Genomic DNA, 65,714 nt, shown 5'->3' on the forward strand with positions numbered 1-65,714 from the left:
TTTTTATCATACAGACATCCTGGTACTGTAGATCTACACTGACACTAAATTTAGTGGTGACATCATTCTGCCCATGTGAAACAGAATGTTCATCCCTGGTTTCCTAAGAGGGTTAGGAACAGGAAGCTATAAAAAATACCATTAAGACCATTATTGGACTAAAAATAGGCCCCTGTGGTAATAAATCCAATGGCTCTGTAGGAACAGGTTTTTCTCACCAAGTTATGATTCTCACCTTTTCCATAAAATAATTGCATGAATTGCTCTGGACCTGGTCATTCAGAGTTCAAAGGATGAAATTCTTTGCACTGTAAATATTAAAATAAATTACAGCATATAGATGGGCATTTAATTAAGTTTTCTACCCACAAATATAAAATTTGTTATTTAACTAAAAACACATTCCCCTTAATAAAACTGTCCATGCACTGACATTTCCGAGCCCAGAGAAACATATGAGTTTTGATGGACTCCTCTGAGTGTTATTGAGTGTTTCATGATACATAATCCACTAAATAACTGAATGCACCAGCTGTGCAACCAGCCAAAGCAAACCACTGAGCAATCCAGCTAGCAATTACAGTAGTTGTCCTGGAAACAGGCTTCCAAGTATCTTCCAATTCCAGAGCACACATCAACATCAGGCATCCATAGTCAGGAAAAAGGTGAAAAGAAAACATTCCATGCAGAAGTTCAGTGGGAAAGGTGTGTGTGTATTTGCATGATGGACACGTTGGACATAAAAACTGAAGAGAGTGTGAATAGGTTAGGCAGAGGTGCTGAATAATGATGTGAAGTTCAGAGGACCTGAATTAAATCAGGTGTACACCCTCATGGAATACATTCAGTGCTGTTGAGACCAAATTTACATTTTGCAGAGTTCATTTCCCTGTCCATTGCAAAATAGGAAGTCTCTTTGCTTCTAGGAAAATGGAATTACTACTCACAAGTGAAATGTTCCGTATGTCTCCAGCTCATTCCCAAATTGAGAGCCAGAAATGCAAAGCCATTGGAGGGTCCTCGTCATCATCCAGGCCCACATTTCACCTAGGAGACTCAATCACTTGTGGTGCCTGACCCTTGCTGTGGCTAAAGGACCATGGCCGGAGATTTCTTCGTATGAAGACCTGTATGAAATCACGAGTTTGAAGTCCACTGATGGTGTCCTATTCATTCAAGCGTCCCTGTTTCAGTAAGTTGAGATTATAGGAGCAGAAGCACTCCATGTGCACTTCCTTTCCCATTAACTGCTTTCTTCTGGGCTGAAAAGTCAATAATAAGTCATTATTTCTCATAATAGCCCATTGGATAAAACCGATGACTGGAAATGTGTGAATACCCCAATATTGCGTGGTGAATCACTGACACCATGGCACTTCCCTTCAAACTTGTTGTAAATATCAAGAGCCACAAAGACATACAGTAGGCAGCAAGAGATTCAATACATGTTAAGTGTAGACAATGGCAGAAAAGGAAGCAGTCCATCTGCTTTTCTCTAAGTAGAGCAATAATGATCATCCAAACAACAGGAACACTTAATTTAGCAGTCTTTGTGCTTTTTTGTTCTTAAATCTCTCTGAATTGCAGCAAATTTAAAAACATGTAGGAGGCCAGTCTCCTCATTGCGCATTGTGTCCGTGTATCCTCAAGACAATATCTGCAAAGAGAATCAATTAATGTGCTCCCTGCATATTTTCCTTTCCTTCCAGGAGCCTGGGAGGCTGCTGCTCTCTCATTCTGAATGTGTCTGTTTGTGCATGAGTATTAACAAAAACACCCAGCCATCTGAGTAGCTGCTGATGTTTAAACATACGGTACATCCAGGGATCAAGATAAGGTTAAACATAAACCAGCTTGAAGCTGTCTAAGACCACCCAAATACTGACACAAATAGACAGAGAGAGAGAGAGATAGAGAGAGATGCCATGGTTAAAGCCAGCGTTACATCTCATTACAAGAATAAAGCACCTTGCAATCTCTCATTCAGCATAATCATTCAAAATAATAAAGGAATGCATTTGGCACTCAGGATAATGTTAAGGAATAGGCATCTCTTGAACCAGTCAGGCAAAATGAAAGCATATGGAGGTACATGTAAGTGTATCTCAGGAGAATAATAACACTTTTTTTCAAGGAAGATGGGAATCACTCAGAAGTCTGATTTCAAAGTGTAATAATAAAAAAACATAGTATAATAATAAAAACCCCCATAAAAAGCAGACCTTGGACATGGTGTGGTAAAAAATTGAGAATACAGTCCAAAAGACATGCTCAACCTGTTCCCCTCAAGATAAAGGAAAACAGAAAGCATATCTTAGTGGATATACAATATATATGTAGAGAAAGCATATCTCAGTGGATATACAATATGTAAATGCACACAGCTACTATTTTTACCAGAAAGATTCCTGGAAGAGATATCAAATCTAATATGTCTACAAGAAAACCCAGTAAAATCGAAAAGCTCTTATGTATGATCCATGTAATGCTGTTCTCCCTGCTTTCCTACCACCACTGACCTGGCTAATAACTCCCAACATATCAACCAAAACACCTGGTCCAACTTCCCATATAGATACGGGCCCAGGGGTGAACAAAACAGTTCTCCTCATGCTCTCTCCTCTTCAACACACAGACAGTGTAGGTGGTGCACTCACACAGTCAGACACACACACACACACACACACACACACACACACACACACACACACACACACACACACACACACACACACACACACACAAACATGGAGCAGGAGCAAACTAGAGGGAATAACACAAATTGACTCTGCGACCCTGTGGTTATTGCAGCTTTTGAACATGGTTGTCTACATTCACGGGTGTTTTCTCCCCCGAGTCTGAACTGCTCGAGAGCATCATCAGGCCGAGGTGAGGGCGAACACTCTGCTGGTGATGAGTCTCACTGAGCTGCTGTTTTCACACGTCCCTCATTTCCACATGTGGCAGGCTGGACGCCGGTGACCCAAGCCCACTCAGCACAGAGGAGCGGAGAGGGGAGAGCCAACGGCAAGGATGGCACCAAATCAAATAATAAATCAAGTCAGATGTCATATGTCAGAGTAAGAGAAAACCTACAGCTGCAAACAAAACTGTTCCAACAACAAACAGCCATGAATGTATTTTCCATGGATGTGCTTTTAAGCTGGAGTGACTGATAAGGGACCTATATCATGGAGGTGATTAGGAACACTATGGGGTACATGAACTAGCCAGCAGAGATTAGCGCCCAGCCAACACTGTGACTTATCAACGCCATATCGCTAGTTAGCATAATACATGCTCCTGCCTATCAGTAGCTTTATGCTTTTATGGCACTGTTCCAAATGAAAAAACAAGCCATCAGATTAATGGCCATCTGCTGTCTGACTGGGAGAAATGTACTGTAATGATTCAAGCGTGAAAGTAAACTTGATTAGGAACTACAAATGCAGATAGGGATTCTCTTTACTCAGATGGAGAGAGCATAACTGGGTGCGCTTATATTGCCAGAAGAGCTCAGGGGTGTTAATTAACATCTTAATATTGGAGTTGGGCAACTAAAGATTTTTGAAAAGACCATTAATTGGTTAGCACTCAAACACAACACACTGGCACACCCAAAGTATTGTTTCTGTTCCTCCTTCAGTCCAATTGGACTCTTGATGGTCTGAGTCATGGGTACCCTCCATAGAGGGTGGATGGGAAAAGGTGTTGATGCTCTTAATTACAATAATGAACTTCTAAAAAGGGTGCCAGAAAAAAAAATGTCATCTGATTAACTCAGCGTCACCCTGGTACCTGTTCTGCATGGACTGATAAGAATAAAAATGTTGCTGCATAATAAGAGGAGTTGAGTCAGGGGCACCAACTCATTAAGGCTGCACACACCACGGCCAGGGCAGCGGCTGAGAAAAGGATGAGAAAAGGGCTCCTGTCTCCTTGGAATGTAAGGAGCACGGCGTTAGCGGCGGAGAGGTGAGACGCGTGGTGACGAGGGAGCAGAGCTGCCCAGCGACACGTCGCTCTTTCCAGAGACGGGCCAAGGGAGCGCTCGCCGCCACGGGGGCGCTCAGATGGAACCCCCCCCCCCGTACCGAGGAGCCCGCTCACCTCACGCGGAACAGCATCGACCAAAACAAAAACAAAGCCTTCAACAATCAGCCTCAGCACCTGACCCCACCCGTTTTCAAATTAGTCTCACACAAAATACTTCAAGGCAAAGTGGAGAGGGGGGGGCTGGGGGCTGAAAAAGGCAAAGTGGAGAGAGGGGGGGCTGGGGGCTGAAAAAGGCAAAGTGGGAGGGGGGGCTGGGGGCTGAAAAAGGCGAAAGCGGAAAGAGGAGGAAAAACAATGTGCAAACAATTTCACGGCTTAAAGCGACACACACAAACACACACACACAAACACACACACACACACACACACACACACACAAAACACACACACACACACACAAACAAACAAACACACACACACACACACACACACACACACACACACACACACACACACACACACAAACACACACACACACACACACACACAAACAAACACACACACACACACACACAACACACAAACACACACACACACACACACACACACACACACACACACACACACACACACACACACACACACACACACACATATTAAACACACACACACACAAACACACATATATTTGCTGGTGCAGGGGGCTGTCTGCGCTGTGATTCAACTGACCATTGCACACAGGTGGCCAGGGCAAACAAAAGACACTTCAAAGTTTAGCTCATTAATCCAGTGATTCATGTTTGCTCACTTCTCAATGAATCATGCCTGTGAGCTCAAACACAATCACAGTTGAGGAGACGGACTGCATGAGAGAAGTTGGCAGTAAAGAGCCTGATCAAGTTTCTTTCAGGCTGCTCATTAACCTCCTTCTCAGCTGGCAGGCACATGGAACGCACCCCGCTTCTCCTGCGGATGCATCAGACGGCATCAGCAGACGAGAGCAGAACATTACGAAGAGACGGCACAAATACGTGCAGCCCCCCTCATCTGGATGGCACACTTCACTGGGCATTGATAAACGCTTTTGTCTCTCTGCTCCTCTACTGCCACCACCACCTGTGCGGAATGAGGCGTGATTTAGAGGGGATGAGAGGGGGTGTTGTTTTCTGATAATGAGTGGCTAGCAACAGGAGCCTTACGGCAGGATGGGCACATTCAGGCGAGCTCAAAGAAGCTGCTGCTCTTGAGCGGATCTGGCCTTCAAGATGAACCATTCACACAGCCAGTCAGTCCTTTACAAAGAGTTTGGATGACCAGCTGGCATTCTTGCAATACTACCTGGTCCAGAGAATTGCCGACTGGCTGTGCACCACCAGTGTTGCTTTGCTGATGCCAACTATGCCTCTGAATCAGACACATCATTCAGCTGGTGGTCTAGGAACATCTGGGAACACAACTGTTTCACAAACAAACAGGCTTAATGAAGACTACTGACTACTGAACTCTTATAAAAAGGCAAGTGTTTCAGCTGGCAGACTATGCCAGACTATAAATCCAGAAATCTCACACGATATTAACTTCATTTGCGTTTTAATGTTTTAACAGGTGATTTATCCTTCTGCAAAGTACAGCAGACAAAAATATAGTCATGAAAATCCTGGAATTAAAATTTCTAATCAACTAAAGGCCTTGTAGAGAGTTTTGGATGGAAGTTTGCTGGAGCGAATCCAACCCTGCAGCCCAGCCCGGGCCAAAGACAACAAGCAGAGGGGAGAAAGGACAGTCAGTCTTTCCAGGCGGGACTGGATACCTTGCGAAAATAGAGGATCTAACACAAAAGAATCTCACCGAAGTCACCGAGCCGTGTCTGTCCAGAAGAACATATGAAAAGGGCCCAGAAGTCTATTATTACTGCAGTAGTGCCTCCTTAATTCAGCCTGATGCAATTCTTGTAAAAGGTCATAGCGATGGAAACAGATCCATGTTAAGCTGCGCAGAAGGTGTGATATCATAGTGTTATCTGCTTCCCTTTTTCATAACACCCTGCTGCGTGTCCAGTGGAACTGCATCAGGGGCAGCGTGCCATGGACTGGATGATTTGCTGGGCAGACTCCCACCCAAACAGAGCACTGGGAAGGACTGTTAGCACAAGAGCAACACATCATCCTCTCCAGTCATTTCCTTCAGACCCAACCTGATAGATAACAATAACAGATAAAGGTGATTACCACTATAAGCGCTGCTATTTGCAGCACAAAGCTCTCAGAAACATTTCAAATGCAGAATTAATTTCGGCTGTTGGACACATATCTTTGAGTTTCAGTAGGCAATGAGGTGGAAATTAAATTGCTTTTCAAAGGAAGAATTATGAATCCTATGACGGGAAAAAGCTCCAAAGTGATTGTGCACAACTCACACAGTGTTAAGTCCTTAGAGTGTACTAATTACTCAGGAGAGAGGAGCGATTCCTAAAGAATTAAACACACAATATTATACATGGCAAAAAGCATGTGTCTGTTTGCATTGCATTGCAGAATGCATAATAACGAGATGGGGTGTCAATATTTCACTCACTGCTCAGTAGATATTTGCAAATGAGGTGTTCTTTGTTGATGCAGTTGTCACAATGAGCATCTGAACCCCAAATCAAGACTATGTCTATTACTGCACAACCACGGGGACATGTTATTGGTAAGACAGCAGCTTTGTCATAGACCCGTTTTCTGTTGTGAGGAAGAAAGAGCATTTCATGTATAGTATTACCTCTTACCAGGGGAAGCAGCTGTAGTTCAAGCAGAGACTTTCTATGGCAGTTGTCTACACATGTCCCGCCCTTTCCGCGGCAAAAAAGTTGACATGTGAATACATTGTGCCAATCATGTGGTGTGATGTGAATACATCGCGCCAATCATGTGTTGTGATCTCACCGCTGGAGCAAGGATGGTGTCGTGAAGCCTTGCGCACGCGCATTTCTGCCTTAATAGATGCCCAATAAGTGACCAAAAAGCGTTACAATATGGCCGCCAAGTGGAGGGACTTGTCTAAAAGGACTTTCAAGGCTGTAGTTCAAATCGTTCTTTAGACTGCATGCAATTACTAGCTTGGCCCACAAAGGGAGGCTACAGTGTCTGTTCTCTGTCCGGTCAAAAGCCTCAAATGCCTTAGTTTTTTTTGACCAAGTGCTAAAGCCCCTGTCTGGTCAGTGACTACTTTCAACTACTGTAGCTACAGTGCAAACAGAACGTTTTCAACCACCTGTTTTTTTGTGGAGTATTGGAGTATTTTGTGTAGATTGATGAGACAAAAAATAATTAAATCCATTTTAACATGAGTCTGAAAGTAAAATGGTCAGTAGCTAATGGTGACATTGATCAGTCACACAACAGACTCTGGAGCTACAGAACAGTAGGTGTCAGCAGTTGGAGTACTGGAGTCCCCCCGCCCTAGCCAGCTTTGCCCCCCCCCCCAACTAGAGCTAAGATGATTCAATAGTAACAGCACAGAGTGTAGGTGTGGTGTTTCAGACTGACCGGAGTCAGATAATTAGAGCTACTCAGTCACTTCCAAGACCAAAAGGACATGATGGAGAGGATTCTGACGGCCCAAATTGTTCTTTCTGACAGGCCAGCCACAGTCAAACTGTCCATGTCATGCTTTGTGACTCATGCAAGTATGCATTTGGTTAGTCACAGAACGGAATAGAATAATTAAATTTCAAAACAAAGGAGTGGTAAGCCACTCCTTTGTTTTTCAGAGGATTTTTGGGAGAAAAAATAGTAAAGCGCTTGGTTGTTCTCTCCGGAGCGAGCTGAAATATGCACTAGTAGGTTCGCTAATCGGCTTTGAGAGTTCACTTGATGTGCTGCAGTGAAAAAAAGAACATAATTTGGAGTACTAGGCATTCATGAAATGCACAATTAAAATGTGCATTCAACCAGGGGACAAAAGCAACTTTAAAACAAATATCCATAATATACATAATCCATTTTCTTACATTAGCATGCATGGTTCTCCATAGGGTGTGAGGTTAACTTGTGTGTGCCTCCGTTCTTAATCGGATGTGTGTGTGTGCATGTGTATGTGTATATGTGCTGTGTCTAGCTGGAGTACTGTTCCTGGTAGTGGCGATAACACTGCCTGCTTCACTGCATCCCAAACACCAACTGCCTTACAGTTTCAGGCAATCAACCACAAGCCCTAGGGCTCTACAGTCTAGGATGGCTGGCCTGGCTCTGCAGCAAAAAGCAGCCAGACAAAGCCAGGTCGGGCTCACGGCTATGGAAGTGTGAGCGCAGGCGAACCCTCGGCCCCCCTCGATGGGGTCGGCGCAGGGTCCCCCGTCGTGACTGCAAGGCCACTGGGCGGAAAGCCAGCCATCGAGGCTTCTCGTGTCACCATTCGCGCTTCACCTCTGGTTTCAATTAGAGGCAGAGTCCTAGGAACTCTGGCAAGCCTCTGCCCTAGTCTCCTGTTTCTCTCCCTGGACTCCCTCTCTCCCCATTCACCTCCACCGGTGCTCATCTGTAGACCTTGAACACATTTAATTATCCTGCCTTATGATTTCAAACAAATGCAAGATCAGATTGAAAGCTGTTTCCATGGAGCCACTCACGCATGATTCCAAACGACAAAAAAACAAGGCACCTCAGATTCCCGACTAACCTCAGAGGAGTGGCCACCAGGCAACTGGGAGGAGGAAAGTGAAGAACAGTCGCACATTTGCAAGTGGCAAAGGATTAGGAACCAAGGACAACGAGACTCTAACACTCACAGTGCTGATCGTGGAAAGCTGATCAGAGGCATTTCACTTCGACTCTGCCAGCTTCTCATCTTCTTCCTTACAGGCTCTGGCCATAGAGGGCGAGAGTCTACTCTCCCTCTGAGCTCAAAGCAGTGGATCCAAATCAACAGCATCACGTTCTTCCCCCAGCCTACTCATCAGAGGCAGACACACAACAAGCCTCTACTGCCTCCATCTAAAATGGATGAAAGACCTGTTGCATTACAGCAAAGTGCTAATGATCATTTCCGTAGCCTTTAAAACATGTCTTGTTCCATTTAAATGCAAGTACACTATGCTGACAACAAAAAGGGGGGTCATGGTCAATTCCAAGGTGCAGACCATGATAAATAATGCATTCTTTTCCTGCACTTCTGTCTGTTTTTGGACAACTATGGCTACTGAATAAACATGTGAATGTAGGAGTGTATCTGTAATGTATTTACAACTGCTCTTGAAAGGGCATTAGGACACGTAAGATTATTTTTTTGTTTTCTGAGGCTTGCATTTCAGCATTTGCAGATCACCTCACATTTCACTACGGTAAAGAAGGCCAGAGCCTAACTGCCAAACATTTGTGGATCTTGTACAGCTTTAACTATTTGTACCTCAAGGCACATCAGATGAGGATAATGCAATTTGAATAACAAGACCCATGAAAAAGGGCAAAGCAAGCCAGCAGCTGGCCAAAAGTAGTTACAGCCCTGCCTTCCTCTCACTCTTTTGCCCCTCATACAAAGAGATTTATTAAAATGAACACGTCATTAACACACTACCTGAAACACACTGTGTGTGTGTGTGTGTGTGTGTACGGGCAGGAGGGGATTCACAGTGGACTGGCTCATCTCTCGTCACCTTCACGGTTAACCTCTGTGCTGCTTCCCCCAACACTGGATACGGATCCCTTATCTAACCGTGTAAAGGGAGACCAGCTATCTTGCACATCCTCATGACAAGTGAGATTCAGTGCCTGATAACGCCCCCTCGTCTGACCAAATCCCCTCTCTTCTGCTTTCTCTTAATCAGTGTCTTGCCAGGAGTAAAGGACACAAACAAGCAGTGACTCTTTTATCCTTTAAATTCGGAAGGTCCGAGTAGGCAGAGACTGCGCTTCCCGGATCTGAATCATTACGTGCTTTCAATTAATTAAATGAGGCCAGTGCTTTATATAACTGGGCACACATTGAAAGGGAAGTGCTTCCAACACAAGCTTTGCATGCAGAGTTCTTCTTTGCTGTTTATCAAATGTGTATTCTATGACAATAATCTTTCTCAGCTGTGTATACCATAATCTAGGTTCATTGTCTGTAAGCATAGACAAACACGACAAGTGTGGGAAAGACTTAGGCAGATTTTTTGATTGAACCATCTATTCTCTCTCTGACAGCGTAATTGCCCTGGACTGGGTCTGGAGTGGCTCTTGAATACACTGAAGGCTTTCACACTGACAGCCTGTACCCAATGCAAAATGTGACAAAAATGTGACAAAAACAAGAATTCTTGGAAAATAATTAAAGGTTTATTAAAAAACACTTAAGAATGTACATTTACAATGGAAAGAGAAGAGAAAAAAAAACAATATAAAATACAAAGCTGGACGTGAAGAGTTCTTGTTATCTGCGTGATCCTTTAACTTCTCCACACTTCCATCTCATCTGGGAAGACGATCCAGAGTTGAACCCTGAGGGTTTTCCTGGTCTCTGAAAGACATGAGAGGATAGTGTTCTTTTCCTGCCCTCACGGTTTTGGCATATCTTCACTTAACAGAAACCCCCAAATACAATACCACAAAGGAAAAACAAGACACTCAGAGACAAAGATGCCATCTGAGAATAACTTAAGATCACTCTAATGACCACAGGCTTATTGTGGAATGACCACAATGGTCTATCACTTCTTTCCCTCCTCACACAAAGTCATACATTTAGACAAAACAAAGACAAGCTGTTTTTATCCAGTTTGATTCAGATTTTGTCTGGACAGAAAGACTTGGAATGGACTCTGAAACCTTATTTAGACAGAGTCCTTATTAGCCAAGCTCAAAACAAATGAAAGACAAAAGGCGAAGACTCCAGAAGTTTATCTGTGAGGCGCACAGAGCAGGTTAGAGGCTGCTGAGCTGTACTGCAGAGCCATGTGAGCTCCTCTAGCACACTCTCACACAGAGCTCACTTCTCTTCAGTTACTGGGACACAATCTCCAGAGACCCCTCAGGGGGGAAAGGGAGTAGAGATATTGGGTCCAGGCAAATTGTTCATCAAACCAGCTCTCCTCATTTACACCACAGAGAAAGTTGGGGGGGGGGGTCTTATTTATTACCCAGAGACACATCTGCCTTCAATTACTGCAGCACATTGAAAACTCTTCTTTTTTCACCTGATCCTCTACGTGTAATCACTCAAAACACAGCCCATCCTGAACTTTGTCCCCCCTCTTCCGCTTTGGTAGACACGTTGCCTCTTCCAAGGAAAACTTTTCCAGATTAATTAACGCCAAGGGTAAGTGCCTTTCAGGTCGATAACCACTATATAAATAATTTTCTGCCCTCTCTCTCGCGTGGGAAATTCAAAGAGGCTTGATGAGAAGCTCCCAACTCACAGGGAACAGGCATACTTAGAGCATCACAGAGCTCCAGCTCAAATGACCACGCATGGACCGCCAGCATCAGTGCACACATCAAACAGCCAGTTAGCCCGGGCCTCTTAATCATGGGAAGGCCTGGATATCTAAGGTATGGCAAAATCAATGGACAGAGCCAAAGGGCTACATTCTCTGATTCAAACCAGAATTGGAGAGAACATGAAAGAAAATGCATTTAAAACATCATCTTCATATGCCAGTCTGATGAAACTTGACTGTTTAGTCAATAGTGTCGCAATATCTGCGATTACGATGTGCTTCTGTAATCTGTACTACATTACCAAAAGCAGGGTCAAAGGGAAGCCCTGTGAATATCACTTGTCCATAAGTCGACAGTTTAAAGGTCTTGAATGAGACTTATGTAGTGGTGTTCAAATGAATGACTTTCATATCAGTTTAAACCTTAGTGAAAGTGAAGGTAAATAATAAAGAGTAAATACATTCTACAGCAAGGCTCATCATTCCAATTTTTCCCCACTGAGAAAAAGAAAACATATTTTGGTACAGCAATGAAACTGTAGAAGTAAAGTAACATTAAAAGAAAAATCATCCGAACTCTCTTTGACTGAAACCGTACCCTTTTCCTTTTGTGTTCATTGGCTGTACAATTACCATTACGCAATTACCTAATCGCACAAGCTACAAGTAATCGTGCACAGTTAATTTTGTCACATTTATGACTTTTATATTCATGTCATCCTCCTTGACTGCCACTTCTGGCTGGTGGGTGTGCATAGTGTGTGAGAGGCACAGACATGAGCAGCCCTAATTGACAGAAGGACTGCATTTGGCAAACTGGTGGCGAATAGAATAGCAAGGTAATGTACAGACTGCACAAACAGTCCTTTTTATAGCCTTTCCTTAGACTTACAAAGGGAAAAATACCTAATGACTTTTTGAGTGTAGTTAATGGTTTATAAAAGGGATTTTAAGGAAATGAATCCTGTCTGCATACTTAAATCACAAAACATTTATTGGTCACATACAATTATACAAAGTAAAACATGTAGTAAAATATTGGTAAACCTTTCCAATGGTAGACTATTGCAAACCAAAAGCTGGATCCATCTGATGTCATTGTGTGTTTCCAATTAACATCTTTCCATTTCGCTCCAAGTACACTGAAACATGTCAAAATGATTTTCTATGGCAAATATTTTGCCATCAGTACAAGAGAAATTACATTTAAAAGCACTGAAGTTGTCTTCAGTGAGTGGTGAAGATTTTGTAGATTAAATTGCTCAAAAACTCTAAATACAATGGCCTTTTCTCTCAGGCACTTTTGCGGAAAGTTGATTATTTTAGCATGCACATCAATGCCATGCAAGACATTGTTCAAAGAATTTAACTTGCGGACCTTTTTTGGATTTCACTAAAGAGTGAAAGTCTATTTCCAATAACCACGCCACTACACGAACACTAAATCGTGAGGGAATGGGTCTCCACCCTGTGGTGACTGCTCCAGAGGCAATCTAAGCAAAATATTGAAAATGATATGATGGAAAGATTTTTACATTTCTGAGTGTTGTAATGCAATTTGCCAAACAATGATTTGTTCACATCTGACATCTGCCCGTATATTATTGATCTATTTACGCACAGACACAATGAAATATTTATAAACACAGCAAAATGGCTAGTAAAATTATTTACCAGGCAGAACTTCTCTATATGATTAAGGAGCATGTTATACGGCTACTTTCTCGGGGGCCTTCTGATAATTTACTTTCTGGATTTATGAATAGGATTTGCTGTTGTAAAAATCTGAACATAATTTTAACATTATAGTTTAAAAATAAAATGATAACATGCTGCAGATTTCATGCACACTTATAAAATGACATGATAATTCATTTTGATATGATGCAGTACTTGCAACACTTGATTCTTGAATTTCCCCTGGGGATCAATAAAGTATCTATCTATCTATCTATACTTCACAAAGATGTGTTTCTTCCCATTCCTCTTCTATTACAGTACGTTTCAGAAACACTTGTTCTTTATACGCATATTTTGCTTATCATACAGTAAATGACATCCCTGTCTACAGGCATCGACAACCCTGATCACAGCAAGAACAAGTCCTCATTGAGATGGCCAGACTCCTGAGCGCCTGAGCACTGTGGGAATGATGGCGAAGGTAATAGCTAAAAGCTCACCAGGCAGGCAGGGGGGTGGGCAAGTGGAGTGAGAGTGGAGATTCCTCTAAAGACACTCAGCTGGTGGAGCAGAGAGAAGTAGGAAAAGAAATGATTGGAAAAAGCACATTGGAGCAGAAAAATGGGAGTCATGACAAAGGGGTGAGAGAGCATGAGAGAACTGCACACCTGCAACGGCGACATGTCTGGCAGATTCCTAGTCAGGGGAGCTGGTGGTCTCTGTGATGGATGAGGCTCAGGGTTTCATTAATGAGATGCAGAGGGGGAGCAGGAGGCACTGGCTCCATCCTGTGTTTTCATTACATTACACTTTCATACATAAAACCCCACCACCCAAGGCCCCAGAAAACCCATTTTTCAAACCAGGGTTCAAATGATCCGCTCTGGCTGGAAGGCGACTTCCTGAACAGGGCCCCATGCGATGGGTTGGGAGCCCCGAGAGGGCGGGGCGGCCGCACTCCCGTGTGCTGCGCACCTCTCAAGGGCTCTGGGCGCCGCGTGGGGCGTTTCAGGTGGTTTAAAATAAGTGTGGGGCTCCTAATGTCATCCAGATTTGGCATGAGCTGGCGAGGAGAATCGATCTGGGCCGGCTGACAGCATCTGGAGGGCTTTGAGGATTCTTCCCAACTCACGCATGCCAAAACCAAACCAGAGACGCACGACAGCTCGCTGCCAGTCAGATGACCTTCGCATACAAAAGAAGCGCGCACCATCTAGCCTGACATTTCAACACAGCTAGTTATTTACTGAGATGAAAAGACCCATTACATTGTACCAAATAAGGGGCATATGAACAGGACTTTGTAGAATGAAAGTGGAGGTTTTAAACTGCACTACACAATATTTGCTACAAATAATATAAAAGTTACAAATTAAAGGAATGACATTATATGGTAAATTGAAAAAGAACTGACAGACATTCGTAAAAAGTAACTGATATCTGGATGGCGTTCATAAGTTTTGAGTTAAGAAAACAAATTCCCAAAACTTTAATGAACAAAAAGATATTTCCTGCCTACCCAAAGCCCAGCACTAAGAGAGAAAATGAACATAATAGTACGTATCTATATAATTAAATCACAAAATATTTAGATTAATTTCTATAAAAACAAAACCTTTTGGCCTTTGCTGCCAAGCTGCTAGACCGCAGTAGCATGAGGCATAACTATAAAAACATTCAATTACTGAGGGACCATATAAAGTCCACAATCTCTACTGAAGCAAGCAGGGTCAAGAGCAGGCCTTCAGAATTAAAAATAGAATTTGATCAAAAATATTGATTTTACCAACACCACTATATTTTATTTTATCAGACATCAAAAATAGAGTGCGTGACAGTGCAAAGGAGGACAGGGTGAGTGAGACACAGGGGATAATGAATAGGAGACCTGGGGGAGGAAAAAGGACCCTCTCTGGTAGGATGAGGACATATCTGTCTCTCCCCTGAAGGAAGCACTGATATAACAGACATGTCTCCCTGCTGCTCATTCTCCATTTCTCCCCCTCTCCTCAATCCCGGCTTGGCCCCTCGAGGAGCCCAGGCCCCACAGCCTCCCATATGGAACCATTTACGGCTTCACATGAGGAGCTTTCAACAAGTGTTTACACTTCATACACTCGCTCAGCCGGGCTACACAAGTGCTGTTGCCGCTCTGCTTGTCTGAGCTGGACCGAGCGCTGAGGAGAAAACTACATTCCAGAGCAGGAATTTGGGTCACACTTCCATACAAAAGAAAGCTGAGAGTTGGTGGGATTCGACTGTACCCCCCATCCCCACACACACACTGCCACCACCACCTTGTCCTCCATCTTCCCTTTCACTTCGTCCATACTGTTGGCCTCTCATACTTCCCCTCGCTCCCTCTTTCCTGCCCCATGGACACAGACAAGCAGAATAACAATTAACATCTGTGCCAAACACTTTATGTCAGGGGCTGAACGCTTATGATAAGCCCTTTTAGGCGCTGTTGAAAGGAATCTTTTACTCAGGACTCCGCCATTGCCCCAAGTGGCAAATAAATCTGCGCTTTCACTCTAGTACAGTGAGATCGCACCCAGAGTGGCCTGGTGCTGAATGACAACATGACAAGTTCTCTTGGGTCTTCAGCAAGTCAGCGGGCACTCTGACTGGTGACATTACTGGGCAGCAAAGGTTCTGATCCCTACTGAGAACCAAACAGTGTAGACAAGCATTACAAACATACGCACTCACAGTCAGTCAGTCACTCACTCACACTCAGTCTATGAGGGCGTTACTCTCATAACGGATACCTTGGCTATAAGTGGGTACTCTGCTCCTAACCTGTTAGACCATTTTTTTTTATTACTATTATTTGAATGGTGTAATGCAAAAGGGACAAATTGCCAGCCATACAGCAAAGCATCACACAAACCTTGCCCGGAAATACAATTAAGAGTGGAATACCAAATGGAATCTGGGAGAGCGAGATAAAGGAGGCGGTATCCATGTCCACGTTCTGCATGTGGAAACGAGGAGGATGCGGCTGGTGGCATCATTCATGCTCCGAAGAGCTGCAGGGCAACCAGCGCTCATGCCAGGCTAATAAAGATGAAAGGGAGAGCACTGGTGGCCCGGGAGCCATGAAGGCATATGGGCTGCCATAAAACGCCCTCCCACTCGTCCTCATGAGAAAGTCACATGACAAATGATCCTGGGCAGCTAGGGGAAAAGTACATACTTTCAGCAAGGACCTTCTCACAGTCACTGCTCATCCATGCAAGAGCCCAGTGGTGCCTTGGGACGAATAACAGCAGATGCATGAGATTTATTGGTTTGTTGAGGGTTTGGGGGTTTTGGGGAGGAGATGGGGCACCACAGAAGCCATCAAAGAAAACATGTGTATGTTGGGGGACTGAGAGTTGGGTATTCCATTCAAGGTTGAGAGATTGTATAAGTATAAGTATATATACTCTTGATCCCGTGAGGGAAATTTGGTCTCTGCATTTATCCAATCCGTGAATTAGTGAAACACACTCATCACACAGTGAGGTGAAGCACACACTAATCCCGGCGCAGTGAGCTGCCTGCAACAACAGCGGCGCTCAGGGAGCAGTGAGAGGTTAGGTGCCTTGCCCAAGGGCACTTCAGTCGTGCCTACTGGTTGGGGCTCGAACCGGCAACCCTCCGGTTACAAGTCCGAAGCGCTAACCAGTAGGCCACGGCTGCCCCCAATGAGTCTGGACAACCTTTAGTGACCGGGGTTGCGTGTGATCCTGCTCATTTACTGGGAGGAGAGAACAAATAAAAATGTGATGCTTCCAGGATTTTAAATGGCTTTGAAGACTGATGACCTGGTCGAGACAGACTATTACATAACACCACTTTATTTCACTCTTTTTTTTTTTGCATGCCAGAGTATATGCTGCAAAGCAGTGCACCGATGGTCTTCTGCACCATGGATGCAACTGCTGTGGTCACATATCTCCAAAGATCTCCCCTAATTAAAGGGGAGCCCATGTCTGGCAGGCTCGCTGGAAAACAGCATTGATGAATATAGAGTACGGAACTAACGGAGGATGAAGAATCATCCATCAGAGATATCCCATGATGTCATGGGGTCCAACGCACGAGGGGTTTGTGGTTGGGGAAAAGTGAATCCTATACATGTGGGAATGCCATATGGGGACCGGTGAGACCGTCTCAGCAGGCTGCCCTGACAGACACATGGAGGCCCAGGCTCTGCTGGGTAGGACAGCACATAAAGAGGTAGGGGGAAAGAGAGGGAGGGAGGGAGAAAAGAAATAGAAGAGAGAGATGGGGGGGGAGAGAAAGTCCTGCTGAGCTCATAACTCTCAGGCCCAAAGCCTGTACGTGAATAACAACCTTCTGTGGACTTCAAAAGCATCACAGGAGGTCTGGAGGGGAACTCAGGGCAACCCATATAGATGTGGGGGGAAATGGTATTTACGTTTGTATGTTCATGTGTGTTTGTCTTTGTTCAGGAGTGCATGCATGGGTCCATGCGAGGCCCGTAGAGGGCACAGGAAGTGCTTTGCTATTTGTGCCCAGACCTCCTCCATCAGTGGAAAACTCACAAGGAGGTCGAGAGGTCCTTGCGACAGCAGGGCAGGAGTCACATAAGGACTCACTCACCCAGTGCTGCCCAGACAGACCCAAAACAACGTTTCCAAACAGAAATCAGGCACATGGGTATGTACAAGGAGCTTGGACTTAGGACCCTGTGTTGCAATATGCCACACTGTATATGGATTCAAAAGTGATGGGAGGTGGTGTGTCTGTGGAGGGTCCTTATTTATACACAGAAAGCAAACATCACTCAAAACAGCAGGGGTGTGATTCTTGGCTCCATAATTCAAGGCATCTGGATGTTGTAGCTTGGAGATCCTGCCAGCTTCTGTAAACATTCTTCATGAGACGTAAATGTCTACGGTTTAGCTGGATCAGATGAGAAGCACGTTGTGCAGGATGGGAGCTCCACCAGATAGATCATGATGTACAACAACAAAATCAACTTCCAAATCAAGTTTTAGAAATGTACTTACCAATCCATCCTGTCCTGTTGTCAGCTGAATACATCTGAAATTGAGCTGGAGTGGAAAAGAAAGAAAAAAAACAAACAAACTGTTAATAACAGTTTACGTGAGTATGGTGTTACAGCAGTGTCCACTACGCCACAAACTGACGTTTCCGGTTTTGCGTTAGAACAACAACAAAGAAAAACTATTAATAACGTTCCATGTTGGGCTATGTGACATGACTATGTTCAGATGGCACACAAATGTCTAGCCTATTGATAGGCCTAGATATTTTAGTCTATATTCTTTCCTAATGTCACATTGGAGTATCCAATCTGTCCTTGTTTAAACTCATACACTTGTATACATTTAGGCTTTTTCTATATACGTGAATGAAGACATTGGTTGTTTATGCAAGGTCGTTTATTGTCAAACAACAACAAAAATGTTTTAGGCTATGCTACTAAACAGCCTACAATAGCTTAATAAAGCATGGAGTTAGCTAGCGATTTTCAACATTAATTCTAGTTTACATAATAGACTTAAACATCAATTAAGCTGATGTCTAAGACCAACATTTATAGGTACACAGCCCAATATTTACCTCCTTTGGTTGTAAATAGGGAGATACATTTCATTTTAAGCTTAACTTTACAGCAGCAGCCATCCAGACATGCACATTGCACACCAAGCAGAACATATTTGAATTGTTGTAATAATAAAAGAAAGAAAAAATTAACGTTATTAACCGGTTACAATTATTTCAAATACACTTTTCTGTTCCAGAACATAAAAAAAAAAAAACAAAGATTCTGGTTTCGTTTTTGTTCCTAGAAATCTATCAATTGTTTCTGATTTTCGTTTTCGTTCCATGAACCGGTTCAAAGCCTTGCTCCTCAGAGACAAATAGTCACCACAGAGAAAGCATTGGTCCCCCTCTGATGCAGAGAGACGGGCCACTGCAGCAGCCACACAGACTGGACTTAGTCACTCAGCGCTCCCAACGGGGACGCTAATCTTATCTGACCGCGGGAGCTGCATTCATGACACACACACGCCGCTAAAAGGCCACGTCCGGCCACGAGTGGCTGCGTGTATTTTCCCCCTTGCCCGTGTCTGCACGTGGCCTCATCTCCAATTCCGACACCATCACAAACCCGATGATGCAGCCACGCAACCAGTCTGAGATAATGTGTCCTTTTAAGATGTAAGGACACCGCGCTATCTTGCATCCAGATATAGAACATGTGAAAGTTTATTTCATTGGGGCAAATGACTGCAGGATGCTGGGGATGACTCAGCGCCCACTGTGTGTATGTGTGTGTGTGGGACTGAGAGACCAGGACAGGCAGGATGCTGACAACACCCGAATCAGTAATAGTGATGCAGATGCTGTGGCAATGTTGATATCCTGTCACTGCAGCCTGCAGAAAGGTGGCTGAGCGGGAGAGTCGCTCAGATCTCACTGGGGTGGAGGCTAGCATGTCACGGAGAGCAGGCGGAGGATTGCGACAGCCGCTACAGCCCTCACCGCTCTGGAGGAGCTGGGCAAGGACAGCAGCTGAAGGACAGAGAGAAGGCAAAGGAGGCGCATAATGTGACCCAGAGCAGACAGGCTCCAGTTTCAGTACCAAGGTTAGAGAGGGTCCTTGGTATCAATGAAGAATAATAATAATAATAAAAAAAAGAATTATTAACATGTCAGAGAATCTTAGTAAAATCTTGATGGACAGTCTAGCGTCTCCCATCTGTTGGGCAATAGTGGTGGCCAATGCTGTTAGAGACAGTGGATATCTTTTCATTAATAAGCGTGTGGCTGATCTTTGCTCATTTCACGAAGAGAGCAAAGCGAAGCTGAGTGCCGTTAAACAACCTGTGCTTAATTCACGATATAGAACGGCCTCAAGGGGCTTATTGCTTTTATAAAACAGCCATCACATATAGGACATTGTATTGACACAAAATACACAAATAATCATGAAATTTAAAAGCTATTTCATCTACAAATGTCCATTCTTCCCTAGTCCCCATAGAATACTGTAGTTCCCCCGCTAGTACTGTAGATCCTTATCGGAATTGTTGCTAAGCAACTTTGAATTTTAACCGTTATGCATTCTAAGTGCATTAATATAGAACGAAATGCAGTCTCAGCCTTGCTATATCGGGAAAATATACAACGGCATTGAACGTGATTCAACCAATCATAATCAAGGACCAGAACTATCCGTTTTATAATGACCGATAGTCATGCAGAGCCATGATGCTGTGTTGGTCAGCTCAGTTCAGTTAGTTGTTCAGCCTCCCAACTGAACCACACAAGACAGCAGAGCAGGGCAGACTGCACAAAGATGAGTGACAGAAACAGGCCGGCCATACATGTGTGCACAGGAGGGAGGTGTGAGAGAGAGAGAGAGAGAGAGAGAGAGAGAGAGAGAGAGAGAGAGAGAGAGAGAGAGAGAGAGAGAGAGAGAGAGAGAGAGAGAGAGAGAGAGAGAGAGAGAGAGAGAGAAAGAAAGAAAGAAAGAAAGAAAGAAAGAAAGAAAGAGAGAGAGAGAGGCAGCCAACACTTCAGAAATAATCAAATATCTAGAGGTACTACAAGAGAGAGTGAGCAGCTACAACGCTCATGGCAGAATGACATCATAGCGGCATCAGTAAATAAGACAGACCAACATCAGAGGACCCACTGGCAGTCACTGATGGGCCAACAAATGGATTTGGGGTTTTATTTTTTCCCCAAATTTGCAGATAATGCATTTCTATCTGTGTTCACAAAGCTAGATTAAGCACAGGCTCCACAAAAGTGTTTGTTTATGCCATATCAATAAAAGGTTAATAAATGAAATTTCCATGACCGAAAAAAGAGAGAAGGAGAATAGGGAGCTGATAGTGCAGGAGTGCGAGGAGCGGGAAACAGAGTTTGCAAAGCGACATAGGGGAGTGAAACAGAGATTGATGCCATACAGACAAATGGAAAGAGACTGGGGGAGAAAGACAACATAACAAGGTATCACATGCTATAAAGTCCTCTGCTTGTTCTTGCCTTATATGGACTTAAAGCTGACCATGGCTTTTATGACCAGAGTGAAGATAGATGCATGTCCTTTTGGGGGAGAACATACTTGACAAAAATATGAATAGCGCAAAAAATAACACGTCGTCCGTCAGGACAGACTCGTGTTTGCACCAAGGGGGGGGGGGTTGTGGGGGTCAAGTCAACGGTGGGCAGGGCTTCAGAGAGACGACCCAAAAAAGATTACACAGGAAAAAACAAACTTTAGAAGAATGGGTAAATGGTCCATGACAGCGAGGGTTAATGCCTGAGTCTTGCCTATGCTGATTCACGCCAAATGGTCCATTGGCCTTTATTTCACTGCTGAAGGGATGCAGAGCCTTCTCCTCATTACGGATTATTAATAGGCAAACAACATAATGGATTCCCATTTTGCAGCTAAATTAGGGGCCCTCACAGCTTGTAATTAAATATTTACATGCTGAGAGGTGTCTCAAGTGACCCCTGAAGTTGTTCAGCAATTAGGCAATTGTTGCATAGATAAGTGGGTAAGGAAAAGATGAGCCGCAAAATCACATTTGGGTAACATTTTCTATTTTCAAAAAGTACGACTTCCTCTGTGAGTACTGTTGAGAATGGCCTGCTACAGTAGATATCTTCTATAGTTTTTTTTACAAACTTTATTACACAGTCAAGGGGTGCAGAGGCTAATGACTTGTTATGCAATGTTTTACAATCTTCCATGAAACGTTAGGCCTGGGGCTGATTCATTTATGGATGAAGCACTTAGTGCACGACCGGTGGGCTTTAGCAGCTAAAGCAACACCTCAGACGCTGACGAGGGAGAGCTGGCTGGTCAGGCGGACGGGCAACGGGCTGGGCAGTTGAAGAGTTGCTGCTGTGCGCTGCTGTACTGACTGATTGAAGGCTGCAGCACCCAGAGGAGGGAGATTGAGGCGCCCTCTCCTTTGAACCCGGTCCACTTCTCTACCGACGGTGGCGCTTCTGCCAAATTACCTCTCTTCCCTCCGCAACCAAAACGGGGAGGAAGGGGTGGGGGAGGCAAAGCCATGATGTCTACGCACAAACCAGCTTATCTCAGTGTGTGTGTATGTGTGTGCGCTTGTCTGAAACTCTTATATGTCATTCTTCACTTTGGATTAAGGGGGTTAATTACAAATCAATGGCTATTACATTAGGTCTTTCATTCTTCTACTTTAATTGAAATACTCTAAGTCAGTACCCAACAGAATTCTTTCAGTGGCTATGTCTTAACAAATGAAAAGAGCGAGCAATAATTGTCTGATTTGGCCTCTGAACAGACAAACGTGGACTGACAGCACCAGGTATAATAACATACAAGCCCTGATCTGTCTTAAAGCTAACAAGATCGGCCTTCAGATAGGGCCAAAGCAGCGAGACAAAGCACAGGATTAGCGTGCGTCTCTTTGAAGCTGCCTTCAATGTCACTAGGCATATATTAATGATGAAAGCTACAGACACATAATGCTCTGAGCAGCGAATTGAGAGTGAAACACATTCAACTGCACTTCAAAGTCATTAGCAAGAGAATGTACCATGACTGGCTTGCACAGTTAAAACTTTTCTTTGATGGCAAGAACATTCACAACCAAGTCAATGTGAAATATGTCACCCTGCCACCACACAGCACATCAGGACAAACACACTGGCCATGGACAAACTCAACACAATCAAATCAACACAATCAAATCAACACAGGCCATGGACAAAATCAACACAATCAAATTAAAGTCGATAAGAGACAAACATCTGAAACAATATCAAGGAACCTGAGGCTGAGATGGACATACAGCAACACAGAAAAGTTAAAAGTTAAAAGATAAATTAAAAAAAAAAAAAAAAAAAAAAAAAAATAGAACAATAAACTCACATACAAGCTATCAAAGCTTCAAGGTAGCACCATTTTTTAACAGATATATTTGCCTAATCTATCCCGAGGAGCTGCCCCTACTCCATTTACAGATGAGCAGGTTAGACTTAAAAGAGGTTGTCTGACAAGAGAATGGAAAGCTATACTGTTATCTTGCATCTTTACATCCTCTGACGAGATTTAACAGATCTATCATTTTTTACACAAATAACTGCCTTTGACTGTAAACCAGGGGTGGGCAACTAATTTCCCCAAGGGAAACATGACAAACTGGGACTGTTGAGGAGGGCCGGACCCAAAATACCCAACTCAAGTCTGAACTCAATTCTGTCCAATTCTATTCTGTTCTTGTATAACATTAAGTAAATCATATGGTTTTGTTTACTACTCGTAAGAACAGATGAAAATGTGAGGGAGACAAAGAAAAAACAGCAATAGGCTATTTAATCTACGTCCAGTATTTAATCCTCATTCTCGAAAATGATTTTTTGACATTGACATTTCTTTTTCAAGTTTTCTTATTAAACTTAAACAAGTTTACTTATAAAAAAGTACTACAATATCTATATAATTAAGCTAGGCCATGAAAATGTGAAGAAGTCAGTACAACCATAGGCCTGTGCCACCATTTCATCAACACTCAGCAATATTTCATCATTAAATCATTACCATCATTAGTTAATCAACATGCACAAAGAAAACTATTTTAAAAATGTAGGCCATGTTTTTGCTTTAACTTTATGCACAAAACTGTGATTGGTCAACTCGCCCTGTGTGTTGAGCCGGCTGCTTCAAGCAACCTGTGGGTAGTAGCTATACTAGTTATACTTTGTTATGCTTTGCAAATAAACTCAGACATATTTTGGTTACAATGACGGGGTTATCCGAATGTAAACTGTCTATCTGCCAGTAACGTTTTGAAATTAACACTTCGTATCGCCAACAAACAGCAGGAGTTTGTTCTGACAACCTTTTGCGGTGGTGAGCGACAGACATAAGAGACACAAAACTTTGAAAGGTTTACGCCGACTTAAAGGCAACTGCATTGTGTTGACGCAGAAGAATAAATTCTATTCACCAGCACATCAGTGAGGGTTTTACATCAGATGCATCCACGCACAAATGCATGGGGCATTACAAAATAGCAGTCGCTTTCAAAATAAAAGCAACGATATTGATTTGCGTGCATTATCTCTATGCTAGGCTCTTGACTATTGTTCTTTCACGGACCTTACGTGGGCCGGTCAGGGAAAGCCCACGGGCCGGATGTGGCCCGCGGGCCGTATGTTGCCCATGTGTGCTGTAAACAAACAAAGGTAGAGCCTTTGTTGTCTGATAACAATGACTCTCTGAACATAAAAAAGCATTCCCTTTCTGTATTAGTTTTTTTTCTCCGATGCACAAAAGAAATTACAAAGGGACAGCAGGTTTACTGACTGATTCCACTTTGACAAAGAAAAAATATATATAATTTACTGCAACTTGTAAAGGGGGAATTTACAGGCGCAGAAAAAGATGGGGTGAAAGAGAGAAAAATAGACACTGGCATCGATTGAAACCCAACAAATGAAAGGAGACAGGAAAACAAGGCTATTCTCACAGGAGAGCGCTGTGGTTGCAGCGTGCCTCCCACATAAGGACAGGCTTGTGCAAACCATCTCCTAAATGTTGACTTGGTCGTTGGAAATTGAAATGCACAAGGTCGCCACCGCTCAGCTTCCCTGTGCATGATCATGCATGCAGTGTGTACAGTCCACAGGAGAACTCCACAACGTCAGAGAGACGCTTGAGGCCTCTCCCACAGAGCAGCACATGGCTCCTGGACATGACAGGACATCTACCATCAGGTCAGGTGTGTGTGTGTGTGTGTGTGTGTGTGTGTGTGTGTGTGTGTGTGTGTGTGTGTGTGCAGATGAAGGGAAGCGGGGCAGTCTGGCATAGTGGCAGGTAACGGTTCCCAGGGTAGCAACCCATGGACCCCCACCTGACCATCAGGTCAGGTGTGTGTGTGTGTGTGTGTGTGTGTGCAGAAGAGGGAGCGCCCAGATGAAGGGAAGCGGGGCAGTCTGGCATAGTGGCAGGTAACGGTTCCCAGGGTAGCAACCCATGGACCCACACACACACACACACACACCACCTAATATCCCCCCTACATGCTTTCATGCCTCTGGCCAGAAGAATCCTCCATCGCGCTTGCCACAGACAATGATTTTAAGGGTCAGGCTGGATTACCATATGAATGCAGAAAATAATCGCTGCGGCTCAGACAATGGGTTAAGCAGATGCAAGGCAATCGAAATCTCTTCTGAGCTCTTCTAAAACGAGACAACATAAAGCAAAAAAATGACTCCCTTACAAAGGGTTATAGCCCTGTCCCATCTGGAGTAAACGGCACTCACTGCCCCTTAAGAGGCTTTTTTCGGGGGAAAAAAAGATGGGAAGTGTCTCACAGTGGAGGGCATTAACATGCTGGAGCAGGAACACGCAGAGTTTGGGGACGAGGTGACGATGGCTCCCCATCTGCGTGAGGAACAAGAGGCCCGCACACGCTAATGGCCCACGATTAGAAATGACCGATGGAGAGCGAGCAGAGACTGTCTTGGTCAGTCCCTTGCTGTCGGTGCAGAGGTATAGCACTTGATGGACAGCGGCTCTTTATCCATTGGCTGGCCATCTCATCAAGTGATTGAATGGCTGCTCGCTCCACTCAGGGCACAATCAGCCGAGCAGGCCTCAGTGCAGCAAGTGGGAATACGGGAGGCAAGTGGGAATACGGGGAGGCAAGTGGGAATACGGGGAGGCAAGTGGGAATACGGGAGGCAAGTGAGAATACGGGAGGCAAGTGGGAATACGGGAGGCAAGTGTATATATATATATATATATATATATATATATATATATATATATATATATATATATATATATATAAATAAAAGTATATATACTTTTTTGATCCTGTGAGGGAAATTTGGTCTCTGCATTTAACCCAATCGGTGAATTAGTGAAACACAAACAGCACACACTGAGGTGAAGAACACACTAATCCCGGCACAGTGAGCTGCCTGCTACAACGGCGGCGCTCGGGGAGCAGTGAGGGGTTAGGTGCCTTGCTCAAGGGCACTTCAGCCGCGGCCCACTGGCCGGGGCTCGAACCGGCAACCCTCCGGTTACAAGTCCAGAGTGCTAACCAGTGGGCCGCGGCTGCCCCTAAGTGGGAATACGGGGAGGCAAGTGGGAATACGGGGAGGCAAGTGGGAATACGGGGAGGCAAGTGGGCAAGTGGGAATACGGGGAGGCAAGTGGGAATACGGGGAGGCAAGTGGGCAAGTGGGAATACGGGGAGGCAAGTGGGAATACGGGGAGGCAAGTGAAAATGCAGGGGAAAGGGAACATCAGGGGGAACACTGGGTGCCCCTAAAGACGGCTCAGAACAAGACTCGGGGCAGACGGTTTAACACAACTCTGCTAGACACCATCTATGAAAATGGGGTCTAAAAAAGGCTTAAGGAAGAAGGGTCATCTGGTGTGATTTTTTTCTACGGTCAGAAGACAAGCCAACAAAGCATGGTGTTCATCATTTTGTATGGGAGAGCAAAATAAAATATTGCGTGGTTACTTAAAAGAGCTTTGCAATTACAACAGAAAATGCAGAACATGCTTGACCAATGGGTCCAAATTCCTTCAGCATTTCCAGGTCACCTGGCAAACATTAAGCAAAACATTCAAAACCATTTGTCTTCTACGAGAATAAGCAGAGGAAAAACAATGAGACCCATTTGGTTGCTTTGAGCTCATTAAAGAAGGAGTCTGTAAAAGGCCCATTCGTGCTGGTGAGTGTGCGTAAGTGGAGTGGATATTTATCACAAGTACATGTTTATTCTTGCTTTGTGGCTTCAACATCTTGTCTAAGGCCTAATGAGGGTCTGCACTCGGCACGGAAGAATGCTCTGTCACAAAATCCTCCTCTACGGCACGGACGTGAATTCAAAGAGAATGCATTAAGAACAACATCACACGCAATCTCATTCATTACCACAGTTAATATTTCATCATACTTTTTGACAAACAGTAAGATACTGTGTGGTTGCACAGTGATGCTCACCTGCTTATGGACACCTCACTTGGGGATGGGCTAGGTGACCTTGATCTGATCTCTGTCAGGGAGGGATTTGCGTCTGGGGCTGGCTTCTCTCTGGCCGCCACCGTCCCTTGATGAGAAGGGCTTTGCTCCACTGCTTCTGTCAGGTTTGCTGGGAGAGTAAAAATGTCAGACTGCAATCAATCTCTGGATAAGCGGTCAAAACAATGCGTGTCCATGAGCATAACAATCCACAGTGATAGCTTTCATCTTCATTACAGGCTCAATAACACACGGCACCATCAGGGTATGAGTAATTCGGCTTGTACAAGAACTAGACCAATGCAGGTGCACAGCTAATTGGTTCAATGTGGCAGCCCGTTCCTCATTCTTTAAAGTCAACCTTCCATTTCCCTTTTTAGACATCTCCAAATGTGTGGCCAAATCAATACATCCTTCTATACACTTGCAGTGAAGTGGTTGGGACAGCCATCAAGTGTTGCCAATGTTTGAAAAGTCATTTAACACCAGCTGAAACATTTCACTCTCTCAAGACAGGCAATATCTTATGCTGTAAAGATTCAAAGTTTACGAAATTTGGCATTTGCGGCTTCTGGATTTGGGCATGTGTATTTGTGTATTAAATCAGTTTTGGAACCGCATTGTAATGTGCACCCTAGTACACACACACACACACACACACACACACACAGGCAGTGCACACAAGTACTCATACAACACATACACTGGCAAATGCACATGTCATGTACATAAGCACACTGGCAGTTCTCACTAGTTTGCACACACACACTCCTAAATGTGAAAAATCTAGATGTACAGCAAAGTGATGCATAATATGACTGCATACTGGCAGAAGTGTACTTGTGCAATGAGGATACAGATGTCTAATTGGAAGTCGCCAAAGTATATTTTGTTTTTTGTTGCAGAGTGCAGTGAATTAGTGAACACAATTCTGTAAAGGCATCAAGACACACACACACTCTCACTTAGGCACACACACACACACAACACAGGTGCACAAACACAAAATAGTAAGAATCTGCACATACCGCAAAGCAGTGCATAATATCATAATGGCAGAACCATATGTGCAAAAGCAAAACAGATGTACACTGGAGTCATCAGAGTATACTTTGTTTATAGTCTTTGAGACTTAGTGCACACAAGTGACCTTGTAGACACATTTTGAGTTTCAAAAATCTTGAGCAACCAAGCAGACTTAAAGTTTACATGGAGTTGCAGGAGTAGGGGATAGAGAAAAATGGATGAGATTTATTTTCTTCAGATGGTACATGCAGCACTATTTACATATTTGACTATTTAATCTATTAACTCTTTCAGCTTCTTTGCTTTTGTTCCGTTAGGACAGCGAAAAGAGCCAGGAAACGAGTGGGAGAGAGAGAGAGAGAGAGAGAGATAGGGTGGGACAGGGCAATAAACACTGGGGTCCCCGTAGGCACCTACTGTAGACCTGAATGTGGTACAGATACGACAGCCGCTTGTGCCACAGGTCCCTCCAAATCACACTTCTGAATGTTGTGTTTATCCCCAGCTAAACCATGGCAACAGTGCATTGCACATGAGTCATGACTGGGTCAATGGATTTTCAAATACAGACATAGTGTTTTGTTGTGTTTTAAAGCAGGGGTGTATTGATTCTGTGCTACGGCTAGCTTATGTCAGTAATGTTACTGCCTTTTATGACTGGGCCCTACACTAACTTGAAAATGACTAAGCCACGGGAAACCATACTGCAGCTAACAACTACATGGGCTTCTTCTGGCACCCTACACGCATCACATTGGGGGCTATTATCTGTTGCCTCCTTTCCACTGATCAGGAAAAACTGTGCCCATTTGGAAGTACTTCCATGTCCTGGTGAGGATTGGTGCTGACACAAGGTCAACATCACAATCAGTGGAAAAAGCTCGATTTTACATCGATTCCACCGGCTGTTATGAGCCTCTCATCAATTCTGATTTCTCTGATCCATCATGTGTGAACTGTATGAGTGGGTGGCAGGAGATACACTGACAACTTGAACCTACTTCCAAGACCTGAAGAAGAGACCCTTGATGAAACTCCCTCCTCCATCGCCCCGATGGATTATGCCCATGAGAACAAGGCCTGCGTGGTCCTATGGTGTGTGTCTGTGTGTGTGTGTGTGTGTGTGTGTGTGTGTGTGTGTGTGTGTGTGTTGGGGGTTGGCATGTGGTTTTATCACCACACAGCTGGCTTGTCTGACTGATTGGTGGTCAGGGGGGCTTGTTGGCCTCACCTTCACGGCTCGTTTCCTCACTGGCTGCCTCCTTCTCCTGCTTGATCTGCCGAGCCCTCTTGGACGTCTCCATTCGCCCTTTGACCTGAGCCACCAGACGGGAGAACTCGCTGCTGTGCTGCTTCCCTGGACAACGCCAAACCACAGCAGCAAAAATAAGCCCAGAACAACACTCAAGGCAAACAACCTTAATGTATGCACAGAACACCCTCTCAAACAGAAACTTATTGGAACTTAAGAGCAAAGGGGAAAGTGACTACAATCAATACCACAACGCACAGAAGTAGGTTTGTATGCAGGCACATACACATAGAGAACAAGCTTTGCAAACTTATCAGTGATGGGTCATCAGTGACTCTCTGCCGGGTCTCGCTGATGACTTTAAGAGCATTCTGTCTGCAAGAGCAGGCGGTCGGCTCCAAAGAGCCCTTAATTAAGAGTACACCAACTTATTCTGGCTGAGTCCACGTAATGGGCCTTCTGACACAGTACCATGCCTCTGAAAGAAGACAAGCCCATAAAAGGTAACCGATGCAATTCCACGCCATGCATTTGAAATAGCGCAGAGTATCCCCCAGCCAGCATAAGGCTTCAGATGAGTTAGTTACACAATCATTCATGCAGACATGAGCAGTTCCTGGGTTTGGGTTCTTACACCTCATAATCAAATAACATTAATGCAATACTTATTAATTTTTTTTGCGAACATTGAGCTGAACATTAAATGATTCAATAAATTACAGAAGAATAAGTCACAGACCAGGTCCTGGAACAAACTCAATGGCTATGGCATCACTAAGTGAGAATGGTTTATTTAACTTGCTGTGTAATCTGATGCAACAACAACAAACTAGAAGAACTGTCAGACAAAAGAAAACATGGTGCATATCACAGACTGGAGACAAAGCTATTAGATTGGCTTGGCCAAGGGAAAATAAAATATAAAAAACAATAGCCAGGACAGGCCCAAAGCAGTTTGAGAGGGAGACAACGCCACAAATGCCCAGAAAAGCAGTCAAATACAATTTGAGATTGATGTCTCCTGTTAAACCAAATGAACCAGAGCCGAGTGAATTCTCTGGAGCTTGTTTTGTGATGGAAAAAAAGTAAAACTTAAGGTATGCAATCAGCAAAACATGGCTTGGGGCAGAGAGTTCAAAACATGAGAAAGGCTAATTCAATTTGCTTGGTTCTTCTCGCGAGTGAAGGCGCCGATATGGCTTTCGAAGTATAACCTAAATATAATAATAAAAGAGCTACATTTGAGCGTGCCTCCACATTCCATAGGTCTCCTGTCAATACGGTTTCTCTCAAATCAGCCTTGATAATAGACAGAGCTGCCAAGAGTTCCACTTTCTCACCCAGTCCCAAATGTGAGGCTGCCTTCTGAAAACTGAACTGACTATTTGGCCAAGCACCAATGCCCTTTCCTCACATGTAATCACCACTGATCGATAGCGGTGATTCTTCTAATGGATTCAAAACCTTTAGAATGCTACCAGCACCCTTCCACCGAAAACAGCTGTGTCACTTCTAATACACTGCAAGCCATTCGAAGTGAGGCAGGGGAATTACTCCCGGAGCTCTGCAACTTTCTAGCACAAGCTAAAAGAGAGTCAGCAGTTCATGGTTGCACATATAGGACATCAGATATAAAGACTGACAAGATGGGAAATGAAATGAACAAGCAAGTTTGGACATTGTAGTGCTAAAATAAATAAATAAATAAATAAATAAATAAATAAATAAATGGAGGCATATGTCATCGTATCATTATGGCAATAATGTCTTGTTTATGGAAGTGAAATTATTGGCTGTAACTCACTCATCTGTCCATGGACAGTGAAATACCTGATAAGTGAATGAGGCAAACATGTTTAACAAGGACACTGCAATGCGTACATTACCATGTATGGTAAAGAACAAACCCATTGGGATTACAAGTTCAAGGGCTCACTTTTAGCCATGACCAGCTTACAAAACACTGCTGATCAAAAGATAGACTACGGATTCCAAGTTAAAGCACACATAATGACATTCTGCCTTGGCAAAACACATCGTCACACAACGCCCCACCCATCTTAATGAGTAATCTCAAGCAATGATGGACTGAACAAACGGCAAACTAAGCCTGTATGCTCAGGTGTGCTGCAAGAGTCCCTGTTGTACTGGCTTCACCTGCACTCAAATCCATTCAAGAAGCCTTTTATGCTGCTGCCAAAAGGACTGAATGAATGCCACCATAATTGGACTAAAAAGAATCTCCAAAAAAAAAAATGCAATTAACTTTTTCTTCACAGCACCTAGCCGAAGACTTTGTGTCAAGCAATGATGCTGCTCCCTTCTGCATATGTCTGCTTCCCCCTAAAATATGGCAACTACTCCCTAAATTACTGCACTTGCTAACTCCAAGTGAATGTTAAGAGGCAAAAAAAACGGGAGGGAAAATGTCAGAACTAATGGGTGGACGAGGCTCTGTGATCACCGAATCCTGTGGACCCCAGCCCGAATGTCCCCTTGAGAGCAGGCTGGTTCAGAAGTCGGAGAGATGAGTGGAAGGAGAAAGGAATAGAATAGAGTAGAGCCTTCATACTGAGGAGCCATTTCATTTCTCAGGGAAGGATCAGGGTACAAAACCCGGGGCTTCAGGGGGCAGAACACCAGCAGAGGCAGGGATGAGGAGATTTCACACACTGAGGAATGACGTCACGTCCAAGTAGAAACCAAGTTGGATGCATTCCGGTTGTGAAAAGTGGTAAAAATAAGATGTGCGAGTTGTTACCAGGTATAGCAATACTACAGTAGTTTGTAATAATGCACTACACAGTATTACACTAGAGGTTGATTGATTTAATAGTCCCTTTCCCGGAGGGATTTTTGCAGTTCCTAGAACATAATGTTCCGACAACCTTTTTTTTCTTGTGTTCCGACCGGACCAATTTGGGGATTATTAAGTTCCTCTGACCACAGACCTGTAACTCTTCCAGCTCCTACTTCAGGGCAGGATCTTTTCCCTTTTCCGCATAGGATCCCTTAGTGACCTAGGTCTACGTTGATTGGTCCAACTTATAAGTCACGCCCACTGTCAACCCAAATTGAATGGCCAATTTGAAATTGAATGGGCAACCAGTTCCTATGGCCACTTGGTGTGAATGCAAATGGGAAAAGAGTAGTTAGTAGAACTGTTTAGAAGTAGACTGTTCCTATAACTATGTTCCTGTCAGGGTTTCCGTTGTCCGGTAATTACCAGACATTGGCCGGGGAAAAAATGAAATGTCTCCGGTCAAATTGTCCAATTGAAATTGGCTAATAACCCCGTCCCCCTAACGCAATCTGAATTTGAGAATAAGCCTTAAAATGTAAGCCTATATTAAAGAAATACGTCCTCTGGCTATGTTTTTAAATGTACAGGCTCTACCGTTTGAAAGCTATTAAACAACACGCATAGCCTATGCTGTATTTCAAATAGGAAACATTTCAAATAGGAAGCGCACGCTTAAAACGTCCATGTTAAACAACGAACAAATGAGTGAGGCGGTTCAAACATGGCCAGGCCCAGGCAGACTAGCCTTAAAAAAAAATTCAGAGGCCAGACGCGATGGATGATGATAAATTGGTAATGTCTGAAGCCTCAGATGTCCGGTCAACTCCACCACCACCAGATAAAAAGCAGAAGTGTCGGGTGTATCTGTTGTAATCATGACGTTGGAAGTGGAGTTGCGGGGTTGCGGCCGCTCCAAGACACGCTCATTCTCCGTGTACACTGGACATGCAACTGTGTTCTGTACCCAAAGCATACAGTAGGCCTATGCTTTCTCTGTCTATGATCTGCAGGGTTAGGGCCTCCTCGACAAGGAGATTGCTGGTCCGCGGATAATTTCCGGCACAATTAAACGGTCTCATTGAACCGCGGACTGAAATAAAAAGAAACTAAACATTTCCCAGAATAGGAAACATTTCTTATTTTATTGTTATCAAATAAAGAGGCATAGCCTTAGGGGGTAGTGGTGTGAGCGCTCATTCTTGTGTGTGCACATCTGTGCAAGTTAAACAGTGGAACCACTGAAGATAACGTGGGTAGCAGCAACAAACAACGTAGCCTTTTTAAAACAATGAACGAAGCGGACTCTTGCTGTCCATGAAAACATAGATACTGGCTAGATCTTGTTAGGCATGTTTATGTAAGTTAGGCTAATGAACATGTTGCATTCTATTCAGCCTGATTATGTCATTTTTAAAGCTACATAGCCAGTCTCCAGTTTTCCTCAACTTGACTAGGTAATTAAAAAGCGATAATAGGATATTTGACCGGCATATCATCAAAATCTCCGGAAAACTAAACCTCTGCCGGTCACTTTGACCGGCACCATTTTTTCCTAGCGGAAACTCTGGTTCCTGTAACTACTTGGTGGATAAGTGGCTAATGAGACATATAAGCCAGCCGTAGATATGCACTGTTTATTAGCAGTTCTATCACTGTTCTATTACTGTTGATGGGTGCAGTCATCTTGGAAATTCAAACTTGTGATACTTGGGGTTCAAATGAGCAAATAGGGCATTCTGATTGCAATTTCCTGCTCGTAACTGGGGAAATAAGACTGGGAATATACAACTGGAGATGACTCGAGTACAACTGGAATGCATCATAAGACAATTAAGAGAGTAAATTCAGAGTGGTTAGCCTTCTCACAAACACAAGATCCTCTGTGTATCATCTTCTTTCTTAACTTCATCTGTGACTGATGGATTTTCTCATTGCACATCTTCCCTGGTTTATCAAAGGCAGATGTGAGCTGAAATGCATACCACAAGCGTGGGACGGGAGCCAGCAACACACGACCCTTCAGTTCTATCCTTTCAGGTATTCTTCCGGGCATAGCACCAAGGTCCCAGCGGCACTGACCGAGGGTCAAGGTAGGTACAGTGTGATTAGACCACACAGTGAATTTTCCAGCCCAAATTCAATAACGGGCCTGTGTGAGAGACTAATTGCAGCCAGCCAGGGCCGGATGACAGGCCTTAAATGGTTTCTACAGTCTCTTCAGCTTTCCACCTTAATAATCCGAAGGTGATGACGAGATGCCATTATGACCCTTTCAATCTTAGCCCCTGAGGTCACAGTGCATTTGTCTGAACAGAGCAGCAAGAAAATACTTCCAGATCTAACATAAAAGTATTGATGTGTTTATTTGAATTTTTGTGGGAAACTTTCAATGGGAATTAACAGGAATTAACAGGAATAAACAGGAATTAATGGGAATAAACTAGGAAATTTTAATATGGCAAGTTAGTCTATAACAGGGAACTTAAATGTAGTGGACAAAACCCAATGTTGTAGCATAATATTAGTTAAAACAACCTGATTTAATGCAATTTCAGTCAAATTTCTACCCTGCACATACGTCAATCACATGCACACAGCAATCAGCATAGGCTACTAGACATAAAGGAAACCTATGGTGCGTTCATGTGCATGGGGAAAATAAATTCCCAGTGATAACGTCATCTCATGTGGGAATAAATGGTGTGAAACTGGGGGAAGTTTGCGAACAGAGTTGCCCAGTTATGGGCTTGTTGTCACTTTTGTCCTCAATCAAATGGGTGTACGTCCTTTTGCTTAAGCTCTAATGGGACGATTAATAACCATATGCTAATTGCCTGTTTGATTAAGCTGACAACTTTATAAATAATCAAAATCTATAAGGTTTGGGGTGTTCTGTTGTGTCATGATATTTTTTTTTTTTTTTTTTTCACAATTTTCTGGGATTCTGACTGAACAAAGTGATAGTCAGTCAATGTTCCAAGCAATCGGATTTTGTTGTTGAGTGGCGTGGTATATCTTGGGCAGTTCAGTGGTTTCAGTGTTGCTAGCTTAGCACGCTAGTAACCCATAGGCAGAGAATACAAGGAAGTTTATTGTCACATGCATATAGTTACTGGGTGTAAGAAATGCAGTGAAATTATGTCTGGTGTCTGCCTATTTGTGCATTTATGGGGAGAAGGGGGGTAAAAAGTGCAGTGGAATGGGATTCCCGCTAGCATGGTACCTAGCTTTGTATGCTAAGCTAAGCGAAAATACGAACAAACAAATCATATTGCTTATTACAAAACAAAATGTTAATGTTTGTATATGAAACAGGTTGTATGAATTACCCAAAATTCCCAGTTAATTCCCATTAATTCCCATAAGTTTCCGGAAAGTTCCTTTGCAACCCTATTAGCAACTAGCAATATGTTGTTAATAATATGTTGACAATTGCTCACAGTATATTAAAATGAACCCAAACAAGTAGCCATAAGTTAGGAGAATCTAGACTTGAATCTATGACTGATCTTTAGCTCAAACCAGAGCCTGTTTACGGAGAGCTGGTTCACTCCATTGTACCTGCAATCTCTTGCAGTTCCGCTAGGGGCGATCACGAATAAGTGCAAAAACAATGGGGGTCTATGGAGCTAGACGGCTGCATATGTCTCTTTCACCTGGTTGTCATTTGAATAATCAAAGATTTGATTGTGGTTTCTGCAAGGTCAATATGGATTATAGGTCAAAAGTTGAATGAACGAGTATTTACGTCCTTTCAATTTCTTACAGGTTGGGTCGTTGTTGCCCACAACACACTAGCTTTCTGCTAATGAATGACGTCATTGATGCATTTGAAAGGCTTTTTAGAACAAATAAGTGACTCAAAAAATAATATTCAACGGTGTGTATTTTCTCTGCCCCCTCTTTTGAATGCAACACTCAAATTTCTAGACAAAAACTTATACACCGAGAAAAGAGGAATTTGAGGGGTACAGCTCCATAGACCTCCATTCATTCTGCACTTATTCGTGAGCGCACTCACGTGGAACCAGAAAAGAAACTGCAATCAGTTCAGAAACCGGAAGTTTCCCGAGAGTGGCGGTTCTCCCCTTATTAGACATTCAAACAGAATCATCTCATCTCATCTCTGATTTGTGCTTTTTTGGGGTCATTTTCAGAACGTTCCCTACAATCCTGTACACACATATCTGGATATTTTAAAAAAAACTTGAACGGATAATTTTTAAAATGCCTGAAGAAGTGAAGATTTTCTAAAGCGCCTCTTTCCTTCTATCCATGTGGATGTTGGACCTTTACGTTGTCTGTGTTAGTATAGCAAGACTCCCAATCAGTAGGCTACCCTCCAGGGCTACCCTCCAGTTTTGTGCTGTAAAGCGACATTCAATAGCAATTCAACCTAGTCCGTACATGAATCACATTTCAATTTTGTTTCCATGTTTTGTTTTGTCTCTCTATTCCATCGTTCTAGACTGCTTATTTTAAAAATTTACCTTGAAGTTTCTTCTCTGGTCTTGAATGTAACTTTGATGGAGTTGTTATTGTCACCTACCGGTCATGATAGTTTGAACACATAGAGGGACAATAGTTTGCAACTGTTTTTTGTGTTCTAGTGTGTGCAGAGATTCAATAATAATAAGAATAATAATAATAATAATGTTTGTTTAATTTAAGGCCATTTCCACACTTATTAATGGCCAGAGCACTGTGTGTTATAAAAACTTAAATATGTTTCTTAAAATCTATGCTAATAGATATTCTAAAACCTTAAAAGGTGGGACCTTACTAAAAACATCAGCTATAGAATTTTGATAATAAAATTGTTGTCTTTTGGTTTTCAAGGCAGGGTAACAGATCAAAATATGTCTCACTGACAGGGGCGTTTTGCAAAACTGGCATAATGGAGGATCTTCACAACTCAATAGAAAGCTATGAGTGAATCTTGAATGTCCTATACGGCATCTGGTATAGACTATTTGATCGTGTCTGGATTGAAAAGAAAAAAATAGTCTCTTCCTTACAGCAGGATGGATTTCATATAGCTTGTTGTTGGTACATTGGTCCCGTTCAGATTGCCACTTATCTGTGATGTAAGAGTTCAATATAGGTTTAAGGTCTGAGGCAGGGATTTGACATTCTGTGAGTTCTTCGTTAAGGGCTTGCTTAGCAGCACTGTCCGCTTTCTCATTTCCTCTCAGACCAACATGGCCTGGGACCCAGCAAAAAACTACATTCAAGTTCTGGTTCTTTAGTCTTTCTAGTTTATCAAGGATGTTGACAATAATAGGATGGTCAGTTTTTAAGGATTCCAATGCCTGGAGACATGATCTAGAGTCTGTAAAAATTAAAGACTTTTGTGGTTTAGTCTGACCTATATATTCAAGTGCCAAATATAAGGCACGAGCCTCAGCCGTAAAAATAGAACATATTCCTGGTATTCGTAGTCCACAGTCATCCACTCTGGAATCATCAGTATAGATTGGAATGTGGGAGGGGAAGTGACATCACATGTCCATATACTGGTGCTGGTACTCATTTGGGTGGGTTCTTGATTTCTTCCTGTGACTTAAATCCTTACCAATTTCAGGTCGTCTCAAATTCCACGGGGGAATAGAGCAAAAATGAGTCTGCGTTACACGGTCCATGTTGATGTTCAGATCCTCAAGGTAGGGTCTTATTCGGATTCCAAAAGGACTGATATACTTTGGTCTAGCTTCATACAACGGCAGTTATAATAATAATAATAATAATAATAGTTATAATAATAATAATAATAAATAATAATAATAATAATAAATAATAATAATAATACAAATTAATGTTGTGTGGACGGAATAAAATAATAATGAATAAAAACGGATAAAATAAAATAATAATAATAAAACATATCTGTGTACAGCAGTGGTCTCCAACACAGTGCCCGCGGGACGGCTATGAGGCGCCCCCAGCGCACCTTCTAAAAATAACAACAGGTCGCCTGCAGATCACGCTCTAAAAACACACTCCATTGTGAAGTTCTCAATAGATATTCAAGTCTAGACCAGAACCATTTTAAGAATGTATGTAGCCATACATCTGTAACATTAAATTGATATTTGCTGAAAATTGCTGATATTTGTTGAAATTGTAGCTGCGTTAAATTTTAGCCTTTGGCTCCAAATACGGAAGCGGAGCGCATGCACGCTGCTCGCACGCATAGACAGTAAAGGGGGAAAAAACTTGCTCGTCTGGTGTAGCCAATGGAAGCATATCTTTGCAAAAGTTCTGTGGCCATTCCATGTTCGTCAGATACGGTTCTTGCATGATTGTTCAAGGACTGAAAAACAATTGCTTTAGCTCACAGGCCTTTTCTCCTTCGTAGGCTACTGACGTATAATAGCGCTGAAAATGTTGTAGCATGCATGACTGAGCAGGACTGTGCATTACCTTTTTTGTCAGATCATGGAGAGATTTCAGGTGTGCAATAACTTTAAAAGGAGTTTTCATATGTTAGGGTGGTGTGGGCGATTACTATTGAAATGTTAAAACCGAATTGTCCACTGAAATCAGAACTTAAACAACCCCTGAATTCATAATAAAAAATAAAAAAAATAGATTAGATTCCCCATGCAAACTTTGAAATGAACAAACTGAACAAAAATGTTGGTAGTGTTGCATAGGTTATTGATATTAAATTTGAAAATACAGTTGCTTAATATATAAAGACATATAGGCCTACACAATATTGATAATTTAAAAGTAAAAATCACATAGGCCTATTATTTTGGAGGACTACCCTCGCAAAAAATGGGTGAGGGTATGTTTGTTTTAAATGAGTAGCCCTCCATATGATTTTGTGTCTTCAGGTAGCCCTCATTCCCAAAAAAGTTGGAGACCCCTGGTGTACAGGGCCTAAACTAACATATTTTGTTTGACTTCCGTGTCACCCATTACTTCCACTATAATCTTATACCTCAACAACTTCTTTTTGTGAATAACCCTCTATATGTAATTCTGTTAAGCAGAATTCTGTGAAGCAGATAGGCTCCCACACACACACACACACACACACATTCCATACAATAAGCCAGGAATGGAGCCAAGCGACATGATTTACTGCACCTTCAAAGATTACACATGATTATTTTCACACGGAGGATGTGACACAGGTGACCAACCTTACTATTATTAGTTTCCTCTGAGTGAGTTCCCCCACCCTCTTCCTTTCATTCACTAGCATGCTGCCACAGGAATGAGTCATCAGCTGTCTGTATGATTAATCAGGAGGTTATCACAGCCAGACACCTATTTATAGAGTCCCCCTACCCTACGTGGACAGCATCAATATTTCAATATCCCCTTCCATTTTCAAAGTTTAGCCTGCCGAGTTATTTTCAAAAGGGCTTTCATCGCCTGCCAGGTTGAGTCTATATGACATACAAATACAGTCTTCAGCGCTTCTCAGAGCCAAGCCAGCGCTGGGACCAGGGAGCGCCTCTATCACAGCACACAAATCAGAAGCCAATGCTATTAAGGTTTTGCACCTACGTCATAATGTCATGTGACCGTTTGTTTACAACTAGAGTGGTAGGCAAGAATGGTAGGCAAGGCACTGCAGAGAGTGGTAGGCAAGCCTACAACAGTCGGGTTGCATAGGCTACACATAGTTACAAATAGCGTCAAAATTGAAATTTTAATATCAAATATTGACCGGGATGCCGACCATTTGTGTAGGCCCTAACAGTTGGTTTTACAATAAGAAGCAAAAAGGCGACGAACGACCGTTTAGCCTACCTATCCTCGTGGTTGTAGAGGATGATCAATAGCAGCTGTGAAGTCTTTAATTCTCAAGATAGCCTAATGGTGTAGCCTACTGTCTACGAAGACGTAGGCTAAAATACTACTATCTACAGTCATCCAAAAATGAATTGCCAGAGATAGGCTATGAAGGGAAAAAGTGCAGCATTTTGAACATGGCAAGATTATTTTTACCTGAACAGTTTGTTCTAATTGGTCTCGTGAAATTCGTGCTTGTGGACATCAATCACCTATCTTCTGTCCTTCTATTTCAAGTTATCATGAGTGTCATTTGATTATATAATCACAACAAATGCTAATAAATGAAAACAGAATAGGCTTATGTGTTATAGGCTAACGTTATAGGTCAGGCTAACTCCCGTATGTCAAAATAAACTGATTTGATCCTAATTGTTTAGCGATCACACACAACAACTTAACACAGCAACCTCAAACACCACTGTTGAACCTAGGCTACTGCTTCAGTCATGTAAGAAATAAGCAGTTTATGAATTATCTTTATTCGTTTAATCAAGTCCACATGACCAAAATAACAACATATTTAAAGGCTGAGCTAGCATAACAGCCTAATATAGGCGATGCTGCAATGGATAACTAATAAAAAGTTTCATACAATTAATGAACTTTATCACTCACATTCTGAGTTTTTCTGGGTGGTTATATATCCATGCAGATCGCGTCTTGAATAAGCCATCGCTGTTATATGATATAATATGTTACAGGATTCATGACTAACGCCATTAATGTTACATGATGCTGACTGACTCTGGCTATAACAGTAGGCTACCGTTTTAACGTCTGCTGAGTCTACTGCCTACCAAGACCTGTAAGCTGTTCAGTTGAAGTTAAATGATCAAATATTGTTTGATTTTGTGTCAGCTTTCAGAAGGAAGACATGTTCCTTTCTGGTCAAATTTCACAGCTTCTAAGAAAGGCTATTGTCTTCGTAAACCGAAGTTTTAAACCGAGTTTTGAACAGAGATCAATGCAAAAAGTTAGGCTACCATTAGGCTACATGCAGGTTCTCCCATAACGTTATCGATACAGATCAATGCACCAAATCAGGGCCCTGAGACTTTGGAGCTAAACAACGCCCCTGTGACAGGCTATCAAATATTGAACAATGGGATAACGTTTCATCATCACCTTTATTGATGCCTGAAATGTTGACATTGCTGAAATACAGAGATGTAGCCTACTGAGAGGCAGCTGCAGACAACGATGTTCAATGGGTTCAACTTGTCCCTTGCCTACCAGCTGGATGTAAACAAAGCTATAGAACCTAGAATACGTCACATGAAAAACCTGAAAGCCTGTACGCTCTTGTTTTGGATTCATTGAGCGCAGCTCAGTAACTTATCCCGGATGTCTTAATTCTGCTTTTGTGTAATAGGCCCCTGGTCAGCAACAACTGTATATTTAGGTTGCTTGTTCTTTCTCTTCCTAAATCTCTTGGCTAAAATAGAAATTTTCTTCAGAATAATAATTACAAGTGGATAGCCTATTTATGATGACTTCTTGAAGAGGCCAAAAGCCAAAACACAAAGTTATCAGATAAAAAAAAAAACAGAAACGTTCCTGTTCTCACACAGCAAGCGTCTGAACGAGGAAGAAAAACTTTTTTATCCAAACTTTAATGCGCAGCCAACACATTTGGCTTTTAAAACAACATTTCTAGGTCATTTTACAGTAAGATACGTGTTCGTGGTGAAATTAGAAAATACAAAATTTAGTCCTTTTTTGACCGTCTCTGCATTCAAATCGCTATATCTCGAAATGGATTTCCGTGACATAGGACTCATTTCGTCATGGCACGCCCCGCACAGAATCATGACCAGATTTAGTGTGCACACGCACACGCTCACACACACACACACACACACACGTCAAAGCACCATAGGTGCATTTCAGGCCAGCTAGCATGGGCCGATTCTGGGAATATAGCTCTATACCCGTGCAGAGACCACATCAGAACCAATTGAAAAAGGCTTCCTCACAGCATGGAGGGCAAATGGGAGAGAATTGAGCCACTTGCCAGCCGAGAGCAGACATCTCAGTCCACAGAATCTCATCACGGTTGCCAAGCCATTGGGCAAATGACTGCAGCACACAAATAGGGGATGTGAGGTGAGTGATAAATATCGGAGGATACTAGGCAAGCACCGGTCTGGATTTCATCACACTCCACTGCATAAGCATAATCGGTTGTGTCTTTATTTTAAACCAGCAGCTACAGGTTTTGGTCTTCAAGATTATTTGGTAGTGCAGCATAGTTGAAATTATCTAACTTATTGAAGTTTCATATAAAAACATTTTTAACAGTTCCGACAACTGCATCACATGCATATGAACACTGAAATATGGCTGGTATAAAAAAAATAAAATAAAAAAAAAACACTTACGGTAGTTGGAGTGCACTGCCTCAATCTCCTCTTCAGTTTGATCCTTTCTGAAAACCAAACCAGTCTGAAAACGGGATTAGACGGAGAGGAGAACGAGGCATTATTACTCTACAGGACCATGGGGCTCCAGGTTGTGCCTGGGAGGTGGATGTTTTAGTACATACCGTTTTATTTGTCTTGTCCAACTGCATCCTCATCTTCTCATTCATCTCCACCTCCTTTGCAATGACTTCAGCTGCAGAAAAAATAAATAAAAAACATTCCTCAAACATTCCATTTATAAATATGAGAATCAATAACTGTGGACTCCCATAGCCTCTTGCCACTGAGGTAAGACAATATGCAGAAAATCAAGATAATGCAATCTTCTGTTTGCAAACACAAAAAGATACCAAGCTGGTGGCAGTCTAAGGAAAGAATGTGTGTGCACAAAAACAATATATACTATTAATAAACCAAAATTTGTTTTCAAAACATGCAACACACAAAGCAAAGAGCACGTAAAGCCTGCCCATTTTAAGATTCTTCATCTAAGGTCTGTATGTTTTCCCCTGCGACCACATCAGCACCACTGACAGATGCAATGGACAGCTTCTGAATGAATTAATCATACTTCTTTAAAATTACTTCATTAAAGCCATATGTTCAAATGTATTACCTTGAGCAACGTGTTGAGCTCACTACATTCCTCTCTCTTACCCGCATCAAAGTATTACACCATGCGTACCATACATACACCACTAGACACTTGATGATATCCAATTTCATGACAGGCGCCAAGAGATAACATGTGCTGTTAGCATTTGACATTTCCCCCCTACATCACCTAGCCCTGAGGGAGCACACAATATACAACCCATGCATGGCCCTGGAAGAGGAGATGGGAGAAGGCCATGGCCCTTGGCCATGCAAGTGAAATGAAATGGAAAGAAAATGAAGAGAAGCCCATGAAGAGACAGCCTCTGCCCAGGGTTGTTCTGGGAAAAAAATAAAATAAAAATCGAACCAACCAACATAGCCTGAGCAAAACCAGCATCAGTCAGAACACCGGATGACACACACACACACACACACACACAAACAGTTATGACTGATTCTGTGAATCTCTTGACATATCCATGGAAACTCCCAAATGTATTCTGTGCCAAGTGGCTGCTGGCCGTGGGATGCAGCAGTAACTCAGGGGGAGCTTTGCAGGGGTGTGACACGGCAGACAGTATAATTCACAACAGTTGGGCCAGACCTCCAGTGAAGAGCGCAGGCGAGGGAGTAAATTACCCCAGCAGGCCACAGCGCTGGACAGGCCAAAATTGCACCTTTTTAGCCTCAACTGTTATACCATCTCTCAGCCACCCATGCTTCACCGGCTCAAACACCAATGGCCATTAATAAATTAGGTCTACATGCAGACACACATTACCCATTCGTCATCTACGGCACAATTTTAGCACATGAGGGCTGGCCACAGGGTGAAACTGCCCATGAGGCTGACATTTACAACTGCTGATATTTAACAGCTTTGATACAGATGGGGAAGGCAACCTTATCTGCAAACACCAGCAAGCCGGCCAGTTTTCATCCTAGCGCAATTATTTGCAAGACTTATTATTCTAATCAACTCGGGACTGATTTTAGCAACTGCTCACCATCAGGGCTAATCAGTCGGTAGAAACAAAAATCGGCAGCCAACCTGGTCTGGCCTTGGTTAAGACCATTAATGCCAGTAATCAATTCTGCACCACTGTTTCACAACAGGCTATACTCTAGTGTAGTTGGTGTTAGTGGCTTGTAGCCTTTTAAACAGATACAGCTTGAGTTATACAGTAGCTTCTCTAAATACCTGTTGCCATCACAGTATGCCTGCGCCACCTCTACAATCGTATGGCAAACATATGCATCGGCACTGGTAGAGAGCCTACGACTGGCGCTAGTGCTCACCAGAGCGGGGCTCCTGGGCGTCACACTCGGCGTTGTAGATGTGCAGAAACTCCTGGTGGCGCCTGATCAGCTGCTCCTTAGTGCCCTGTGTGGGCAGGTGGCACTCGCGCAGTCTCCTCCTCAGTTCCACCAGAGACAGCAAATTATACACCACTTTGGCCATGGGCTTCCGTCGCCCAGAGCTAGACAGACAGAGTAACCATGGTTAGAGGAGAGTGAAACAACCCAGTAGAAGATCCCTGCAACTGCGGCAAGGAGGTAAAGGTTAGTATGTATGTTTGAGTAAGGCATTGTTTATATTTACATCTGAGAGGCTGTTCTGTGTATGACAATGCTTAAGAGGATTGTTTGATCTTAAAGTATTTTTTCTAAGGATTGAGTGTTTGTGTGAGCTGGGACACTTCCATAGCAGTCTCCAATATACGGAATGAGAAGCAATGAGCAGGTCCAGCTATGTAGAAGACCTTTGTTTACCTAACCTCACAACAGAAAAGCCAGGCTGGTTGTATTGCTCAGATGATCTCACCGCTGCTTTTGATACCATTGATCATGCTATTTTAATTAGAAGACTAAGAGAATGTGTTGGCATAACGGGTCCTGCTTTGGACTGGTTCATATCCTATTTGTCCAACAGGACATTTTTTTGTTTCAATAGGTAATTTTACTTTCTCTACCTCAGCTATTACATGCGGTGTTCCCCAAGGTTCAATTTTAGGACCAATATTGTTTTCCCTGTATATGTTACCTCTAGGCCACATAAATCGCCGCCATAACATATTATTTCACTGCTATGCTAATGACACACAGCTGTACCTCTCAGTCAAACCAAACATGCTTAACAAGCTAACTGTACTGCAGGATTGCATAGCTGATGTGAAAGACTGGATGTCACAGAATTTCCTACACCTTAACTTAACAGCTTGACAAAACAGAAGTCCTTTTCATTGGCCCTGACAAAGTCTATAATCAAGCTAAGACTTTTCTTTAGCCTTTTAAATTTAGCCTCAAATAACAAGACTACTTCTAGAAACGTAGGGGTTTTATTTGATATAGATTTAAAATTAGACCAACATGTAAAACTCCTTGTGCAGTCCTGCTATTATCAACTGAGAAACATTTCCAAAATCAGATCTATGCTTTCTTTAAAGGACACAGAGAGAATTATACATGCATTTGTCTCATCTAGACTTGATTACTGCAATGCCTTATTCACCTGTTTATATAGTCATTCCATCTCTCGTTTACAGACTGTTCAGAATTCAGCAGCCAGACTTTTGACAAAGTCTAAATTTAGGGAACATTACTGCATCACCGCAGTTCTGGTCAATCTTCACTGGTTGCCAGTGAGTTTTAGGATTGAGTTTTAAAATCCTCCTTACTACCTAAAAAACATTACATGGTTTGGCACCTGACTATTTAAAAGATTTATTAACCCCCTACTGTCTGGCTCGGCCCCTCAGATCCTCCAGCCTGGGACTTTTAGTTGTTCCAGAAAGTAAACTGTCAACTAGGGGTGACCGATCATTTGCAGTTAGAGCACCCAAGCTTTGGAACAGCCTCCCTTATAACATCAAATCTGTGGCTGTTTTCAAATCTAGTCTAAAGACCCACTTATATAAAATTGCTTTCCTTAAATAGTGAATGATTCCACTCATGTCTCTGCTAATTTATTATCATTATTATCATTTCTACTATACTACTATACTGTATACTTTTCCTATTTTCTTTTTTTCCACATATATTTAGTTAAGTTTGTGTTTGATAGTTTTGTAGTTTACCATTTTATCATTATTATTATTATTGTTATCATTACTATTGTTTTGTTTTTTGCTTTGTTTTGTTTGTTTGTCTGTAGAGCACTTTGTGCTTTGTGCTTGAAAAGTGTTTGTATTATTATTAATTGTATTATTATTATTATTTATTATTATTATTATTATTATTATTATTATTATGATGGATCTGCTCATGTGCATTTTAAGCAAGCGGAGGAAGAGTGTGGAGGAATAAGAGTACGCTTTGTGGGATCACTAATCATCCTGCCAATAAATGAGCCAAAATATTTACGCTCAGCTATTTTTGGGCCTCGACTTGTGACAGCACAAGGTTTTTCGTTGAGCCAGTGAGAGAAATCTAAGCCGTTTTAAGCCCTGTGTAATAAGGACAGTGGGTGAGACACAAGGCCAAATCTGGCCTGCAGAAGCAATCTCAGGAGCCCTCAGCACCAGAGGAAAGGTCAGGGAGTGAGCTGGCCCAGGCATGAGCACCCTGGAGTGAAAGAGAGAAAAAAAGAGAGTGCATAGAGTGAAAGATAGAGGAGGAAAACAAAATAGAGAGGGCACCACACGCTTTTGGACTGAGGTGTGCTATCAATCCATCCATCTCCGTGTACGTAATGCAAACCTCTGCTAAAGGGTATTACAGTGCTGACACCAGAATCATCAGTCACAGCCTGTTGCTAAGGACTGCCAGTAATCAAATCAGCTTGGCTGTCAATCAATCAGGCATCAAAAGCCAAAACCAATGCACAGGCCTTGATCAGGGAAAATGTGTATCTTCAGGGATAAAGACTAGATTGGACTAATGGACGCAGGGCAACAAGACTTCCAAGATAAAGGGAAAGCCAACCGGATGGATGGAATGGAAGACCACCAGGAAGATAGTGTCAGCTAATTTGCGGAGATGGGAAATCTTGATTGGGCTTTGAAAAAGAAGCATCACTTTCTCTGCTGCATGGTCTAATCATACACAACACACAGTATAACCAAGTTAATGATTTACATCTAACAATGACAGTGCTGTCTCACGTGCACCGTGCGTGTGTGTGTGTGTGTTTTGTGAGTGTGTGTGCGTGTCCATGTGTTTGTGTGAGAAGGAGCTGAACAAACACCTTCGCAGGGAATCCTTCTTCTCCTCACTCCTGAGACAGGTGTCCAGGTGCTTGTTAATGTGCTGCTGAGAGACAGGAACCTCACACACCGGACACTCCACTGGAACCACACACACAGACACAGACACAGACACAGACACAGACACAGACACACACACACACACACAAACAACACAAAAATCACATCAAATACACATGGCAATAGACCTCTGAAGTGTGCCTACAACTACCATCTTTGCCCATACAAGGAGATCCGGTATCTTGAGATTTTTCCTACGGGAAAATAACATGGGGATTTTGAATTATCGCACCTGTTAACCTCTCGCAGGGACGAAGAAATCAGAAATGCAGACGTTTTGCTCTACAGTCTTGTCCTCTGGCTTTAAGTGGATACTGTGATCTCTGGTACGTTAGGACCGGCACACTTTGATCTACCCCAGAGCTAACTTGCACTGTAACTTGCCATAGGTACTGTAGGTAGCTTCAATTAGCACCCTGATCTCCTTATAGGGGAAAAGATGGCAGCTTTGGTTCCTTTTTGTAGGCGAACTTCAGAGGTCTATAGCAACACTTCAACACAAAAAAATGCTCAAATTCAATCCCAAACGAGGAAAGTTCAAACTATAAGGGAGATTACTGATTTAATGCTGTTTGTCAACAAAACAATCAACATACACATAAGAAATCCCCACCCCTCATGTTAAATATTTAAACTGACCAACATGACTGCGTTTATGAGGAGGGATTAAACACTGAAAAAAGTAACTATTTTTCTGGCGAGCATTTTGCTGAGATTTTGCGATGATCCCCAGCTCTGGAAGGGAAAATTGCAAGGCAACCGCTGAGCACTTAAAAGGCCATTCTGTAAACAACCATGCCAGAGATTTGATTGTGTATTCTGCAGGCCAGTTGAAACTCAGTGGGGGACAAGAGACTTTAGGACGTGTTCCCATGAAGTTGCAAAGTCTTGAGTATATTTTCAGTAATAATACACATAAATGCCTGAGCAAATTTGCTCCACAATTTCCATCCGCTCATGGCTGTTGAAGACACAGATGGCACAATACACTGTGCAACTAATGTTGCATGCAACTGGTGCAAGAGCCACGTTTCCTGTTTATGGAGATATCCATGTCCCAAGTCCCCATGGACAGCACTTACAATTAAGATGTCCCAGCATTCCCACTGCTAATTGTCTGTGATCAAAAAACAAGAAAAAGACAATTGGGAAAGAGGGCATAAGGGTAGGGGAGCAACTGTTTTAAATTATTTAATAGTCTGTTAGGTCAGGAGGAGACAGAATTCTCATTCCTCCGTTACTCTGAGAGCTCAGTAGACCTGAGCTGCTGCTGCTGTTGCTGCAGTAGGACTCAGGGGCCTGTAAGGTACTGTAACAGCTATACCATACCAGCATTTTTCCACAGAATTTCAGGCCAAGCTGTACTGAGTTCACAGCTTGTTTACATTTCCATTACACAGGACAGCACTGGAGAGGGTGTTGACTATCAGAAATTACTGTGAAATACTGAAGGCATGAATCACTATAAAGAGGCCATTAGATAAAGGCTTTTTTGGTTGATCATCTGAACTGCTTTAACCCAGAAGTGTTTATCTCCTATTAGCAGAACCGTTCCCTCATATCTTATCTCAAATTAGATCATTTACTCCAATGCCAGTTACTTACTTGCATTCCCTCAAACCACTGAAATGGATTTATAATTAATTAAAGAAATTGTACACCTGTTACTTTCCTGAAGATCTACAGCCAAGTTAGATTATTTTATAAGTTTACTTAAACAATTCTTAAACATAGGGATTCTGGCATGGCTTGACCAAGATCAAGATAGATGACTTGAGCAAGATACACAGCATCAGTTGGCTTAATTAAACTGAATTGCAGCAGTTTCTCATTGTATAGCACAAATGAGTTCAGTTAATGTCTGTCAGTAGACACTGGTAATACTGCAGAACTCAATTTTTCACAGAAATCTCTGTTTCTTGAGGTCAGGAAAGAAATTAAATAAATCGGTCCCATCTTACTCGAATTGCTGCTCCCAGACAGCTACAGTACATATTTAAAATCTTTTTTTTTTTTCCGTACCAACAGTACTGGGTGGTCTTGAGAAACAGTGATCTATGTGAAAAGTGTGAAGAGTTTTCCTTTAAGGTATAAATGAACAGTCTGGGTAGCTCTGCAGCTGATATATAAACAGTACTGTGATCAATTAAGGTGAACACGCTGTGTAGTGCGCAGTGCAATTAAAAACTCCATTCTACTAGAGGCATCATCTTAAGGTGGGTGGATGAGGAGCAGTTGTACCTTTGACCACTGGCGTGAGGTCCATGGAGGTGGACGGAGAGCTGAGCTCACAGTTCGTCTTCTCCTCCTTCACCTGGAACTTGGTGGATGTGCTGGCGTGTTGCGCGGCCTGCTCCATCGGACTGGCCCGAGGCACCTCTTCCTCCACAGGCTCCTGCTTCACCGTGAGCCCGGCGGTGCGGAGAGCGGAGGTGCGCGCCCGTTTGCCACGGGGAGCTGGCGCCTCGGGCTCCCCTCGGGGCTCAGAGGCCGAGCTCGACGCGGCGCAGGGCTGCTTCTGGAAAAAGTGCGAGAGGACAGAGCCGTCCTTTTTGGGGCCCCTCTGCTGCGCCGGCGTTGCTGGAGCTTTGCGCTTGACAGCTGAGGAGGGAGTCTTGGGCGAAATGGGGGGCGAGTCGAATTGGACCTGGGACAACTGCTTTCTGCATGGGAGAGAAAAAGAGAAAGACAGAAAGAAAGTAGGTGAGCTGTGCATGGAGGGGGGGTAATTTTGCAATGGAAGGTCCATCACACTGGTGTGAGAGGCACTACACAACATGCCAGCACCAGCAAAATGAGAAAGAGGCACACTGCGAAAGAGATTGAGAGAGTCGTTTCTCTAAGAGGTGCTTCAAGACAAAAATCGCTCTTTTTAGCGTGCGAGGAGCCGCTGAGAGAAACACGAGCCTGCTGACACAAAGTGCACATGTTCAATAACGGCTCTCCTTGGGGGAGAGAGAGAGAGAGAGAGAAAGAGGAGAAATATACGCACAGTTTAAGATGTGGGCCACCAAAGCCAGTTGGCCACATGGCTGGAAATGTGGAAAGCAAACAGATGCAGCCGGAGGTGGCGGTCATTACTGCGTCATAAAGGGAAGTCAATGAGGTGTGCAATGCTCAGATTTCCACGCCGAAAAACCTTTTTGCCTTTTCCTCTGAAAGAAGAGCAGTCCTGCGCACAGCTGTGTGCAGCGCAGTCCTCACACGCATGCACAGATTGCACACACACGAAAGAGCAAGCAGGAAACACAGCATAAAGCAGCTAGCCGTACTAACATTGTGTACAAACATAATATTGTGGGTGTCTGTCTGTCGGTCCCTTGTTGCTCAACGTGTCCAATGCAGCTGGTGTAGAATACAATATCAGTTCATACTGTACTTTAAGAAGCATCACAATAGCACTGTGGCAGCTTTTCAATACATTGAAAGCAAAGGTGTGGCATCTGACATATCCAAACCCCATTCATTGGCAAGAGGGCACTCAAGGGCCACTGTTTTTCTCTTAAAAATTAAACATATGAAATCTTTTTTTTCTTACCACTTCCTCCTCTTGGACTAAAACACTTTGGCATTACAACTGGACACCTACGGAAGTCGCAGATGAGGTGATAGATTTTCTGTTGTTTACTGTGGTTCAGCAGCAGAAAGGGCGCAGTGCATTATGCAGTGCATTAATTTGAGCTGGACTTGACTCAAGGCAACACTTATCTATGCCAGCTTAGCGTATCCTAGTAACATTTAGTTATACAGACCAATCAATCCTATCGGGTTCCAAATAGTACTAAATTGACCATGCGGACATTAACAATCACACAGAACAGATTGCTACTATGATCACCACCTTAAGGTTGTCAGTTGAATACTCCTTCAACTCCACCGATGCAGGAAATCATTCCTGTCCATCGCCAAAGCAATATGACAATGACTGTGGGCCGGGAGAGGAGACATATCCTCTGGGCAGAAATGCACAATGTACATTCCACTTTCAATTTGCACAGCTGGAGAAAAATACATCTTATATTCTATAAATAGTATATACATCAGTGGCTATATAACGTGATTACAAAATCAATCAATATCCAAAATCCCCAATCAATTTTGACTAATTCACAATTCACCCCATTTCCACTGCATACAAATCATGCTATTTATTCTCTCTCGCTGTGTGTGTGTTTGTGTGTGTGTGTGTGTGTGTGTGTGTGTGCTGCCATCTTACTGCCATCACACTACAATAGGCAATACAAAGGTTAAAGGTTTGTTTCATTCACATTCATAAGATGCTTTCATCAAAAGTTACTTCCTGAAGTTATCCAAGTTCCAAGCAAGAGGACTATGGCACAGAGAGGATAAGTAAGCAGGCAAAAGAACTATTGGAGGTTGGAGAAACTGGTTTTGGTAACTGACAGCTGGTTTTGTTTATAGGAAGCCATTTTACCATCACAGCGGCAGAACTAGTGTACACACAGAAACAATAAAAACACCAATTATAAATATAATGCATGATTCAAGTCTCTACAGCTAATCTGTATAGATTATTCTACCTACAGAAAGACCAGTATTCCCACTTGAACACTATAAACACAACTTGCTTCAGTATCTGAGAATTGGAATCATGAGGAATCTCTCAACCAGTAGCATGACACCTGTAGAAATTGTGAGTCCTAGAAAAAACAATACATTAACCACAATTTTACAAAACCCTTGTAAAGGGTTGAAAATGTAAGTGAAGGAATCTGAAAACACGTCATCTTCAATTTCTTCAAGTGCTCCTTCCTCCACAAGTTTCCCGACATAATTTTACAGAAAGGTATGAATGCACTCCACTTAAAAATAAACACAAGAACATTAATTCCAAACATGCATAGAAGATTACTATCTTAAAGCAGCAGAACTCCAGAAAAAAGATCCAAAGTGCAGATTTAGCCCTTTCATCTACAAGGCAGAGGAAATATGACTTTATCTCTATGCGTACATACAGGCTCTCTCCGCTCCCAGTACAACACAGGAAACGTCCAGCAGAAAACAGGACCAGCGCACAGAAAGGGCTGTGGACAACCTTTATTCTACAATTCATCTCTGAACATCTAAGAAACAAATGACCTTTCTAGTATTCTCACCTCACATTTCTTTTTTGCCTTTTTTAGCCTCCAACGTCCCCCATCAGCAGAGACTTCATCAAAATGCCGATATAGATTATGGAAGTCAATAAGACACAGACCGAGGTGTCGGGGATAATGAAGGGAGAGAAGATATAGCCTTCAGTCGCTCCCCTCTGTCACTGACCGCGCCGCACCGGACAAATTGCTGCCTGTACTGCAGCAAACTTTACAAGCTCAGACCGGAGAGAATATCAGACGAGAGAGAGCATGCAGATGGGCTTCTGGCTCAGTCCGTGTCAAATCAGACAGAATCCAGGAAAAGAGTTACAGCACTTAGTCAGATTTTGCTCAAAGTTTGTCTACACAATGTGTAAGTCCCAAAACTAAGAACTGTAAACTATTTTTGTGAAATTCCAATGTATTCATTTACATTTTTACACTTTTAAAAAACCTTGTAGGCCACATTTGGACAATATCTTTAAAAGTATTTCTAGCCTTCCCAAACTTTGTAGGATGGAACAAAAAACATGTTCTCAGTTGACTGGGCCAATAAGAGATTGTATTGCGTGCCCACTGATTTTATAATTGTTCTTTATATTATTCTTATGACCGCCGCTATAGGGATTGTCTTGTCAAAGTTCTCCCCCCCGTCATCAACTTCCTGAATTGTTGTTCAACGCCATGTCAAAATAATTAGCTATTTTCAAACCGCTGACAAGGGTCAAAATAGTCTTACACTTTGGTGGTGTGGATAGGGTCCCTACAGACAAACTAAAGTATTGTAAACTTTGAAAGTGTACAGAGAGGTTATAACAAGGACCGTTTCTGAAGGCAGCGCATTGCCTTACTTCGCGTCTCGGTAGCGTCAAATCAGTGGGCGTGTTTGACTTCTTCTAGTGTTGTGATCTGGCTGAACGTGAAACGCACAACGATAATAATAAAATAATAATTGATACCAAATGGGTACATAAAACAGCCAATATTACCAATGTCAGTCTTTTCACATCTTTTTCTAGGGCTTTAAAGAAAATCTTTTTTTTTTTTTTTTTTTTTTTTTTTTTTAAGTAACAGGGCAAACCAACACACAACCAAAAACCCACAGAGGAGAGCTGGCATTATGAGAGAAGAATAGGTCATGGTCATATTTGAGTAAGGCTTGCTGGCTTTAAGGTGACAGTGTAAGCAATCTCTCAGCCAGATGTCGGCCGACATCCAAATTACAGATGAGACAAGTTTCAATGACGCAAGTCTCTTCAAAGTCACCAATACTCCGGGGCCTCCAAAAAAGATGTCATTATAGAGAGGAAAACAGTCGGACAGGCCTAATTATCCTTGACTGTTGTGGATAGACCTGTACCGATCTGTCTCTCTCTGTGTTTTTGGCAATCATTTTAATTAACTAGGGAGGAGAGGCAGGTTGCCACACACATATATGCATTTTGAAAAATGTGCGGAGCACAACCGGCAGACAGTCTCAGCTTCCCTGCAGTCGGCAGATTAGCAGGGATTGGGGGTTGCAGGACGGGGAGTAGGAGAAACCGTAAGTCCACAGAGGGAGCGAGATAGCAGCACGGCCACCAGACCTGGGCTGCACGTTGGCACAATGTCAACCCCTGCTGCAGAAGCAAAGAGAGGAGCAGTGGATGATCTAAGCCTACATGACAGATCAAACTGATTTCCTGGCTGATTTATTACACAAGGTTTTGAGGGCTTGAATGGATTCAAAGTCATTTGTATTTTTGTTGGAGGGTGTGGTGGCAGTGTTGGGTAGAAGTGGTGGTGGTTAGGACCTGATTTCCCTGAGGTATGTGGATATGCAACACACCTTGAACATTCCAAGATAAGACAAGAAGGCATATTAAACCAGCTACAAACCCACACATGCACCAAACAGACTTAGTCAGAATGATCCTAGTATGACCGGCCAATAAAGGTCTCCTGCAGGAACAGGACTCCTCATTTATCTGCACTTGACTGGGTCTATTACTAGCAGTAATTTGATTAGCATCATCATGAAGTATTCATATTCAGGATGTCTGATAAGCCATTGGCAGAACATTCGCGCAAGATATAATTCAAATTTGAGACACTTTGTTACAGCCATCTGCAACCTCCCCTCTCAGTGATGTACTTGATTATGTCAATCATCCACTGATTTGCTCAACTTCAGAATAGAATAATCTCATAAGGGATCCTTAACTGCAGAATAAAGTAATTGCATAAGGGATCCTTAACAAGCCATTCAATCTGTTAACTCTTTGGAAGCTCAAGTAAAGTATCAACCACCATAACTCCATATAGCAGGTGACATGTATGCACAAGGATTTAACATAAGCACATAAACACAGACTAACAACTCCAGGGTCCTGAGACAAGCAACACTGTATGCAGCTGTGTTGGGTTGCTATCTACCAATAAAGGGGGAGCAAAACCCATATGATGATCTTAGAGACTGATGTAACGGGGCCCTGACTCTTGATTGGCATTAAGGGGCTCATTGATTACTAGAGCAGCAAGAGGAAGTCAATATGGTGGCCTAAAAGTAGAGGGCTAATTACTTTTAGCTCACCCAACACCTATGGGACTCACAGGCCATCGGTGCAATGAAGGCGATTTCCCATTACAATCACCTCAGCAACTGCTAATCAACACTCTTCAGGAGTGTCAAAGCTGTGTTCAACAAAAAAAATATCTGAGCTAGCTATCTGGACACCTACCAGTGGGATTTAATACCATCAACTAATGGATAAGGAAAAGCACTGTATCAAGTCTTTTAGCTAACCTCCACGTTCTCAGTTACTTCCAGAAAACACAAAACTATGTTTGTGTCTACCATACCCGGCACATCGAACAAATGTGCAGTGGGAGTTCCCGTTTCAAACAAAACTCCCTGAGGAATCATTGCATTCTAAAAACAAACAGATGAAAGGAGGACGAGGTTGGAAGTAGAACTGGAGAGAACAAGAAATTACTTGTGGCCCACATTTCCTCCATCTGTACCTGGTGTGAGCGAGGTCACCCTTGGCACCGTGGCCCTTGCTTCCAATTTCCAGTGGCAGACAACAGGAAATTAAACAACAGGGAGTGTGGGAGCTCCATAAGCCAGCCCCTACCCACCCTAGTGGCCATGTGAGACTCAGGGGCAGAGAAAATCACAGCTTCCCATAGAAGCCACTGAATCCACCGATGGCAGCCCGTGGAGCAGATTAAAACAAGATTGGGATGCAGCTCAAAACAACGCCCGACTTTGCATGCAAGCACAAAACGGACGTTATTCAGTCATTACCCTTCTGACACCTCCACTACAGGTGCTCATGTGATAACTGCCCTCGGCAGAGTAATATACCACTAATGGTCATTTAACAATATGATTTCTAACTAATATGCTAGTTTTTTCCCCCCATTCAATCTGGCACGCGAACCTGTTTGTAAAGGCAGCAACAAAAAAAAAAAAAAAAAAGAGTCAGTTTATTAAACAGAAATCCCCATTTGATTGTTAAGGGAAATCCTCTATTTGAGGGGGGATTATAGAGTGGATATTACAAAAACCATGTCAAGCTTAGTCACGAGAAGTTACAACAAAACCAAGATCAAACACACAAAACTTCGTCCTAATCTATATATTTATATAATGTTTTGTCCTTTTCTTTGCAAACACCGCGCTCTTCCGATTGTTCTCTTGTTTCTTTACTTGTGGGTGCATGATCCAGGGAACTCACAGAAAATAACAGAATGGTTGCACAGGCGCTCCGACACATCAGGCCTCACTGGCCGTTTATTAGTTGCAGCGCTTGGTGTCTCCAAAGTGCAAATGATTTATGAACGGCCGGTGATGCCTGATGTGTCGGAGCGCCTGTTGACTTCATACGGAGCTAATGAGGACAGGTGTCACTAATTGAGTAAACTTGCCTATTTAAAACTAGGAAGTAGCCATAGGGATGAAACACACTGACGAAGGCCATCAGGCCGAAACGTTTGTTTGTTAACCCCCTGTTGCTAAATGGATTAAAAGCAAGAAAGAAAAGATTTTTGGAGTGTCACCATTCTGTTATTTTCTATAATGTTTTGTCCAAAATGACTTACAATGACATCAATAAACATGAACCTACATTAAAATGAACAGTTAACAGTAAATTTGTATGCGTGAATTTCAAAAATACCAATTATTAATAGACCAGTAAGTACAATTAACAGAATAAGGCCTGAGCAAGAGATTTGAATTTAATTCTGGTTGCTATAGGAGGCCAATGGAGGCTACATGAAATGTAGCTGTTAATCCATTGTGACACACAAGTTACGGGCCATTTAAGCAGGGGTCAGTTAAGATGAACCAAGCTGGTGCTGATCTGTTGGGGAATAGCTGTATTAGCTGGGAATACCAGAAGGTCAGTTTTGGACAGACTGAACTGAAAATGTTATGTTGTTGCTGATGGCATTCTCAAAGTACCAAGTTTGGTAGAGTGGTTGTGTGCACATCCCACATTTCTTTAAGCCAGGGGAAGGACAAAGTATTCGAACGCAAAACAAACTCTGGTGTGCGGACATTCCCTTTTTTTTTTTATCTCCCAAATTTTTCAACAGCGACAGTTTTGACCCGTCTGGGTCTTCCTCAGGCAAAATTCTCAAAGAACGGCCTTCGCTTTTTTCATGTGTGACAATAAGAGATAAAAAGATGTAGTTCATTAAAGAAATCAATGAATGAAAAATGAATCACATTTCCACTTAATTATAATAGGGTTAGACAGACGGCTAGAGATGAAAGGTTTCTGGAGATCGACTGGTAGAGCAAGTTCTTTTAAAATCTTGGAATTGATACCTAGAGAGGTAAATATGTTGTGGAATTGTTGCTAAGTAAGGCTAAGAGCATATCTTAACTGCCTTGAGCAATCGTGTAGTATTGAATACCCTCTGTCCACACTGAAACCATTAAATATGCCCTTATATTGCATCATATTTCAGTATTCCCTTATATTGCATCATATTTCAGTATTCACAGTCAGTGTGCCAGAAATTATACAGAAATTGGAACCTACGCACATATTCATAGCTGATGAGCTTTAATTTCAGCTTTTAGGCTTTACTTTGTACAGGACAGAATGTTTAGTCCATCGTCCAGGTCGTAAATGTTCTAACTGGCTATTAATTAAAGAGGAAGCCTCAGGACACTGGAACAGGACTGTAAAAATAAAGTTTCCACTCAGAACGAACCAAAATGAAAAGAATTCTGTTTCCAGAGTGTATTCCAGAGTGCATTGTCCTTGATTAGCTAAGCCGGGCATATTGATCACAAGTGCCACGAAGTTCGATCCAGTATGCAGAACATAGAGAGGGTGGAAGATCAGGGCTGAGGACAGAGACAACACTAAACTGATTGAGTATAAGTATAGTATGTACATATACACTTTTGCATACTCTTTTGATCCCGTGAGGGAAATTTGGTTTCTGCCATTTATCCCAATCCGTGAATTAGTGAAACACACTCAGCACACAGTGAACGCACAGTGAGGTGAAGCACACACTAATCCCGGCGCAGTGAGCTGCCTGCTACAACAGCGGCACTCGGGGAGCAGTGAGGGGTTAGATGCCTTGCTCAAGGGCACTTCAGCCGTTCCTACTGGTCGGGGTTCGAACCAGCAACCCTCCGGTTACAAGTCCGAAGTGCTAACCAGTAGGCCACGGCTGCCCCTACATTGCAGGGTGGAGTATAGAAAATGACAATTAACCCTTAAAGGAGTACCGTCACACTGGTGTGACAGGAATGTTGAGAAATGAACGTTCTAAAGAATACTGGGTTCATTGAATTCAACATAGAATTTTAGAACCTTCAATTGTTGCGAAACTTAGAACGTTCAAAAACCTACACCTTTAAGACCAAGTTCATACGGGCATTCTCATTTCTCTCTGCTCTCCTGACAGCTTTCATTTGAACTATTAAAACCAAGTCAGTAGTAGGAATATGGTACCTTGCATCTTGGAAGCTCTTCACCAGGTCATCAAGAATTCTATTGTTCCTCAGATCATGTTCTGTCATTGGCTGAAATAAACATTTCCAAAAGACTTTTAATCATATCAATCTGGCCACAACAGGGGTTCAATCAAATAACATTGTATATTTATGTTTATGCATCTAAGCAGACCATTTTGTTCCAAACATCTTACACTGGCATCAATAGTCATTACATTAACATCAAAATTAAAAAAATAAGAAAAAAGTTTACAATGTCCTACCCTGGTAATGACTGTCAGATTAAAAATGTAGGCCTATCTAGCCACACAACTGAAAGGCCATAAAATGTACACTCTCTCAAGTCCCAAATGTAGGAATACTATACTCCACAAGTAACCTGCACTGATGTGTGCACAATAACTCAATGTGTTTCATACTTACTAATTTACAAACAGGGCATTGCAGTTTGTAGGAAAGAAATTTCCGTATGCAGAGGGAACAATCTGTTGAAAGAAAGATGAAACACAGAATATTGATTTGAGCTTAAATTAATTCAGGTCAAAATGATCATCTTAGAATAAGAACATCATAGCCTACTATCAGTTCATACTGTACAAAGACAGATCGATTTCATGCTGTTGCAAAGTCAATCATGCTTCACGGGTGATTTGAAAAGTTGTATGACAGAAGGCGTTTTTATGTTTTGTATATCAGAAATGAGACAGCGCTGATGACGTGCAGAACAGAGGTTTAAAACTAGTGACATATAGCCTACTTACAATTGTGGGAACATTGCGACATCATGGAAATGCTCAAGAAGTCAAAGCAAATTGGGCATCGGAGCAAAGTGTCCATATTCTGCAAATAAAATGCAATTCATAAAGTCTGTTCGCAACTAAAACCCCGCTCCAACACCAGCTCATAGCGTCTGGTTCAATTTGACCAAATACGTTTAACCACAGCATGTATGATGAGGGGTTTATAACGTTTGATAGTTAGTTAGCGATAGCTTGCCAATGTTAGGTAACAAATTGTAACTACGCTCACATTTTGCGGGGTATACGTGGCACACACTATACGGTCTGCTGTAGGATAAATAAACCACTGAGACTACTCGTTCGCTGTTAACTAACGTTAGATATTAATGTTAACTCAGTGGTAAACAGAATGGGCTAACTTAGTTAAGTAACGTTAGCTTGGCTTGTTTACATTTGATAACGTCATAGAATGACTTACTTTCAAACAAGCCAGACTCGGCGGTAGATCAACGTCTTTTGCAAGAGCCATTTCTGTGCGAGTACGTTAATAAAGTTCATTTAATGGTAAAGAATGTATTTAACTAAACCAGCTTCGAGGATAAAGACCTTTCCTTCAGCTGATTGAACTCCCGCGCCAGTACGAGTTCCTTGTAATTATGGCGTCACTTCCGTCTGACATATGAGTTTACGTTTTGCTGAAAGTAGAGGGCCTAAGGCATGACACAAACCTTTTAAAGTGATTTTTATGTTGTTGAGATGTGAAGTGACCCATACAATGTGCCAAACATTACACGTCATACAATGTGCCAAACATTACACGTCATTAGACGTCTGATGGACATGCAGATCATGTCTTTATTGCGTCCGTCGGTCCAAGACCAATTCTGGAAGACTGCAGGACGTGCAAACTAGGTCTGCTATTTTGACGTCTAACCATGACCCCATTTGGACGTCAATTTGACTAACCTATTTTGGACGTTATAGAGAGGTCCTGTGGATGTCAATACTGGACATTGGGAAAAAAGACGTCATCTGGTGTTATAATATGCACCTGAAATTGGACGTCAAAAATAGGTCTCTGCGCAGTGGGTAATGTGCCACATGTTGTGAAAAAGGTCAAGAAAATGAGATGCTTCATCAGTAAACCATTTAGAAGAGACCACCTCACAAAGACCACCTCAAAACACCTCACAGAGGTCCACCTCACAAAAACAAAATCAATCTATCCTTGTGGAAAGGTTGCTTGGTAGTTTGAAGTAGGTCTAAGTCTGATATTTCTGTAATTCACAAAGATCAAACACAAATATGCTGATTAAATAGATTGGTAGTTTATTTTGAGTACTAATGGCAGTTTGCTGACAATCCGGCATCTGAAGTAAAATGCTCAAGACATCTGAGAAAAATCACACAGTCACCTAGTCTTGGTTATTAAATTGAGATTTAGTTTTATTTTCCTTACTTTGTCATTCAAGGCCAGGCCAATTTTAGTACGATTTACGTTTGTGCTCTCAGATGAACTTGACAAAGTCCAGCTGCAGCAGTGGCAGCCCGCAGCTCGTGAGATTTGTTTTCAAGGCAGTAAAAGGTCTTCTCGAACTTTCGCGCTTCCACATCACGCGCTACTAAGGATCTCCCAGGAACATTCATAAAAATATATATATATAGCCTAAAACAAATATTGTCATTCTGCAAAGCTGATGATCATAATTCATGGCATTGTATTTGGGCCATCAGTTGTTTTGTTTCTTTCATCAAATTTGATGTGACATATTTCCAGTAGCCAATTGACTAAGCTAGAAGGAGGCACATCTGGACACAAACGAGTAGCCTAGGCTTATATGCCAGGGCTGACCCCCGGAGAGGCCTGGCCCAATTTAGGCTCTGGTTAGTGGTTACAACTAGGGCTGTCAAAATAACTGATTAATTTTGATTAATTAATTTGAGAAAAAATAACTGATTAAAAAAAATAGTGCAGATTAATCGATTCCGTATGACCTTTGAACCCGAGCCGTACTAGTCAGTAACCATTAGACTGTAAAATGAAGGAGAGAGTAAGTAAATTTGCTGCCTAGATCATTGATTGGAACATTTACTTTTAAAAAACGGCCTGATGGTGTTGAAAAAAAAAAAAAAGTGTTGATTAAAATAAAGTCCAATATCTGCAGCAAGGACTTTGCATATCACCAGAGTTTGTCAACTCTAAAGTCACACATTGATGCAAAGAAATAGTGTTGACATTGAGGGGAGTGTTAATTTATTTTCATTGTGTCTCCTAGGTTATATCTGTGGCCTGAAATGCCTTGTATGTGGAAAAAAACTTCTTCCCGAAGCACTTTTGAATTTATTTCCTCAGCATATTAGGTCATATCATAGATTATTATGGCCATTATTTGAACAGTGAAAATAATAATAAAAGAGTTTTTTTACTTTAATGTCACTAATGGTGATTATTCAATGATTCATTAGAATTAAAATATTTAAAATACTTTCACAGCAAAAATTATACATGCGATTAATTTAGATTAATTAATCACAGAGTATGTAATGAATTTGATTATTTTTTTTAATCGATTGACAGCCCTAGTTACAACACATCTGATGTCTGGGTAAAAATCTGAAGTTATATATACAGTATTTCCTACAGTGGCCAATCAGTAAGCAAGCTCAATTAACATTACACAAGATGATGTGGGATACAACAACAACAACATCAACAACAAACCAAAACAAACATAAAATCACCAACATACTAGCCATTGTATGCAACAAGTAGGCTTCACTATGAAGTGCTGAAGAAAGCAGAAAGTTATTGGTATTAATCACTGGGCTTTACGAGCTCATTATCTGGCTAACTTTCGCTATTCATCATGTTTGTTGTGACAGGAAAAGGCGATCTAATCACTTTCAGTAACTTCGGTGTCATTATCTGTGTCAGATCTCAAATAAATGTTTCTAGATCACCGTTGGAGTATTAGTGCAGGAGTAGAGTCTGGTCCATTACCATATACGACCCCAGTGCCCAAGGGCACCCAGGGTGGAATCTGGCCTGACATCAAGGATTCCCACAACTGGCAGAGGTGTCTTTTTTGAGAGTTGTGATGATTGTTGTGCATTCTTGCTACCAAACCTATTTTGGCGATGACTTTTTGTTTACCAAGTATGAGCTTCGTAATAATGAATTCTGCCCTGCTCTTCCAAGAGCGAAAGAGATAATTTTTCTGTCATTAAATCTCTCTTGTGCAGCTTTTTCCGGAGACCCATTAATTAAAAGTGTTCATGATGCTGTGAGCAGGGTAATGAAGCATTTTTGTAATGAATTTATTATGGACTCCTCGCCTCAGGCTTAAACATGCGTGGACAGACTAAATTGTGTATACTGAGTTTTTAAAATATATATGGAATTCAATACTCACTCAAATAGATTTATATTGCATAAATATTTGACATGTGATTAACACCACAGTTGTGACTTGATAACCTTTGAAGACCAAGATTTCAATATTAAAGCCAGACTCAATAATGTATGTTGTCAGTGTTTTACCCTGTGGTTTGCAATTTAGATGGTCACCTTAACACATTTAAGAATTGAAATGACAAATTAATCAGTCAGCCTGGCAAGTAAGTGAATATTTAATTAACATATTTTCCAAAGATGTCCTCAATTTCGAAAGCTAATGTTAATTTTCACACAAGATCAAATGATTTTAACAGGAGAAGGGATAGTGGAACACTTTCAGTGTCAGGATGGAAAGAAAACCTCTCACACATACTGTATATATCAGTGATTGACAAAGACACTGCTGAACCATTTAAATCCCTATAATCCAACCAAAAGCTCTTGTTTGGAGATACAATGATGGAAAATGTGTTCTCTGCTCATGGAAATACATATCCATCTTCCTTACTGGAAACCTGACCTACAGTAGGTCAGAGTCAAATGGAATGAGCTGACAAGTGAAGGAGGAAATCGACATCATCTAGCCTAACTGTGATTATCCACTGAAACTGGATATTGTGAGGACCAGGGGAGAGTGCCAGGGCACAACCAGACCTGGGATGAGTTTGGCCAGGTCATAAACCTGTACATCTGAATGCCAAGCAGCTGATTCCTGTATGGGAGTTGCCGAGTGCAAGGGTACTTTTCCTTCAAACATTTCAGAGCACATTCTTTGAAATGACAAGTGACAAATGCTTATTGCCCCTGAAAGCAAGCATGCCAGATTAATTTAGACTCACACCATGAAATCTGGTGTGGGAACACTTAATTATTGTCATCCCATTCAGTCTAAGATTTAAATCTAGCATATATACACAGCATAAACATGTCAGAGTTTTTCTGTGGCAAAATATTGCAAAGAAATGGTTGAGCATTTTACATCATTAGAACTACATGCAAAACTGGAGAGCAGTAAAAATGACCGTGCATATGCTACTGAAATCAGGGAACACATTATGTTGAAAAAGGGAAACTCACCAACTGAATGATTTCAAATATACCTGCACCGGGCTGAAGTATTTTACTAGTTCCGTGCATTTCAGATATACATGTACTGTATACAGTATATATAAATGTAAACATTTCTGTGCATAGTCTTTTCTTAGCCAGTGTTGGGCCATTCAAAAGAGATTTGCTGTCTCATGTATTTGTAGATTTAGATCTCCAGCCACAAATATGCTACTGAATGTGCAGAATGTAATTATTTTCAGAACTATTGCATGCCACTTAAATAATAAAAGGGAAAGAGGAGAAGTTTGTAAAAGGCACTTTTGAGGTATTTTGGTATGCTACAGCTCTGAATGTGCAGATTATATGAGTAAACAAAAAGGCATCATCTTCTGCTGTGCATATCTCATTGCTACACACACCACACACACCAAATCTCCAATTTGCAAGCTGTCTCGCTTTCATTACTTCTCTCTGAACCTCTCTGTCTGTGTGTTTATCGCAAAACCTCTTTGTCTCTGTCTTTATCTTTTCTTTTGTCTGGATTGGTCTCCCTCTGTGTCATCCTCATTATCCCTCTGTCTCACTCTGTCTTTTTCAAATTCTATTCTCCCGTCAACTGCGTCATTGCTGTATCACTCTCACATTTTTCTCTTTGATTTTCTTTTGCTGGCCTACCCGTTTCTCTCTCTCTCTCTCTGTCTGTCCCTCTGCCTGCCTGTCTTTTCCTGTCTACACTTTCCTTCCTTTCGTCTGGCTTTGACACCAGCAGCTACAGTAAGATGGAAACTTTGGGAATCACAGCCCTGTAGTTTTCGCATACCTCATTTCACTTCATCTCAACCATCTAATTCTCACTTTGTACAGAACCCAGGCCTGGCTCTCTGGTTTTGGCTCTCTCTAAAACACCCAAAAGACTCACTATATAATTAACCCCTTCTTCACAGCTCTAGAGAAAACAATTCTTGCTTGAAATTGACATTACAGTGTTGGAAATAATTGCAAAATAATTGGGCATGAGTGTATAATGATTGGATTTTGTCAGCATTTTGTTTTTCAAATTGCTTTTCAATTATTTGCTTATTTTGTTGAAACACTTTGAAGGATTCATAAAAGCCCTGACAACTCAATCAAGCCAGTTCAGGCCTGGATGAAATGAGTTTTGAGTAAAAGAGTTGCCTTCATTGTTTGGTAAAGAAGATTTTGGCACATGCTTTGAAGGCTTGGAGCCATAGTATACATACTGACTTCCAAAAAATGGTCACATCTCTTTAAGTTTACCTCTGTTGTCATAGAGATGAGCCCTTCTATCAGGCTCATTGAGTTACCCCATCAGCATGAACAAAGCCTTTTGATCATGTCTGTCCTGACAGGCATCTGGTACACTATCACAAGTCACATGTTTCCGAGGCTGCATCAAAAGTTAAGGGGACATGGTCAAGAAATACAAACATGAAACTTGTGTTGAAGATCCCACACTGATTCTCTGACCGGTACAAATCAGTTAGAGTGGGATTAACTGCACAGCTCCTGAATGTACAGCCAGATGTGAGACCATATAGCAAGTATTTTCTCTTGAAGCCTTTGTGTCTCTCATTTAATCAAATTTTGTGTGATTCAATTATTGAATTAGACTATTATTTTCAGAGTCCAGAATCATAATTACTACCCCTGCGGAAGGAAATGTTTGGGTTTTTAAATGCATGGACCCTCAGGTCCTTCACATGAAATGTCAGAACCAATTAAGCATCAGCTGTCCAATAAATCTCTTGCGTTTAAACACCTCAGGAAGACTACACACATAACTACAAATGCTCTCCAACTGCTGAAACATGAAAAGACTTGATGGACCACCTTTTCATGGCTTAAGATATCACTTAGCACTTTTCCATTAAGATTCCGGCTCACACATCTCCTAAATTTGAAAATCCATTTCAGCAGTTCACGCTTGATGTATCTTGTGAATTTTAATATGATGCTCACCTGTCGGGATGCTACCGAGGCAGACATACATATTAACCTGCAGGCACATCCACACACAACACAGCACCAGATGTTTCCTTTCCTTCTGACACACTGTTGGACATGTAAGAGAGTGTTCAATTAATGCTCAGTCAACCAGGCAGGAGCCTAACGCTCACTCTTCATTAGCTGCCAAGGACACTGCA

General features: G+C 42.3%; 1 protein-coding gene across 3 annotated transcripts; it reads right to left on the reverse strand.

Annotated features, from left to right (window-relative positions):
- Positions 1-10,273: 10,273 nt before the first annotated feature.
- rad18 (RAD18 E3 ubiquitin protein ligase) lies at positions 10,274-59,772 on the reverse strand. 3 transcript variants are annotated; one of them, XM_048254950.1, is made up of 13 exons: positions 59,581-59,766; positions 59,124-59,202; positions 58,786-58,847; positions 58,361-58,431; positions 49,540-49,961; positions 47,220-47,319; positions 44,333-44,514; positions 42,559-42,629; positions 42,395-42,458; positions 29,375-29,500; positions 27,100-27,247; positions 18,100-18,144; positions 10,274-10,476 (listed from the first exon to the last, which is right to left on the reverse strand). In XM_048254950.1, exons 1-12 carry the CDS (start codon positions 59,629-59,631, stop codon positions 18,120-18,122), a joined length of 1,401 nt encoding a protein of 466 aa, XP_048110907.1. In that variant the 5' UTR covers positions 59,632-59,766; the 3' UTR covers positions 10,274-10,476; positions 18,100-18,119. The 3 variants fall into 3 exon arrangements, with proteins under 3 accessions (XP_048110907.1, XP_048110908.1, XP_048110909.1); XM_048254951.1 differs by lacking the exon at positions 29,375-29,500 and having other exon boundaries at positions 59,581-59,772; XM_048254952.1 differs by lacking the exon at positions 59,124-59,202 and having other exon boundaries at positions 59,581-59,765.
- Between the last annotated feature and the right edge of the window lie 5,942 nt (positions 59,773-65,714).

This window comes from Alosa alosa, chromosome 10 (assembly GCF_017589495.1).
Source record: "Alosa alosa isolate M-15738 ecotype Scorff River chromosome 10, AALO_Geno_1.1, whole genome shotgun sequence".
NCBI lineage: Eukaryota > Metazoa > Chordata > Actinopteri > Clupeiformes > Clupeidae > Alosa > Alosa alosa.

Bases quoted from the DNA above. Each gene is read 5' to 3' on its own strand.
- rad18 (XM_048254950.1), bottom strand. From the start codon at position 59,631: ATGGCTCTTGCAAAAGACGTTGATCTACCGCCGAGTCTGGCTTGTTTG. The intron at 49,962-58,360 runs GTACCATATTCC...TCTCCCATGCAG, and splicing joins AAGAGCTTCCAAGATGCAAG to AAAGCAGTTGTCCCAGGTCC. The intron at 29,501-42,394 runs GTAAGTGTTTTT...GGCGTTGTCCAG, and splicing joins GGCAGTGCACTCCAACTACC to GGAAGCAGCACAGCAGCGAG.